At 35.4% G+C, this 72089-nt stretch overlaps 1 protein-coding gene across 1 annotated transcript; it reads left to right on the top strand.

The window, feature by feature from the left end:
• Positions 1 to 31440: 31440 nt before the first annotated feature.
• LOC139888676 (uncharacterized) lies at positions 31441 to 70608 on the top strand. The gene is made up of 3 exons (XM_071871671.1): positions 31441 to 31960; positions 32057 to 32802; positions 69853 to 70608. The coding sequence occupies exons 1-3, from the start codon at positions 31441 to 31443 to the stop codon at positions 70606 to 70608; spliced, it is 2022 nt and encodes a 673-aa protein (XP_071727772.1).
• The last annotated feature ends 1481 nt before the right edge of the window (positions 70609 to 72089 follow it).

Genomic DNA, 72089 nt, shown 5'->3' with positions numbered 1-72089 from the left:
TAGCGCCAAACATGGGCAGAGCAGTGTGAAATGTCCCGTTCTTATTGATTAAAAACGTTCCATATTAATTGATTTCGTTGCGAGGTTTTGACCTCTATATGAGACGTTTTTCAAAGACTGCATTCATTTTTAAAACAACCCATAACCTTTATTTCATAAATAAAGGTTTAAAAAGCTTTACGTAGATTATCAAATAATGATAATCTAAAATATCCTGTTTACACACGACCATTACATAATGGTTTACAATACAAATATGTTACAACAAAATAAGTTTCTTGAATGCAGTTTTTACACAATATCATACAAACATGCACTCCAAATCTCGTCCTTATTTAAGTATGCGACAGCGGAAGCTCTTAATAATCACCTGAGAATAAACATGCTTAAAAACGTCAACAAAAATGTTGGTGAGTTATAGGTTTAACCTATATATATCAAATCATAATAATAGACCACAAGATTTCATATTTCAATACACATCCCATACATAGAGATAAAAGTCATTCATATGGTGAACACCTGGTAACCGACATTAACAAGATGCATATATAAGAATATCCCCATCATTCCGGGACACCCTTCGGATATGATATAAATTTCGAAGTACTAAAGCATCCGGTACTTTGGATGGGGTTTGTTAGGCCCAATAGATCTATCTTTAGAGTTCGCGTCAATTAGGGTGTCTGTTCCCTAATTCTTAGATTACCAGACTTAATAAAAAGGGGCATATTCGATTTCGATAATTCAACCATAGAATGTAGTTTCACGTACTTGTGTCTATTTTGTAAATCATTTATAAAACCTGCATGTATTCTCATCCCAAAAATATTAGATTTTAAAAGTGGGACTATAACTCACTTTCACAGATTTTTACTTCGTCGGGAAGTAAGACTTGGCCACTGTTTGATTCACGAACCTATAACAATATATACATATATATCAAAGTATGTTCAAAATATATTTACAACACTTTTAATATATTTTGATGTTTTAAGTTTATTAAGTCAGCTGTCCTCGTTAGTAACCTACAACTACTTGTCCACAGTTAGATGTACAGAAATAAATCGATAAATATTATCTTGAATCAATCCACGACCCAGTGTATACGTATCTCAGTATTGATCACAACTCAAACTATATATATTTTGGAATCAACCTCAACCCTGTATAGCTAACTCCAACATTCACATATAGAGTGTCTATGGTTGTTCCGAAATATATATAGATGTGTCGACATGATAGGTCGAAACATTGTATACGTGTCTATGGTATCTCAAGATTACATAATATACAATACAAGTTGATTAAGTTATGGTTGGAATAGATTTGTTACCAATTTTCACGTAGCTAAAATGAGAAAAATTATCCAATCTTGTTTTACCCATAACTTCTTCATTTTAAATCCGTTTTGAGTGAATCAAATTGCTATGGTTTCATATTGAACTCTATTTTATGAATCTAAACAGAAAAGTATAGGTTTATAGTCGGAAAAATAAGTTACAAGTCGTTTTTGTAAAGGTAGTCATTTCAGTCGAAAGAACGACGTCTAGATGACCATTTTAGAAAACATACTTCCACTTTGAGTTTAATCATAATTTTTGGATATAGTTTCATGTTCATAATAAAAATCATTTTCTCAGAATAACAACTTTAAAATCAAAGTTTATCATAGTGTTTAATTAACTAACCCAAAACAGCCCGCGGTGTTACTACGACGGCGTAAATCCGGTTTTACGGTGTTTTTCGTGTTTCCAGGTTTTAAATCATTAAGTTAGCATATCATATAGATATAGAACATGTGTTTAGTTGATTTTAAAAGTCAAGTTAGAAGGATTAACTTTTGTTTGCGAACAAGTTTAGAATTAACTAAACTATGTTCTAGTGATTACAAGTTTAAACCTTCGAATAAGATAGCTTTATATGTATGAATCGAATGATGTTATGAACATCATTACTACCTTAAGTTCCTTGGATAAACCTACTGGAAAAGAAAAAAATGGATCTAGCTTCAATGGATCCTTGGATGGCTCGAAGTTCTTGAAGCAGAATCATGACACGAAAACAAGTTCAAGTAAGATCATCACTTGAAATAAGATTGTTATAGTTATAGAAATTGAACCAAAGTTTGAATATGATTATTACCTTGTATTAAAATGATAACCTACTGTAAGAAACAAAGATTTCTTGAGGTTGGATGATCACCTTACAAGATTGGAAGTGAGCTAGCAAACTTGAAAGTATTCTTGATTTTATGAAACTAGAACTTTTGGAATTTATGAAGAACACTTAGAACTTGAAGATAGAACTTGAGAGAGATCAATTAGATGAAGAAAATTGAAGAATGAAAGTGTTTGTAGGTGTTTTTGGTCGTTGGTGTATGGATTAGATATAAAGGATATGTTATTTTGTTTTCATGTATATAAGTCATGAATGATTACTCATATTTTTGTAATTTTATGAGATATTTCATGCTAGTTGCCAAATGATGGTTCCCACATGTGTTAGGTGACTCACATGGGCTGCTAAGAGCTGATTATTGGAGTGTATATACCAATAGTACATACATCTAAAAGCTGTGTATTGTACGAGTACGAATACGGGTGCATACGAGTAGAATTGTTGATGAAACTGAACGAGGATCTAATTGTAAGCATTTTTGTTAAGTAGAAGTATTTTGATAAGTGTCTTGAAGTCTTTTAAAAGTGTATGAATACATATTAAAACACTACATGTATATACATTTTAACTGAGTCGTTAAGTCATCGTTAGTCGTTACATGTAAATGTTGTTTTGAAACCTTTAGGTTAACGATCTTGTTAAATGTTGTTAACCCAATGTTTATAATATCAAAAGGGATTTTAAATTATTATATTATCATGATATTATGATGTACGAATATCTCTTAATATGATATATATACATTAAATGTCGTTACAACGATAAACGTTACATATATGTCTCGTTTCAAAATCATTAAGTTAGTAGTCTTGTTTTTACATATGTAGTTCATTGTTAATATAATTAATGATATGTTTACTTATCATAATATCATGTTAACTATATATATAACCATATATATGTCATCATATAGTTTTTTTACAAGTTTTAACGTTCGTGAATCACCGGTCAACTTGGGTGGTCAATTGTCTATATGAAACATATTTCAATTAATCAAGTCTTAACAAGTTTGATTGCTTAACATGTTGGAAACATTTAATCATGTAAATATCAATCTCAATTAATATATATAAACATGGAAAAGTTCGGGTCACTACAGTACCTACCCGTTAAATAAATTTCGTCCCGAAATTTTAAGCTGTTGAAGGTGTTGACGAATCTTCTGGAAATAGATGCGGGTATTTCTTCTTCATCTGATCTTCACGCTCCCAGGTGAACTCGGGTCCTCTACGAGCATTCCATCGAACCTTAACAATTGGTATCTTGTTTTGCTTAAGTCTTTTAACCTCACGATCCATTATTTCGACGGGTTCTTCGATGAATTGAAGTTTTTCGTTGATTTGGATTTCATCTAACGGAATAGTGAGATCTTCTTTAGCAAAACATTTCTTCAAATTTGAAACGTGGAAAGTGTTATGTACAGCCGCGAGTTGTTGAGGTAACTCTAGTCGGTAAGCTACTGGTCCGACACGATCAATAATCTTGAATGGTCCAATATACCTTGGATTTAATTTCCCTCGTTTACCAAATCGAACAACGCCTTTCCAAGGTGCAACTTTAAGCATGACCATCTCTCCAATTTCAAATTCTATATCTTTTCTTTTAATGTCAGCGTAGCTCTTTTGTCGACTTTGGGCGGTTTTCAACCGTTGTTGAATTTGGATGATCTTCTCGGTAGTTTCTTGTATAATCTCCGGACCCGTAATCTGTCTATCCCCCACTTCACTCCAACAAATCGGAGACCTGCACTTTCTACCATAAAGTGCTTCAAACGGCGCCATCTCAATGTTTGAATGGTAGCTGTTGTTGTAGGAAAATTCTGCTAATGGTAGATGTCGATCCCAACTGTTTCCGAAATCAATAACACATGCTCGTAGCATGTCTTCAAGCGTTTGTATCGTCCTTTCGCTCTGCCCATCAGTTTGTGGATGATAGGCAGTACTCATGTCTAGACGAGTTCCTAATGCTTGCTGTAATGTCTGCCAGAATCTTGAAATAAATCTGCCATCCCTATCAGAGATAATAGAGATTGGTATTCCATGTCTGGAGATGACTTCCTTCAAATACAGTCGTGCTAACTTCTCCATCTTGTCATCTTCTCTTATTGGCAAGAAGTGTGCTGATTTGGTGAGACGATCAACTATTACCCAAATAGTATCAAAACCACTTGCAGTCCTTGGCAATTTAGTGATGAAATCCATGGTAATGTTTTCCCATTTCCATTCCGGGATTTCGGGTTGTTGAAGTAGACCTGATGGTTTGTGATGCTCAGCTTTGACCTTAGAACACGTCAAACATTCTCCTACGTATTTAGCAACATCGGCTTTCATACCCGGCCACCAAAAATGTTTCTTGAGATCCTTGTACATCTTCCCCGTTCCAGGATGTATTGAGTATCTGGTTTTATGAGCTTCTCTAAGTACCATTTCTCTCATATCTCCAAATTTTGGTACCCAAATCCTTTCAGCCCTATACCGGGTTCCGTCTTCCCGAATATTAAGATGCTTCTCCGATCCTTTGGGTATTTCATCCTTTAAATTTCCCTCTTTTAAAACTCCTTGTTGTGCCTCCTTTATTTGAGTAGTAAGGTTATTATGAATCATTATATTCATAGATTTGACTCGAATGGGTTCTCTGTCCTTCCTGCTCAAGGCATCGGCTACCACATTTGCCTTCCCCGGGTGGTAACGAATCTCAAAGTCGTAATCATTCAACAATTCAATCCACCTACGCTGCCTCATATTCAGTTGTTTCTGATTAAATATGTGTTGAAGACTTTTGTGGTCGGTATATATAATACTTTTGACCCCATATAAGTAGTGCCTCCAAGTCTTTAATGCAAAAACAACCGCGCCTAATTCCAAATCATGCATCGTATAATTTTGTTCGTGAATCTTCAATTGTCTAGACGCATAAGCAATCACCTTCGTTCGTTGCATTAATACACAACCGAGACCTTGCTTTGATGCATCACAATAAATCACAAAATCATCATTCCCTTCAGGCAATGACAATATAGGTGTCGTAGTTAGCTTTTTCTTCAATAACTGAAACGCTTTCTCTTGTTCATCATTCCATTCAAATTTCTTCCCTTTATGCGTTAATGCAGTCAAGGGTTTTGCTATTCTGGAAAAGTCTTGGATGAACCTTCTGTAGTAACCAGCTAGTCCTAAAAACTGGCGTATGTGTTTCGGAGTTTTCGGGGTTTCCCACTTTTCAACAGTTTCTATCTTTGCCGGATCCACCTTAATACCTTCTTTGTTCACTATGTGACCGAGGAATTGAACTTCTTCCAACCAAAATGCACACTTTGAAAACTTAGCGTACAATTCTTCCTTCCTCAATACTTCTAACACCTTTCTCAAATGTTCACCGTGTTCTTGGCCATTCTTTGAGTAAATAAGTATGTCATCAATGAAAACAATGACAAACTTGTCAAGGTATGGTCCACACACTCGGTTCATAAGGTCCATGAACACAGCTGGTGCATTAGTTAAACCAAACGGCATGACCATAAACTCGTAATGACCGTAACGTGTTCTGAAAGCAGTCTTTGGAATATCATCTTCTTTCACCCGCATTTGATGATACCCGGAACGTAAGTCAATCTTTGAATAAACAGACGAGCCTTGTAGTTGATCAAATAAGTCATCGATTCTCGGTAGTGGGTAGCGGTTCTTGATGGTAAGTTTGTTCAACTCTCGGTAGTCGATACAGAACCTGAATGTACCATCTTTCTTCTTGACAAACAAAACAGGAGCTCCCCACGGTGATGTGCTTGGTCGAATGAAACCACGCTCTAAAAGTTCTTGTAATTGGCTTTGTAGTTCTTTCATCTCGCTGGGTGCGAGTCTGTAAGGAGCACGAGCTATTGGTGCAGCTCCTGGTACAAGATCTATTTGAAATTCAACGGATCGATGTGGGGGTAATCCCGGTAATTCTTTCGGAAATACATCAAGAAATTCTTTTGCGACGGGAACATCATTGATGCTCTTTTCTTTAGTTTGTACTTTCTCGACGTGTGCTAGAACAGCATAGCAACCTTTTCTTATTAGTTTTTGTGCCTTCAAATTACTAATAAGATGTAGCTTCGTGTTGCCCTTTTCTCCGTACACCATTAAGGGTTTTCCTTTTTCTCGTATAATGCGAATTGCATTTTTGTAACAAACGATCTCCGCTTTCACTTCTTTCAACCAGTCCATACCGATTATCACATCAAAACTCCCTAACTCTACTGGTATCAAATCAATCTTAAATGTTTCGCTAACCAGTTTAATTTCTCGATTCCGACATATATTATCTGCTGAAATTAATTTACCATTTGCTAATTCGAGTAAAAATTTACTATCCAAAGGCGTCAATGGACAACTTAATTTAGCACAAAAATCTCTACTCATATAGCTTCTATCCGTACCCGAATCAAATAAAACATAAGCAGATTTATTGTCAATAAGAAACGTACCCGTAACAAGCTCCGGGTCTTCCTGTGCCTCTACCGCATTAATATTGAAAACTCTTCCACGGCCTTGTCCATTCGTGTTCTCCTGGTTCGGGCAATTTCTAATAATGTGGCCTGGTTTTCCACATTTATAACAAACTACATTGGCATAACTTGCTCCGACACTACTTGCTCCGCCATTACTCGTTCCGACACCATTTGTTCCTTTCGTTCTATTAACCCCTGGTCCGTAGACCTCACACTTCGCCGCGCTATGACCATTTCTTTTACACTTGTTGCAAAATTTGGTGCAGAACCCCGAGTGATTCTTTTCACACCTTTGGCACAGCAGCTTCTGATTGTTGTTGTTGTTGCGGTTATTATTGTTGTTGGGATAATTGTTGTAGTTGCTGTTGTTGTTGTTGTTGTTGTTGGGCCGTTTGTTGTAGTTGCGATTGATGTTGCGATTGTTGGAATAATTGTTGCGATTATTGTTGTAATTGCTGTTGTTGTTGTATTGGTGATTCTTATCACCATTTTCCTCCCACTTTCTTTTGACTTGCTTCACATTGGCCTCTTCAGCAGTCTGTTCTTTAATTCTTTCTTCAATCTGGTTCACTAGTTTGTGAGCCATTCTACATGCCTGTTGTATGGAGGCGGGCTCGTGTGAACTTATATCTTCTTGGATTCTTTCCGGTAATCCTTTCACAAACGCGTCGATCTTCTCTTCCTCATCTTCGAATGCTCCCGGACACAATAGGCACAATTCTGTGAATCGTCTTTCGTACGTGGTAATATCAAATCCTTGGGTTCGTAACCCTCTAAGTTCTGTCTTGAGCTTATTGACCTCGGTTCTGGGACGGTACTTCTCGTTCATCAAGTGCTTGAATGCTGACCACGGTAGTGCATACGCATCATCTTGTCCCACTTGCTCTAGATAGGTATTCCACCATGTTAACGCAGAACCTGTGAAGGTATGCGTAGCATACTTCACTTTGTCCTCTTCAGTACACTTACTTATGGCAAACACCGATTCAACCTTCTCGGTCCACCGTTTCAATCCGATCGGTCCTTCGGTTCCATCAAATTCCAAAGGTTTGCAGGCAGTGAATTCTTTGTAGGTGCATCCTACACGATTTCCTGTACTGCCAGATCCAAGGTTATTGTTGGTATGTAGCGCAGCCTGTACTGCGGCTATGTTTGAAGCTAGAAAAGTACGGAATTCCTCTTCATTCATATTCACGGTGTGTCGAGTAGTCGGTGCCATTTCCTTCAAAATAGTTAAATGGAACAAGTTAATCATACAGAATATTAAGAGTAGTTAATAGTATTTCGTAGCATAATATGAACTCATTTATAAAAGCTTTTTCTTCATATTAGCGTTTTATAAGTTTAAATTCGGGTAGTACCTACCCGTTAAGTTCATACTTAGTAGCTAATATACAATTCAACTACTACAATTCTATATGAAAAACTGATTGTAATAATATTTCGCGTTCAAACTTTTATACAATATTTTACAAACTTACAATACCGCTTATTTTACATAAAGCATGAAATATAGCACACAATAACTTTGATACAAGATAGTTGTGAAGACAATTCTAGCTAGTACACAAGTCGTTCGGCAAAGGCAATAAAGACACGTAATTCATACGTCCAGAAACAAGTCATGCATTCTGGTTTTACTAGGACTACTTCCCATCCTTGGTCTTGTGCAACATAACCGTTATGGCCGTTGATAAGACAGCATGTTGTAACGTCGTCAAAGGGACGAGGGTTACGTAATGTCCAACAGTCCCGTAATAATCTAAAAACCTCATTTCTTAACCCAATTACCGACTCCGTCACTTGTGGAAACGTTTTGTTTAATAGTTGTAGCCCGATGTTCTTGTTCTCACTTTGGTGAGAAGCGAACATTACTAATCCGTAAGCATAACATGCTTCTTTATGTTGCATGTTAGCCGCTTTTTCTAAATCATGAAGTCCAATATTCGGATATATTGAGTCAAAATAATTTCTTAACCCGTTGCGTAAAATAGCATTTGGGTTCCCCGCAATATATGCGTCAAAGTAAACACATCGTAACTTATGGGTTTCCCAATGTGATATCCCCCATCTTTCAAACAAAAGTCTCTTATAAACCAAGACATTCTTGGAACGTTCTTCGAATGTCTTACAAACTGATCTCGCCTTAAATAGTTGTGCCGAGGAATTCTGGCCGACTCTAGACAAGATTTCATCAATCATGTCTCCGGGTAGGTCTCTTAAAATATTGGGTTGTCTATCCATTTTGTGTTTTTAAACTGTAAAATAGACAAGAGTTAGATTCATAAAAAAATACTTATTAATACAAGCAATTTTTACATATATCATAAAGCATAAGAACACTATATTACATATATTACACCACACGAATACAACTATCTTATTCCGACTTGCTCGTTTCTTCTTCTTCAGTTTTGGTTCATTTTGCCAAGTTTCTAGGGATATATGATGTTCCCCTAATACGAGCCGTCGTTGTCCACATTGGTTTAGAAAAACCTAGTGGTTTAGAGGTTCCCGGGTCATTGTTACAACTTAAGGACTTCGGGGGTTGACGATACATATAAAGTTCATCGGGGTTGGAATTAGATTTCTCTATTTTTATGCCCTTTCCCTTATTATTTTCTTTTGCCTTTTTAAATTCAGTTGGGGTAATTTCTATAACATCATCGGAATTCTCGTCGGAATCCGATTCATCGGAGAATTGGTAATCCTCCCAATATTTTGCTTCCTTGGCGGAAACACCATTGACCATAATTAACCTTGGTCGGTTGGTTGAGGATTTTCTTTTACTTAACCGTTTTATTATTTCCCCCACCGGTTCTATTTCTTCATCCGGTTCCGATTCTCCTTCCGGTTCCGATTCTTCTTCCGGTTCCGACTCTTCTTCCGGTTCCTCTTCGGGAACTTGTGAATCAGTCCACGAATCATTCCAATTTACATTTGACTCTTCATTATTATTAGGTGAGTCAATGGGACTTGTTCTAGAGGTAGACATCTATCACATAATATCAAACGCGTTAAGAGATTAATATATCACATAATATTCACATGTTAAAAATATATAGTTTCCAACAAAATTTGTTAAGCAATCATTTTTCAAGTAAACACGGTCGAAGTCCAGACTCACTAATGCATCCTAACAAACTCGATAAGACACACTAATGCAAAATTCTGGTTCTCTAAGACCAACGCTCGGATACCAACTGAAATGTCCCGTTCTTATTGATTAAAAACGTTCCATATTAATTGATTTCGTTGCGAGGTTTTGACCTCTATATGAGACGTTTTTCAAAGACTGCATTCATTTTTTAAAACAACCCATAACCTTTATTTCATAAATAAAGGTTTAAAAAGCTTTACGTAGATTATCAAATAATGATAATCTAAAATATCCTGTTTACACACGACCATTACATAATGGTTTACAATACAAATATGTTACAACAAAATAAGTTTCTTGAATGCAGTTTTTACACAATATCATACAAACATGGACTCCAAATCTCGTCCTTATTTAAGTATGCGACAGCGGAAGCTCTTAATAATCACCTGAGAATAAACATGCTTAAAAACGTCAACAAAAATGTTGGTGAGTTATAGGTTTAACCTATATATATCAAATCATAATAATAGACCACAAGATTTCATATTTCAATACACATCCCATACATAGAGATAAAAGTCATTCATATGGTGAACACCTGGTAACCGACATTAACAAGATGCATATATAAGAATATCCCCATCATTCCGGGACACCCTTCGGATATGATATAAATTTCGAAGTACTAAAGCATCCGGTACTTTGGATGGGGTTTGTTAGGCCCAATAGATCTATCTTTAGAGTTCGCGTCAATTAGGGTGTCTGTTCCCTAATTCTTAGATTACCAGACTTAATAAAAAGGGGCATATTCGATTTCGATAATTCAACCATAGAATTTAGTTTCACGTACTTGTGTCTATTTTGTAAATCATTTATAAAACCTGCATGTATTCTCATCCTAAAAATATTAGATTTTAAAAGTGGGACTATAACTCACTTTCACAGATTTTTACTTCGTCGGGAAGTAAGACTTGGCCACTGTTTGATTCACGAACCTATAACAATATATACATATATATCAAAGTATGTTCAAAATATATTTACAACACTTTTAATATATTTTGATGTTTTAAGTTTATTAAGTCAGCTGTCCTCGTTAGTAACCTACAACTACTTGTCCACAGTTAGATGTACAGAAATAAATCGATAAATATTATCTTGAATCAATCCACGACCCAGTGTATACGTATCTCAGTATTGATCACAACTCAAACTATATATATTTTGGAATCAACCTCAACCCTGTATAGCTAACTCCAACATTCACATATAGAGTGTCTATGGTTGTTCCGAAATATATATAGATGTGTCGACATGATAGGTCGAAACATTGTATACGTGTCTATGGTATCTCAAGATTACATAATATACAATACAAGTTGATTAAGTTATGGTTGGAATAGATTTGTTACCAATTTTCACGTAGCTAAAATGAGAAAAATTATCCAATCTTGTTTTACCCATAACTTCTTCATTTTAAATCCGTTTTGAGTGAATCAAATTGCTATGGTTTCATATTGAACTCTATTTTATGAATCTAAACAGAAAAGTATAGGTTTATAGTCGGAAAAATAAGTTACAAGTCGTTTTTGTAAAGGTAGTCATTTCAGTCGAAAGAACGACGTCTAGATGACCATTTTAGAAAACATACTTCCACTTTGAGTTTAATCATAATTTTTGGATATAGTTTCATGTTCATAATAAAAATCATTTTCTCAGAATAACAACTTTAAAATCAAAGTTTATCATAGTTTTTAATTAACTAACCCAAAACAGCCCGCGGTGTTACTACGACGGCGTAAATCCGGTTTTACGGTGTTTTTCGTGTTTCCAGGTTTTAAATCATTAAGTTAGCATATCATATAGATATAGAACATGTGTTTAGTTGATTTTAAAAGTCAAGTTAGAAGGATTAACTTTTGTTTGCGAACAAGTTTAGAATTAACTAAACTATGTTCTAGTGATTACAAGTTTAAACCTTCGAATAAGATAGCTTTATATGTATGAATCGAATGATGTTATGAACATCATTACTACCTTAAGTTCCTTGGATAAACCTACTGGAAAAGAAAAAAATGGATCTAGCTTCAATGGATCCTTGGATGGCTCGAAGTTCTTGAAGCAGAATCATGACACGAAAACAAGTTCAAGTAAGATCATCACTTGAAATAAGATTGTTATAGTTATAGAAATTGAACCAAAGTTTGAATATGATTATTACCTTGTATTATAATGATAACCTACTGTAAGAAACAAAGATTTCTTGAGGTTGGATGATCACCTTACAAGATTGGAAGTGAGCTAGCAAACTTGAAAGTATTCTTGATTTTATGAAACTAGAACTTTTGGAATTTATGAAGAACACTTAGAACTTGAAGATAGAACTTGAGAGAGATCAATTAGATGAAGAAAATTGAAGAATGAAAGTGTTTGTAGGTGTTTTTGGTCGTTGGTGTATGGATTAGATATAAAGGATATGTTATTTTGTTTTCATGTAAGTAAGTCATGAATGATTACTCATATTTTTGTAATTTTATGAGATATTTCATGCTAGTTGCCAAATGATGGTTCCCACATGTGTTAGGTGACTCACATGGGCTGCTAAGAGCTGATTATTGGAGTGTATATACCAATAGTACATACATCTAAAAGCTATGTATTGTACGAGTACGAATACGGGTGCATACGAGTAGAATTGTTGATGAAACTGAACGAGGATCTAATTGTAAGCATTTTTGTTAAGTAGAAGTATTTTGATAAGTGTCTTGAAGTCTTTTAAAATTGTATGAATACATATTAAAACACTACATGTATATACATTTTAACTGAGTCGTTAAGTCATCGTTAGTCGTTACATGTAAATGTTGTTTTGAAACCTTTAGGTTAACGATCTTGTTAAATGTTGTTAACCCAATGTTTATAATATCAAAAGAGATTTTAAATTATTATATTATCATGATATTATGATGTACGAATATCTCTTAATATGATATATATACATTAAATGTCGTTACAACGATAAACGTTACATATATGTCTCGTTTCAAAATCATTAAGTTAGTAGTCTTGTTTTTACATATGTAGTTCATTGTTAATATAATTAATGATATGTTTACTTATCATAATATCATGTTAACTATATATATAACCATATATATGTCATCATATAGTTTTTTTACAAGTTTTAACGTTCGTGAATCACCGGTCAACTTGGGTGGTCAATTGTCTATATGAAACATATTTCAATTAATCAAGTCTTAACAAGTTTGATTGCTTAACATGTTGGAAACATTTAATCATGTAAATATCAATCTCAATTAATATATATAAACATGGAAAAGTTCGGGTCACTACACAGTGCGCCCAAGTATCATATTGAATCGCGATTGATTTCGCATTGTGTACAGATTCAATAAAGCTTGGCACCTTAGTGACTCATTGTTGTCATCAACTAGCTCCATTTGCAATTCCAACTGGCCAACAGGCCAGGATGACTCTCCTGAGAAACCAGCAAGTGAAACCGCAGTAGGTTTCATCAAAGCTTGAATGTTCACGGGCAGCTTGCTAAAACATTGTTCGTACATGACATCGATACTGCTACCAGTATCCACATGTACCTTCATTATCATTATACCAGTATTCGCAATGCGGCATGAAACCACCACAGGTTTATCACTGTTAACACCTATTTCCTTATGAGGTAAGGCTTAGTGTGTCAACAAGATACTAGAAGTAATCTAGCTTTAAGAGGGCGGAGTGTTGCCGATTGATTTTTACCCTTGGGAAATAATCCCTGCAGACCCGACTCACAAGTGTAGAAACTTGTGGGGTGGCTTAATCAATCTGTCATCCGTAGAGCATAAAAGTGCTAGCCAGATGTCTTCTAGTGAGAGAAAGTAGAAAGAGAGAGAGAGAAGTGAAGTCTCAGCTCTCAAAGTTGTCAGAATATCTGAACTGTGTAAAATGACGACCCAAGGGGTCTATTTATAGTGTCAGATCCACCAGATTGCTCGAGGACACGTGTCAAATGATGATACGTTCTGTTATTCGTGATCCGAAATTTATACCGAAGGTGGCGTTCTCTGGCCAAGGCTTATGCGCTAGGTGGCCTTCAGGGCTTATGCATGACGGATCAGCCTGTACAACGGAGTACGCTGGACGGTTAACTTCACAAAACTGTTTCTTCCAGCCTTCCTGACGCTACTTTTATGCTGCTATTATGCCTTTTATGTGTGTATACGATAGGATACACCATTAAGTCCCCCCAGTTTAATGACTTAAGCATTTGAAGAATGATTAAGTCGTTAAACTTTTGAAAACGCATGCCAAACCAGCCTGTTCATTGCCCACTTGCATCGGGAAAAACATTTTAGGCATTAAATGCAGATGCGTTTTACTGATGCTGTTATGATTAATTTTTTACGGCTGAGATCATCCACGCGCCTCCATCTGTAAAAAGTGTTATTTCGTACCCTTCGTTTAAACTCACCCATACACGTGTCTCAATCATGGCCATAAAAATTGCACCGATGAACCCCTATAAAAACCGTCATAACCCTGTTACCATCACTTTTTTACTTTTGCCAACATCTAAAAAGCATATTTCTCCCCTAAATCTTCATCGCCTTCTTCAATCTTCAACTTTTTAAGGTTTACCGTCTTCCAAGGTCAGTACACTTCATCTTACTGCTATTTTCTTCTTATTGATATTTTTTACTGTATTATCATGGCTTCTACACGGAGTACTGGCCAAGAGCACGCTAAGCCTTCTTCGTCAAATACCGCTGACATTCCAGAAGTTAGCACGATGGCTTCATCATTGACAAGTGAATATTTAGATGGCTTAAAGATTGCCTTCCACCATCTCAATCAATACAACCCTGTTCTTCCCACCAATAGACAAACTGCTGACAACCCTCCTGAGGGGAAAATTACTTTATACGCCTTACAAATTACCCACGGCAACCTCCGTGTTCCCCTTACTAACTTTCTTCTTCGCCTTCTTAGATATTATAGGGCCTGTCTTAGTCAAATGCATCCCCACGGCCTTCAAAAAATCATCCTTTTTGAAATGTACTGCAATGCTATTAATATAAAGCCTAGCATTAAAGTTTTTATCTCTTTGTTTAGAATTCGCACAATTAGTGATTGCTGGCTTACTATTGATAGTAAGAAAAATAACCATTTTGTTGGTCCGAATAGAGTTTCAAATTTGAAGGACTGGAAAAGTCAATTTTTCTTTGTTGATGAGACCGTTATTCCGGAAGAGTACTCCGTTGTCCGGGAATGGGGTGCTATTAATGCTGGTATAGGAAAGGGTGTTAAGATTTCTCCCTCAGAGCAGCGGATAGTAAATAGCTTGAAAGAGCTCCGTCTTCCGTCCAGATCATACGAAAGGTATGAGGGAATTCTTGTGCTGTGCAAAGTGAGTCAAGAATTTCCAAGCAATTTTGTGCCAGTACTTCGTGAGAAAAACCAGGGTAGGATGTGATATGATCATCCTAATATATATAGATTTGTGTCTATTGTTTGACATGTTTACTTATATTGCTGTTTATGTGTAATTTTTGCAGCCAACTCCGTGATGCAGGTTCGCTCTGCTCTTTTATCCGCTGATCTTGATGATGATGTGGAGGTCACTGCTCGTGACAAAACTGCTGAAGAGCTTGAGGCGGAGAGAGTTGCAGCTGAAACTAAAGCTGCTGCTGATGCTGCTGCTGCTGAAAAGGGGAAAGAAATTGCTGTGAGCAGCTCAAACAGTGAATCTGGGTCTGAACATACAGACACTGAGCGGACAGCGGATGATACCACCACCACGATCAACAAACATCGGGGTCAGTTGACATCACGGGTGAAACTAACCCCACTTCTACTCCAACCCAAAAGACAAGAAAGAAGAGCATAGGCTCTAAAAGGGCGAAGAGTACAGAGGAGGGCAAAAAGCAGAAACGCAGGAGAAGTATGTCCATTATGTGCTTTCTTGAAAATGCACATGTTTTTGCTTACAACCGTTATGTTTGTTCATAATGCTAATTTTTTCTTGTTAGTAATTTTAGCAGAGTCGGATGATAGCCAAGGGAAGGCCCCGGAGGGCGGTGAACGGAGGTCGGAGGAGATTCTTGAAAGTGAAGGAGAGAAGGGCCTGAAAACGCCTGACCCAAACTTTACTCCATTCGATGAATCTGAATTTCATGAAGATAGGCTGGAAGGCAACTCTGCTTATCATTCTCCTCCTCCTAATATCACTAACCCAGCTATCACATCCTCCAATGTTCAAGAGCCAACTCTTCATGCTCATGTGAAGGCATTGCAGGCCATCATTGCAAATCCTGCCACTAAGGATAAATAATTTGCAACTCTTCTTCAGGTATGAATGATAAAACCTTCTGCATGTATACGTTTGTAATTTATTGATGTGAGTTGCCTGAAATTACTCATAAATTTTTTTTCTTGTACAGGGTTGTGTTATCCCTGAGCTGAAACCCCAATTCACCGCTCTCCGTTCTAATCAACTCAGGGAATCAACTATGGAAGCTCATGTACTGCTAACCAATCATCTGGACTCTGTGCTGCAACTGCAGAAGCATCAAGAGTCTATTCTTGCTATAGCCCGTAAAGACATAACTGAAGGTGCAAATGCTCGTAAAAGAGCTGCTGATGCTGAGCGTGCCTTAAGTGATGTGCAGAAAATAATAAAGGCTAAAGAAGTTGAACTAAAAAGTGCTCAAGATGTCGCTATTGTTCTACAAGGGGAAAGGGATGCTGAGAAGAAGAAACTTGAAGAGGAGCAGGTGAAAGTGGGTGAGCAGGAGAAGCAGCTGAATGCAGAGAGGGAAAAATCTGCTGAGCTTCTCCGGAGGGCGGAGAAAGGCGAAGGTAATTTTGCTGAGCTTAAGAAGGGTATACCAGGTCTGATAGCTAAGGTGCTTGGATCTAGTCTTATAGGGAATCCCTACAATGATTATGTTGATGCTGCCTACACCCATGCTATTGCTGATGTGACCTGCAAGCTGTTTAAACGCCTTGCTCCCAACCAAACCCCTTCTGCTGCTATTACCAAACTTATGCCTCCTGGTACTCAGGAAAAGGTTGATGAGACTAATGACAAATTGATAAATTTGAAGATAAACGTTTATGATGAAGTATGCAGCAAAGAAGATTCATCTGCTCAAGATGTGCTTAGCGTGCAGTTTGATTGATTTTTGTAAAAATGTCAAACAATGTTTTGTAATAAATTTCCTTCTGACCTTGACAATATATACATACTGACTTTATTGTGATGACTACATGTGTTTACATGCTTGTTGCAAATATTTTGATGTTTAATGCTTTAAAACCAATCGATTATGCACCTGAGCATAAAATTTCTATACACAATTATGCAGTGTATAATTGAGCAAATCATTTTGAAAAGTGTATAAGGTAATTCATATGTAGACGCCTTGTAGTATTAAGTTTTGCTAAATGAATATGATGTCTGAATTCTGTTACACGCTTTCCGTCATAAAATTAATGAGGAAGAATTATGAAGTGTTTTAGAAGAATGATTACAAATCAATAGACTCTCCGTCTTACGCCTTCCGTCATAAAGTATATGAGGAAGAATTGCTAATTATTTTGCCTTCATACATAAAATATAGAACTTCGTTATGTGAAGCAAGTTTTTTATAATGTTTGTCATGACAAGTATCTGAGTTTTGTATCATGCCTCGGTGCGTTCTAGTAAAACTTAAATGTTTTCTAGCCGATCCCTTGTGCCTTTACTGGTCGGCACAAAAGCTTCCGCCATCGGAGGTATTTTAAAAATACACTCCTTCTGTGGGCAGGTTATAAATGTAATGTTTTACATTTGTCACGGGTAGCACTTTGTTTAAGAAAAATATAAAATTTATTGTTCGGTACTGTGCAGTACATAAACGATTGATGACGAATTTAGGTGGATCTAGCCTAATTAGTACGCCATGAATGTTTAATGTATGCAATTGCTAACATATGCAATGTAAAATAACCATAATGGTTCACAGTAAATTGATAAATGTTGCTCTTCATATAATGCGAAAATATGTTCTTCAAATGCCAAACATGTGTATTTTGGCATGAATACAATGATTGTAAAAGGCAATGTCTTCATAAAAATGCTAAAAAACTACTCTGATAATAAACTTTTGTTCTTGATAACATGCCGAGATTTGCTTCTTCATACGCCGAGCGCCCAGCGCTATCCGGCCTACACACTTGATTATGGAATGAAAAACTCCTAAACTTCATCATCACTAAACAACTGATCATGCTTTCTCCAGTTTCCGTTGCCTTTTGGTAAGTTCACAAATGTGGATCTCTCCCTAGCCGGTGCCACATACTGTGAATGTATGGCGGCTACTCCGTTAGGAGTTGGGAATCTGATTTCTGCATGAGCTGTCGATGTTATCGCTCCGAATTTAGCCAACGCTGCCGTTCCAAAAAGGACATTAAATCGAGAATTTCCATCTATGATTGTGAAATTGATTGTTTCTGTTCTCAACAATGGGAATGTGCCCATAACAACTTCCAAACGAATCTGCCCCATGGCATTTACCGGTGCTCCCGTTAATCCAGAAACTTTCAAACTCGTTTACCTAGCTCTGCCCTGCATATGCCTTGGAAAAGTCTTCAAGCAATGCCAGTAAATGATGTCAGCTTCACTTCCTGTATCTGTGTAGATACAGTTGACAAACTTATTTGCTATCTCTGCTGAAATGATCACTGGTTGGACGGACAACGCCCAATTCTGAATTGGCTGAAAGATAATTGGAGCATATCTCCAGCTGCCCAAATTGCTATTTGATGATTCACCTTCTTCATAATAACTGTCGTTGATCCAAACCATCCTGATTACAACTTCTGGAGTTGTCTCGCGCTTTGTGATCCGGTCTCCGTACTGCGGTTGGTTCCGATTATCTCTTCCACCATGCTGCTCTCTTCTGTTCCCTCCACGGTGTTCTCTATTACCATCATTCCTTTGCCACGCAAATTTCCTGCGAGGATCATTCCTCCTGTACTGTTTGCCAGGCAACAATTGATTCAGTTCTCCTGCCTTGATTTTCGCTATAATTTCTCTCATCAAAGATTTGCAATTGTCTGTATCATGGCCCCAAGTCTCATGGAAATCGCACCACAACTCACTCTTTGGACCCTCCCTTTCTTCCATAGGTGCTGGAGCATTGAAAGTGGTCCGAATTGGTTCAGTGAAGAGAATCTCTTTCGGAGTTTTGGTAAGCGCCATTATTAACGGGTGCCTTTCTATTGGTCTTCTGTTGTGGTGGAAATCATTAGGGTGATTGTTTCCTCTCCATCCTCCATTTGAATTGTCATTCCTTCTCTGATTTCTGTCAAAATACCGTCCTCCGTTGTGCGGCTTGCTACTACTGCCAGTATCAAACTTGTTCAACCCACGCTCACCAGCTCGAACATGCCTCTGTGCAACCTCCAACGCCTGATGCAATGTTTTTGGCAAGTCATACCGTAATGCATGAACAAGTGCACTAAACCGTCGCTAGTCCAAACAGAAAATGAAACCAGATACAAGTTGTGATTCTGGATAATCAGGAATCTTCTGTGCTTCAAGTGTATAACGCTTCATAAAATTGCTCAAAGATTCGTTATGATGCATTGTGATCTCGTGTGCATCAAGATGTGTCAAAGTACAGCTCCGGAGATTTTGGTATTGCATCACAAATTTTGCTCTCAAATCAAGAAAACTCGTAATACTCCTTGGCGGCAAACTAGCAAACCATTCGCGTCCCATTTTCTGCAGTAACATAGGAAACATATGGCACGTAGTTTCATCCTCCCAATGCTGCAACCTCATAACACCTTCAAACATAGTCAGAAAATCTTCCGGATCCGTTGTGCCATCATAAAATCCAATTGTTGGTATAGCAAGATTTCTGGGCAATAGATAATTAGCAATTCGATCAATGAAACATTGTGTAGATTCTGACATGGCTGGTGGCTTGGTGGCTTGCTCTCCAGTAATGAGGGCAAAGAAATTTTCCACAGCCACAGCACGGATGGCGGGTTGCGCTAAGCGTTGCTTATATTTTGCCGGAGCTGTTTGCTTAAGAATGTTATTTAATAGCAACACTGCCTACTTCTCTGACATGAACTCATCTTTGTCAATTTCATCATCAGAGTCATTATTATCATCGCTCAGGTCGTTATCATCCCCAGAATCATCAATAAGACTGCCCAGCTTGTCGAGTAGCCTGGATAACTTGTATTTTGATATAGATTGCCTTTTCATTATTTGCTTGTCTTTGCCATCCGCCATCCGCCGAAGAGGTATAAATGATGGACATCGCCGTGGTTGCATCAATGGTCGTCGCTCTAGATTAGTAACAAAATTTGAAAGTCTTTCTGCACTTTTAGCTGTCGTTTCTTCGATTACTGGCCTTTTCTCCGAATTAGTTGCCAAATGTTTAAGCCTTTCTGTAGTTTCAGCAACTGTTTCTTCAATCGTACCATCTAGTGGCTGAACGGGTACATCTTCAACAGTTATCATGTCATCAGTTGATGGATTGTTGACTGCTTCAAGTACAAATGAAGCTTCAGTTGTTTTTGTTCCTTTTCCGTTTCGTGTGTTCTTTGCATTAGTGGATGGCGCCATTGTTAACACCTATTTCCTTATGAGGTAAGGCTTAGTGTGTCAACAAGATACTAGAAGTAATCTAGCTTTAGGTGGGCGGAGTGTTGCCGATTGATTTTTACCCTCGGGAAATAATCCCTGCAGACCCGGCTCACAAGTGTAGAAACTTGTGGGGTGGCTTAATCAATCTGTCGTCCGTAGAGCGTAAAAGTGCTAGCCGGATGACTTCTAGTGAGAGAAAGTAGAAAGAGAGAGAGAGAAGTGAAGTCTCAGCTCTCAAAGTTGTCATAATATCTGAACTGTGTAAAATGACGACCAAAGGGGTCTATTTATAGTGTCAGATCCACCAGATTGCTCGGGGACACGTGTCAAATGATGATACGTTCTGTTATTCGTGATCCGAAATTTATGCTGAAGGTGGCGTTCTCCGGCCAGGGCTTACGCGCTAGGCGGCCTTCAGGGCTTATGCATGACGGAGCAGCCTGTACAACGGAGTACGCTGGACGGTTAACTTCACAAAATTGTTGCTTCCAGCCTTCCTGACGCTACTTTTATGCTGCTATTATGCCTTTTATGTGTGTATACGCTACTTTTAGGTCATGCTTGCAGGAGGAAAAGTAATGGAGGGGCACCTCCAACTTACAATCTGCTCAGAAATTTGAAGTACTGACAGTTCGCCCTGCACTTCTACCACATTAATTACTTGAATTCCGCACTGATTTTCTTTATTATTCACCATCTTCACCCCCAGATTTTTCACTGCGGGAGCCTTTCGCTCAACCACATTTGATGCATTTGAGGTGTTAGCTTCTGTAGGCATTATAATCGCATTTGCAGTGTTCTGTGCGATTAAATGATCCAGCTTGCCTTGCTCGTATGCTTCTGCAATGAATTCCGCCAAATCTCTGCAGCGGTTGGTGTCATGACGATAATCGTCATGGAAAACACAAAACTTTGATCGATTATGCCTGCTATTTTCTCCCAAAGGCTGCGGATCAGGAAAAGATTTAGTGACTCTCTCCTGTTACAAAATCTCCTTAGGTTTTTTTGTTAGCATCGGAATGATATTGAAAGATTCATTGTTCCACTTTCGCGTAGAATAGCGATCACGATGGCCATATCCATGGTTATCACTTTGACCTTGAAACCTGTCATTTCGCGAGTATCCACCTCCGTCATTTATCCGCGAAAAACCTGATCCGCGGTAATTATCACTGCTATCATCGCGAAAAGAGTCATTGTCATCTCGCCAACTTTTGTCTCTACCCCACCCACATGCAGGGGTTATACTGCTATCCTCTCCACCGCGGAGATAATCATATGTTTCTTGTTGAACTTTTGCGAAAGTCGGCGGGACATCTCTTCGCAATCTTCGCACATGAGTAGGATGTCGCTGTGGGTTAATAGCATGCAAAAAACCAGAAATTTTTTGATCTTCATTCAATCGTGGAATTTTTTGACACTCGTAAATGTACCGCGTAAGTAATGCGCTCAAAGTTTCCTTGTTGCCTTGTTTAATATCGTGACATTCGATATGCGTCTTTTTCTGCGGTATTAAATTCTGGAATTGTAACAAGAATTTTTCGCGAAGATCAACAAAGCTAATAATAATGCGAGATTGCAGACTATGAAACCACTCCCTTGCTGACCCTTGCAAAGCCATGGGGAACACCCTACACGCAACTGGTTTATCCCAGTTATATTTGCTTACCACCCCTTCAAAGCATTGCAGAAAATATAAGGGATCGGTTAAACCTGAATAGACTCCCAGAGTTGCCGGCACAATCGGTGGAGAAACAATTGGATAGTCAGAAATATGCTGGGCAAACTTGTCCGCAACAGTAGTGATTTCTGTTGCCTTTTTTGTGCGAGTGTCTGCATTCTCCGCACAAAACTTGGTAAGCATGTCTTGCAAAAAATTTGGCTGATCAAACTTATGTTGCATTGATTTTGGCGCAATGCTTCTGAAAGCATCCGCCAAAAAATTTTGGGCATTTTCTATGCGAGCAGCATCAGATGCTTCACCCTCTTCCACATAACGAGAGAAAGGTGTTGGTGGTCGCTTTCGCTTAACATGTAGATTTTTAACAAACTCTTCCACGCTGTTCGAATCATCAGAAAATTTGCTTTCTTCTCTAGGCGTCTTCACCATTTTTGAGTTATATGCAGAGTTCAAATGAATGCGATCTTCTGCATTATCACTATCACTATCATTATGCTCAAGAACTAAGCGATGAACTTGTGATCCTGAATCATTTAATGGCCATAAGTAAGTGTGCGGTACGTGAGACTCACGATTGCACTTAGCATTTTTCTTAGCTTGCTCAATAGCAGTACCAACAATTTTGTCAGTTCGCAGACTAGATTTTCCAGATAAAACTTTTACTCGCTTCCCATCATCGATTTTTTCATCGCGATTTTACAGCAAAGTTCTGCGCGCAATCATTTTCTCAGCAGCGATTTCTGGCTGCGAATCACTAGCGTTGTTTACAGTGGATGTTTTAGCAATCGGTTCTTGAACCGATTTTCCCGCGGTTATACCAGCATTTGTTTGCAACGGAAATATCACGATGTTCTGCGAATCGCCAGGCAGTGCAACAACATTCGCAGAAACGCCAGTTTGCTTTGCATTTGTCATCATGACTGTCAAGCAGATCAACTGATTGAGTATTCAAAAAGCACCTGCAAATCATCACAACAAAAACACGATTGAAATTAAACCGACGAATTAATTGTTTGATGGGACGAAACAAAAAATTTTCAGTTTAATTTGTAAAACGTGTCCCACGGATGGCGCCAATTGATCAATCCTTAATTAGCGATGTTACTTAATTACGGATTGAGTGCAATAAGATTATAATGGAGGATGGAATGTTTGATGATTATTTTGGGCCCCGATGATCGTCTTTCACTTTAACTATCAAGTGATCAACCACCCCGACCCGGTCTTGATTGTTAATTAGCATAATTCACCTTTGCGCGATGTAAAGATCCCTTGGGCAAGATCACAAGTGGAAATTACAAAGGCTTAGGAAAAATGGCAGAGAATCAACAACCCATAAATGAGAGGCCATGCTCCCTATTTATAGTTTTCAAGGTACCGCGGTCTGCGAGTCACTTAACTATCCGCTGAAACTCAGCGGATTAAACCGCAGTCATTTGCTAATGCGAAAAGATAACTGCTATACTTATTTTCAGCGAACACTCCATAACCTTGCATTATAGTTCGCGCAGTTCTGCTCTTGGCCTGTAGCAAATAAAATATACATATACAATGCTATGTATATGATCATTTAGAATTAACTAAACTATGTTCTAGTGATTACATGTTCAAATCTTCGAATAAGATAGTTATACATATATGAATCGAATGATGTTATGAACATCATTACTACCTCAATTTTAGTAGGTAAACCTACTGGAAATAATGAAAAATTAACTTGAGATTCAAAGGATCTTTGATGGCTTAGAAGTTCTTGAAATAGAATCATGACACAAAAACAAGTTCAAGTAAGATTATTACTCGAATTAAGATAGTTATAGTTATAGAAATTGAATCAAAGCTTGAATATGAATATTACATTGATTTAGAAAGATAACCTACTGTAAATAACAAAGGTTTCTTGATCTTAGATGATTGCTTGGAATGGATTAGGAAACTTGGAAGTAAACTTGTAAACTTGGAAGTGTTCTTGATGTGTTCTTGAGTAATTGTTTTTATGATGATTATAGGTAATAGCCAAAGATTGTATTTGATGATTTTTGCTGGAAAAATAGTAACTTAGACGTTCATGGAAGAGTATGTGTGTTTTGAGAGAGAATTGGGAAGAAAATTGGAAGTGAAATGGAGTAGGTGGTGAGTGGTGAAGGTGGGTTGGGTTAAAAGGAGTTCTTGTTTTTGTTTCCTTGCTCATAAGTCATGCTAGTTATCTAATTGTTGGTTCCACATGTTTGTTGACTATCTAGGGATGCTAAGAGCTGGGTATTGTACGAGTACGAATACGGTTGCATACGAGTAGAATTGTTGATAAAAATGAATGAGTATGCAATTGTAAGCATTTTTGTTAAGTAGAAGTACTTTGATATGTGTCTTGAAGTCTTTCAAAAGTGTACTAATACATCTAAATACACTACTTGTATATACATTTTAACTGAGTCGTTAAGTCATCGTTAGTCGTTACATGTAAGTGTTGTTTTGAAACCTTTAAGTTAACGATCTCATTTAATGTTGTTAACCCATTGTTTATTATATCTAATGAGATGTTAAATTATTACATTATCATGATATTATGATGTATGAATATATCTTAATATGATATATATATATATACATTAAAATGTCGTTACAACGATAATCGTTACATATATGCCTCATTTCAAAATTCTTAAGTTAGTAGTCTTGTTTTACATATGTAGTTCATTGTTAACATACTTAATGATATATATAATTATCATTTTATCATGTTAAATATAGTGTAACAATATCTTAATATGATACATATGTATTTAGTAAGACATTGTAATAACGATAATCGTTATATATATCGTTTCGAGTTTCTTAACTTAGTAGTCTCATTTTTATGTATATAACTCATTGTTAATATACTTATGGAGATACTTACTTATCATAATCTCATGTTAACTATATGTATATCCATATATATATCATCATGTCGTTTATACAAGTTTTAACGTTCGTGAATCGCCGGTCAACTTGGGTGGTCAATTGTCTACATGAAACTCATTTCAAATAATCAAGTCTTAACAAGTTTGATTGCTTAACATGTGGGAAACATTTAGTCATGCAAATATAGTTTTCAATTAATATATAATAATGGAAAAGTTCGGGTCACTACAGTACCTACCCGTTAAATAAATTTCGTCCCGAAATTTTAAGCTGTTGAAGGTGTTGACGCATCTTCTGGAAATAGGTGAGGGTATTTCAGCTTCATCTGATCTTCACACTCTCAGGTGAATTCAGGTCCTCTATGAGCATTCCATCAAACCTTAACAATTGGTATCTTGTTTCGCTTAAGTCTTTTAACCTCACGATCCATTATTTCGACGGGTTCTTCAATGAATTGTAGTTTTTCGTTAATTGTAATCTCGTCTAATGGAATGGTGAGATCTTCTTTAGCAAAACATTTCTTCAAATTCGAGACATGAAAAGTTTTATGTACCCCGTCGAGTTGTTGCGGTAAGTCAAGTCGGTAAGCTACTGGTCCGACACGATCTATAATCTTGAATGGTCCAATGTACCTTAGATTTAGTTTCCCCCGTTTACCAAATCGAACAAAGCCTTTTCAAGGTGAAACCTTAAGCATGACCATCTCTCCAATCTCAAATTCTATATCTTTTCTTTTAATGTCCGCGTAGTTCTTTTGTCGACTTTGGGCAGTTTTCAATCGTTGTTGAATTTGGATGATCTTCTCGGTAGTTTCTTGAATTATCTCCGGACCCGTAATCTATCTATACCCTACTTCACTCCAACAAATCGGAGACCTGCACTTTCTACCATAAAGTGCTTCAAACAGTGCCATCTCAATACTCGAATGGTAACTGTTGTTGTAGGAAAATTCTGCTAACGGTAGGTGTCGATCTCAACTGTTTCCGAAATTGATAACACATGCTCGTAACATATCTTCAAGGGTCTGTATCATCCTTTCACTTTGCCCATCAGTTTGTAGATGATAAGCAGTACTCATGTCTAGACGAGTCCCCAATGCTTGTTGCAATGTCTACCAAAATCTTGAAACAAATTTGCCATCCCTATCTGAGATAATAGAGACTGGTATTCCATGTCTTTAGACAACTTCCTTCAAGTATAATCGCGCCAACTTCTCCATTTTATCATCTTCTCTCATTGGCAGAAAGTGTGCTGACTTGGTAAGACGATCGACTATTACCCAAATTGTATCATAACCACTTGCAGTCCTTGGCAATTTAGTAATGAAATCCATGGTAATGTTTTCCCATTTCCATTCTGGGATTTCAGGTTGTTGAAGTAGACCTGATGGTTTCTGATGTTCAGCTTTGACCTTAGAACACGTCAAACATTCTCCTACGTATTTAGCAATATCGGCTTTCATAACCGGCCACCAAAAGTGTTTCTTGAGATCTTTGTACATCTTTCCCGCTCCGGGATGTATTGAATATCTGGTTTTATGTGCTTCCTTAAGTACCTTTTCTCTCACATCTCCAAACTTTGGTACCCAAATTCTTTCAGCCCTATATCGGGTTTCGTCTTCCCGAATATTAAGATGTTTCTCCGATCCTTTGGGTATTTCATTCTTCAACTTTCCTTCTTTTACAACTCCCTGCTGCGCCTCCTTTATTTAAGTAGTAAGGTTAGTACGAATAATTATATTCATAGCTTTTACCCGTATAGGTTCTCTGTCCTTTCTACTCAAAGCGTCGACTACCACATTCGCCTTCCCCGGGTGGTAACGAATCTTGAAGTCGTAATCATTCAACGATTCAATCCACCTACGCTGCCTCATGTTCAGTTGTTTCTGATTAAATATGTGTTGGAGACTTTTGTGGTCGGTATTAATAATACTTTTGACCCCATATAAGTAGTGCCTCCAAGTCTTTAATGCAAAAACAACAGCGCCCAATTTCAAATTGTGAGTCGTATAATTTTGCTCGTGAATCTTCAATTGTCTGGACGCATAAGCAATTACCTTCATTCGCTGCATTAATACACAACCGATGCCTTGCTTTGAGGCATCACAATATATCACAAAATCATCATTCCCTTCAGGCAATGACAATATAGGTGCCGTAGTTAACTTTTTCTTCAACAATTGAAACGCTTTCTCCTGTTCATCATTCCATTCAAATTTCTTCCCTTTATGCGTTAATACAGTCAAGGGTTTTGCTATTTTAGAAAAATCTTGGATGAACCTTCTGTAGTAACCAGCCAGTCCTAAAAATTGACGTATATGCTTCGGAGTTTTCAGAGTTTCCCACTTTTCAACGGTTTCAATCTTTGCTGGATCCACCTGAATACCTTCTTTGTTCACTATGTGACCGAGGAATTGAACTTCTTCCAACCAAAATGCACACTTTGAAAACTTAGCGTACAATTTTTCTTTTCTCAGCAACTCTAGCACTTTTCTCAAATGTTCTTCGTGCTCTTGATCATTCTTCGAGTAAATAAGTATGTCATCGATGAAAATAATGACAAACTTGTCAAGATATGGCCCACATACTCGGTTCATAAGATCCATGAACACAGCTGGTGCGTTAGTCAATCCAAATGGCATAACCATAAACTCGTAATAACCGTAACGCGTCCTAAAAGCAGTCTTCGGAATGTCATCCTCCTTCACCCGCATTTGGTTATATCCAGAACGTAAATTGATCTTCGAATAAACCGACGAGCCTTGTAGTTGATCAAAGAAGTCATCGATTCTCGATAATGGGTAACGGTTCTTGATGGTACGTTTGTTCAACTCTCGGTAGTCGATACACAACCTGAATGTACCATCTTTCTTCTTGACAAACAGAACAGGAGCTCCCCATGGTGATGTACTTGGTCGAATGAAACCATGCTCTAAAAGTTCCTGTAACTGACTTTGTAATTCTTTCATTTCGCTGGGTGCTAGTCTGTATGGAGCACGAGCTATTGGTGCAGCTCCTGGTATAAGATCTATTTGAAATTCAACGGATCGGTGTGGAGGTAGTCCCGGTAATTCTTTCGAAAATACATCAGGAAATTCTTTTGCGCCGAGAACATCATTGATGTTCTTTTCTTCGGTTTGTACTTTCTCGAAATGTGCTAAAATAGCATAGCAACCTTTTCTTATTAGCTTTCGCGCCTTCAAATTACTAATAAGATTTAGCTTCGCGTTGCTCTTTTCTCCGTACACCATTAAGGGTTTTCCTTTTTCCCGTACAATGCGAATTTCATTTTTGTAACATACGATCTCTGCTCTCTCCTTTTTCAACCAGTCCATGCCAATTATCACATCAAAACTTCCTAACTCTACTGGTATCAAATCAATCTTAAATGTTTCACTAACCAACTTAATTTCTCAATTCCGACATATGTTTTCTGCTGTAATTATTTTACCGTTTGCTAATTCGAGTAAAATTTTATTATCCAAAGGCGTCAGTGGACAACTTAATTTAGCACAAAAATCTCTACTCATATAGCTTTTATCCGCACCCGAATCAAATAAAACATAAGCAGATTTATTATCAATGAGAAACGTACCCATAACAAGCTCCGGGTCTTCCTGCGCTTCTGCCAAATTTATGTTGAAGACTCTTCCACGGCTTTACCCATTTGTATTTCATTAGTTTGGGCATTTACTCTTGGCGTGGCCTGGTTTTCCACATCCATAACAAATAAAGGTGGCATTACTTATCCCGACATTACTCGTTGCATTATTTTTGTTAATCATCGGCCGTAGATTTCACACTTTGTCTCGCTATGACCACCTCTCTTACACTTAGTACACGTTGTCGTGCAGAACCCATTCGGATGGTATCCTTCACACCTCTGACATGGTTTTTGCCTTTTGTTATTATTGTTAGGATGGTTGATGTTGTGGTTGTTGTTGTTGGGATGTTTATTGTAGTTATTGTTAGGATTGTGGTTATTGTTGCGATTGTTGTTGCGGTTATTGGGATAGTTGTTGCAATTGTGGGTGTTGATCATATGCATACTTATGTATATGTATATATTTTTAGTGCGAAAGGCCATTTGAAGGCAAAAGCACAAGACAACTGAACCGTGGTGTGAATGCAGTAGGATTGCGCAGAACATTAAAGAGTGCGAAGGCTTCTCGCAGTATTTGTGCGGAATACCTAAGTGCCCGCATAGTCTTACTTCCGCGTAACTCCTAGACCTATAAATAGGGAGCTTGGCCTCTCATTTAAGGTTGTTGATTCTGGAAGGATTGCCCTAGCCATATTGATTTCTCTCGTGACTTTGCCCGAGACTAAATCATTATTTGTTTAAGGTAATTTACGAACACCGGGACATGGTTGTTGATCGTTTAGCACTTAACAAAATATGACAATAAGGTCCCAAAACCATAATCGACATCCATTATACCCCCTCATTGCACTCAATCCTTGATTAACCGTAATTGGATAATCTAGGATTGATCAATTGGCGCCATCCGTGGGACACGAATAGAATTGAAATGAGAAATTCGCGTTCGTTTTAATCGAGCTATTCAACTCATTTTTTAATTCTAATCGTGTTGTTTTCTGTCTTATATTGTAGGAATAAGTAATTTGTGCAACAGCAGTTGCGAGCAAAGCGAAATGACGAAGCAACAAAAGCTTTCGTTTACTAAGAAAGTTGTAAATGAGAATTTGAAAGTGCGTAAAGCGCACAAAGCTTGTGTACGCGAAAGCTCGCCAGCAAAACTGAACAAAGAACAAGGTGCGAGAATAATAAGCACAATACATAAGAAAAAAGGATTTAAAAAGCGAAAAGCAGTAGAAATGTTTGAAAAATGGCAATTCGCGCCTATTACATTTCCATTTGAGCAAAGTCGCGAAATGAATGACATGCCGTTGGTCATATCATGTAAAATTGCGAATACAGGGATCACAATCATGAAAATTCATGTTAATACTGGCAGTAGTATTGATTTGATATACGAGCAATGTTTTCGCCAATTGCCAGAATGCATCAAGGTGGAACTAAAACCGACCGCGATATCCTTATCTGGTTTCGCGGGTGAATCTGCTTGGCCTATGGGGCAATTATCCTTAGAAATTGAATTGTGTGATGAAACAGAGGAAAAATTGACAAGGCAAGCGCGGTTAGATTTTTATGTTATATGCTCTGCTTCGCGTTATAACATGTTATTGGGAAGTTCTGCGTTGCGGAGGCTTGGCATAGTGCCATCTACAATACACAGAATGGTCAAATTCACTACCTGCAAGGGTGTGGCAACGATAAATTCTATGGCTATGCCATCGATTTGTGCGGCTATAAGCACGAAAGATGCAATTGTTCCGCATAAAATTGAAGATGATAATATGGTTGTTATAAATCCTAAGTATGTTGATCAAAAAATTAAAATTGGGACCGAGTTGAATGCAGAAATAAGAAACAAGATTGTGCAGTTGCTGGTCGCGTATATGGATGTATTTGCTTGGAGTGAGCAAGATATGACCGGAGTTCTGCGTAATGTTGCAGAGCATAGATTAAATACCAATCCTGCGTTAAAACCAATTGTACAAAAGCGCAGAGGAATGGCTCTAGACCGCATGAAGTGGTTATCTGCGGAAGTTGCTAAATTGGCAATGCGGGAATATTGCACGAAGTAAAATATCAAACATGGGTTGCAAATCCTGTTTTGGTAAAAAAAAAAACCAGATAGTTCGTGGAGGATGTGTATAGATTTCAAGGACATAAATAAAGCTTGTCCGAAGGACAACTATCCACTTCCTGAAATTGATCTTAAAGTGGAATCTTTGCATGATTATCCCTACAGATGCTTTTTGGATGCCGCAAAAGGATACCATCAAATACCAGTGGCGTTGGAAGATGAAGATAAAACTGCATTCCATACTGGAAAAGGCATTTATTGTTATATCAAAATGCCTTTTGGTTTAAAGAATGCGAGAGCCACTTATCAGCGGTTAATTGATAAAGCATTTGAAGGTCAGATAGGCCGCAATCTGGAAGCTTATGTTGATGACCTTGTTATAAAAAGTAAAACGCAAGAAAGTATTTTGGTAGATATGCAAGAAACATTTGAAAGTTTGCGGAAAATAAACATGAAGTTGAATCCGTCTAAGTGCAGTTTCGGGGAAAGGGAAGGCAAGTTTCTGGGATACTATGTCACTGAGCAGGGCATACAATCAAATCCTAAGAAAATTACCGCAATTGAAAACATGACCGCGCCTAAAACCGTTAAAGAAGTGAAAAGTCTAACTGGAAAAATCACGGCTTTAACTAGATTTCTTTTGAAGGCCGCGGAATGACAGTTGCCTTTCTTTCTCACTCTTAAAGGATGTTTAAGGCAAAAGAACTTTGTATGGACTGAAGAGGCTGATAAGGTATTTCAAGAAATGAAGCAATTGCTTGCTGCATTACCTACATTGATTGCGCCTGTTGATGGTGAAATATTATATCTTTACATTTCGGTCGCGAATGAAGCATTTGGCTCAGTACTTATCGCGGAAAGGAAAAAAGTTCAAAAGCCAGTCTATTTTGTTAGCAAGGCGCTTGCGGGAAGTGAAATAAATTATGCGCCGATAGAAAAATTTATTTACGCGTTAGTTTTAACTTCACGGCGATTGTGCAGATACTTTCAAGGTCATCCAATACATGTTTTAACTAATTTTCCGGTTAAAAATGTGTTGAACAAACCTGCGGTATCTGGAAGACTTGCCAAATGGGCGATTGAGCTTGGAGCATTTGAAATATCATATATACCGCGTACATCCGTAAAGGGGCAAGTTTTGGCAGATTACCTCGCAGAAATGACGGGTGAATTAGAGGTGATCCATAAAAGAACGCAATTAACGCCACCTTCGCATGAAATCTGGGATTTATATACAGACGGTGCCTCATGTATTGAAGGGTCAGGTGCGGGGCTAGTGTTGAGAAATCCAAGTGGCGAAGAGCACACGTACGCACTGCGCTTTAATTTTGATGTGACAAACAATGAGGCTGAATATGAAGCATTGCTTGCGGGAATGAATTTGGTACGTAAGATGAATATAACGCAGCTACGCGCATATGTTGATTCACAACTGGTGGCAAATCAATTCAGTGGCTCTTTTGAAGCACATGAGTTGTCCATGCAGAAGTACTTGAAACTTGTAAAGGAATCTACAGAAAAGTTTGAGTTCTTTGAATTATCACAAGTGTCGAGAAGTCAAAATAAAAAAGCAGAAGCGTTAATCAAACTTGCTGCATTAGCGTTTTCGCACTTTCAAAAACAGGTGTGGGTGGAAGAACTTCCTAATAAGTCCATTGATGGAAATTTATTTGTTGCAGTTATAGAAGAAGTTGGACCAAATTGGATGGATCCTATTGTCAATTATCTGCGAAATGGTACGTTGCCAGAAGATAAAAAGGAGGCTCGTTTGGTACGCGAAATAGCACCTATGTATGCACTTGAAAATAATGTGTTATATCGTAAATCATATTTGGGACCATTAATGCGGTATGTGGGACCCGCAGAAGCTGCAACCATTGTTGAAGAGGTGCATAGTAGATCTTGTGCTCTTCACTCAGGATATAAAACTATTGCTGGCAAGATAATGCGCATGGGCTATTTTTGGCCTACTATATATCGTGATGTTGCGCAAATTGTTAAGCGGTGTAAAAGTTGTCAAAGACATGCACCGCAGAATCGCAAACCACGACATGATATGATTCCAATTGATTCACCATGGCCATTTTATAAATGGGCCATCGATATTGTGGGACCCTTTCCACCAGGTGAAATGTCCCGTTCTTATTTATTAAAAATGTTCCATATTAATTGATTTCGTTGCGAGGTTTTGACCTCTATATGAGACGTTTTTTAAAGACTGCATTCATTTTAAAACAAACCATAACCTTTATTTCATCAATAAAGGTTTAAAAAGCTTTATGTAGATTATCAAATAATGATAATCTAAAATATCCTGTTTACACACGACCATTACATAATGGTTTACAATACAAATATGTTACAACAAAATAAGTTTCTTGAATGCAGTTTTTACACAATATCATACAAGCATGGACTCCAAATCTCGTTCTTATTTAAGTATGCGACAGCGGAAGCTCTTAATAATCACCTGACAATAAACATGCTTAAAACGTCAACAAAAATGTTGGTGAGTTATAGGTTTAACCTATATATATGAAATCATAATAATAGACCACAAGATTTCATATTTCAATACACATCCCATACATAGAGATAAAAATCATTCATATGGTGAACACCTGGTAACCGACATTAACAAGATGCATATATAAGAATATCCCCATCATTCCAGGACACCCTTCGGATATGATATAAATTTCAAAGTACTAAAGCATCCGGTACTTTGGATGGGGTTTGTTAGGCCCAATAGATCTATCTTTAGGATTCGCGTCAATTAAGGTGTCTGTTCCCTAATTCTTAGATTACCAGACTTAATAAAAAGGGGTATATTCGATTTCGATAATTCAACCATAGAATGTAGTTTCACGTACTTGTGTCTATTTTGTAAATCATTTATAAAACCTGCATGTATTCTCATCCCAAAAATATTAGATTTTAAAAGTGGGACTATAACTCACTTTCACAGATTTTTACTTCGTCGGGAAGTAAGACTTGGCCACTGGTTGATTCACGAACCTATAACAATATATACATATATATCAAAGTATGTTCAAAATATATTTACAACACTTTTAATATATTTTGATGTTTTAAGTTTATTAAGTCAGCTGTCCTCGTTAGTAACCTACAACTAGTTGTCCACAGTTAGATGTACAGAAATAAATCGATAAATATTATCTTGAATCAATCCACGACCCAGTGTATACGTATCTCAGTATTGATCACAACTCAAACTATATATATTTTGTAATCAACCTCAACCCTGTATAGCTAACTCCAACATTCAAATATAGAGTGTATATGGTTGTTCCGAAATATATATAGATGTGTCGACATGATAGGTCGAAACATTGTATACGTGTCTATGGTATCTCAAGATTACATAATATACAATACAAGTTGATTAAGTTATGGTTGGAATAGATTTGTTACCAATTTTCACGTAGCTAAAATGAGAAAAATTATCCAATCTTGTTTTACCCATAACTTCTTCATTTTAAATCCGTTTTGAGTGAATAAAATTGCTATGGTTTCATATTGAACTCTATTTTATGAATCTAAACAGAAAAACTATAGGTTTATAGTCGGAAAAATAAGTTACAAGTCATTTTTATAAAGGTAGTCATTTCAGTCGAAAGAATGACGTCTAGATGACCATTTTAGAAAACATACTTCCACTTTGAGTTTAACCATAATTTTTGGATATAGTTTCATGTTCATAATAAAAATCATTTTCCCAGAATAATAACTTTTAAATCAAAATTTATCATAGTTTTTAATTAACTAACCCAAAACAGCCCGCAGTGTTACTACGACGGCGTAAATTCGATTTTACGGTGTTTTTCATGTTTCCAGGTTTTAAATCATTAAGTTAGCATATCATATAGATATAGAACATGTGTTTAGTTAATTTTAAAAGTCAAGTTAGAAGGATTAACTTTTATTTGCGAACAAGTTTAGAATTAACTAAACTATGTTCTAGTGATTACAAGTTTAAACCTTCGAATAAGATAGCTTTATATGTATGAATCGAATGATGTTATGAACATCATTACTACCTTAAGTTCCTTGGATAAACCTACTGGAAAAGAGAAAAATGGATCTAGCTTCAACGGATCATTGGATGGCTCCAAGTTCTTGAAGCAGAATCATGACACGAAAACAAGTTCAAGTAAGATCATCACTTGAAATAAGATTGTTATAGTTATAGAAATTGAACCAAATTTTGAATATGATTATTACCTTATATTAGAATGATAACTTACTGTAAGAAACAAAGATTTCTTGAGGTTGGATGATCACCTTACAAGATTGGATGTGAGCTAGCAAACTTGAAAGTATTCTAGATTTTATGTAACTAGAACTTGTAGAATTTATGAAGAACACTTAGAACTTGAAGATAGAACTTGAGAGAGATCAATTAGATGAAGAAAATTGAAGAATTAAAGTGTCTGTAGGTGTTTTTGGTCGTTGGTATATGGATTAGATATAAAGGATATGTAATTTTGTTTTCATGTAAATAAGTCATGAATGATTACTCATATTTTTGTAATTTTATGAGATATTTCATGCTAGTTGCCAAATGATGGTTCCCACATGTGTTAGATGACTCACATGGGCTGCTAAGAGCTGATCATTGGAGTGTATATACCAATAGTACATACATCTAAAAGCTGTGTATTGTACGAGTACGAATACGGGTGCATACGAGTAGAATTGTTGATGAAACTGAACGAGAATGTAATTGTAAGCATTTTTGTTAAGTAGAAGTATTTTGATAAGTGTATTGAAGTCTTTCAAAAGTGTATAAATACATATTAAAACACTACATGTATATACATTTTAACTGAGTCGTTAAGTCATCGTTAGTCGTTACATGTAAGTGTTGTTTTGAAACCTTTAGGTTAACGATCTTGTTAAATGTTGTTAACCCAATGTTTATAATATCAAATGAGATTTTAAATTATTATATTATCATGATATTATCATGTATGAATATCTCTTAATATGATATATATACATTAAATGTCTTTACAACGATAATCGTTACATATATGTCTCGTTTAAAAATCATTAAGTTAGTAGTCTTGTTTTTACATATGTAGTTCATTGTTAATATACTTAATGATATGTTTACTTATCATAGTATCATGTTAACTATATATATATCCATATACATGTCATCATATAGTTTTTACAAGTTTTAACGTTCGTGAATCACCGGTCAACTTGGGTGGTCAATTGTCTATATGAAACATATTTCAATTAATCAAGTCTTAACAAGTTTGATTGCTTAACATGTTGGAAACACTTAATAATGTAAATAACAATTTCATTTAATATATATATATATATATATATATATATATATATATATATATATATATATATATATATATATATATATATATATATATATATATATATATATAACAAAGAAAAGTTCGGGTCACTACAGTACCTACCCGTTAAATAAATTTCGTCCCGAAATTTTAAGCAGTTGGAAGTGTTGACGTATCTTCTGGAAATAAATGCGGGTATTTCTTCTTCATCTGATCTTCTCATTCCCAGGTGAACTCGGGTCCTCTACGAGCATTCCATCGAACCTTAACAATTGGTATCTTGTTTTGCTTAAGTCTTTTAACCTCACGATCCATTATTTCGACGGGTTCTTCGATGAATTGAAGTTTTTCATTGATTTGGATTTCATCTAACGGAATAGTGAGATCTTCTTTAGCAAAACATTTCTTCAAATTCGAGACGTGGAAAGTGTTATGTACAGCCGCGAGTTGTTGAGGTAACTCAAGTCGGTAAGCTACTGGTCCGACATCAATAATCTTGAATGGTCCAATATACCTTGGATTTAATTTCCCTCGTTTGCCAAATCGAACAACGCCTTTCCAAGGTGCAACTTTAAGCATGACCATCTCTCCAATTTCAAATTCTATATCTTTTCTTTTAATGTCGGCGTAGCTCTTTTGTCGACTTTGGGCGGTTTTCAACCGTTGTTGAATTTGGATGATCTTCTCGGTAGTTTCTTGTATTATCTCCGGACCCGTAATCTGTCTATCCCCCACTTCACTCCAACAAATCGGAGACCTGCACTTTCTACCATAAAGTGCTTCAAACGGCGCCATCTCAATGCTTGAATGGTAGCTGTTGTTGTAGGAAAATTCTGCTAACGGTAGATGTCGATCCCAACTGTTTCTGAAATCAATAACACAAGCTCGTAGCATGTCTTCAAGCGTTTGTATCGTCCTTTCGCTCTGCCCATCAGTTTGTGGATGATAGGCAGTACTCATGTCTAGACGAGTTCCCAATGCTTGCTGTAATGTCTGCCAGAATCTTGAAATAAATCTGCCATCCCTATCAGAGATAATAGAGATTGGTATTCCATGTCTGGAGAAGACTTCCTTCAAATACATTAGTGCTAACTTCTCCATCTTGTCATCTTCTCTTATTGGCAGGAAGTGTGCTGACTTGGTGAGACGATCAACTATTACCCAAATAGTATCATAACCACTTGCAGTCCTTGGAAATTTAGTAATGAAATCCATAGTAATGTTTTCCCATTTCCATTCTGGGATTTCAGGTTGTTGTTGTAGACCTGATGGTTTCCGATGTTCAGCTTTGACCTTAGAACACGTCAAACATTCTCCTACATATTTAGCAATATCGACTTTCATACCTGGCCACCAAAAATGTTTCTTAAGATCCTTGTACATCTTCCCCGTTCCAGGATGTATTGAGTATCGGGTTTTATGAGCTTCTCTAAGTACCATTTCTCTCATATCTCCAAATTTTGGTACCCAAATTCTTTCAGCCCTATACCGGGTTCCGTCTTCCCGAATATTAAGATGCTTCTCCGATCCTTTGGGTATTTCATCCTTTAAATTTCCCTCTTTTAAAACTCCTTGTTGCGCCTCCTTTATTTGAGTAGTAAGGTTAGTGTGAATCATTATATTCATAGATTTTACTCGAATGGGTTCTCTGTCCTTTCTGCTCAAGGCGTCGGCTACCACATTTGCCTTCCCCGGGTGGTAACGAATCTCAAAGTCGTAATCATTCAACAGTTCAATCCACCTACGCTGCCTCATATTCAGTTGTTTCTGATTAAATATGTGTTGAAGACTTTTGTGGTCGGTATATATAATACTTTTGACCCCATATAAGTAGTGCCTCCAAGTCTTTAATGCAAAAACAATCACGCCTAATTCCAAATCATGCGTCGTATAATTTTATTCGTGAATCTTCAATTGTCTAGAAACATAAGCAATCACCTTCGTTCGTTGCATTGATACACAACCGAGACCTTGCTTTGATGCGTCACAATAAATCATAAAAACATCATTCCCTTCAGGCAATGACAATATAGGTGCCGTAGTTAGCTTTTTCTTCAATAACTGAAACGCTTTCACTTGTTCATCATTCCATTCAAATTTCTTCCCTTTATGCGTTAATGCAGTCAAGGGTTTTGCTATTCTGGAAAAGTCTTGGATGAACCTTCTGTAGTAACCAGCTAGTCCTAAAAACTGGCGTATGTGTTTCGGATTTTTCGAGGTTTCCCACTTTTCAACAGTTTCTATCTTTGCCGGATCCACCTTAATACCTTCTTTGTTCACTATGTGACCGAGGAATTGAACTTCTTCCAACCAAAATGCACACTTTGAAAACTTAGCGTACAATTCTTCCTTCCTCAATACTTCTAACACCTTTCTCAAATGTTCACCGTGTTCTTGGTCATTCTTTGAGTAAATAAGTATGTCATCAATGAAAACAATGACAAACTTGTCAAGGTATGGTCCACACACTTGGTTCATAAGGTCCATGAACACAGCTGGTGCATTAGTTAAACCAAACGGCATGACCATAAACTCGTAATGACTGTAACGTGTTTTGAAAGCAGTCTTTAGAATATCATCTTCTTTCACCCGCATTTGATGATACCCGGAACGTAAGTCAATCTTTGAATAAATAGACGAGCCTTGTAGTTGATCAAATAAGTTGTCGATTCTCGGTAGTGGGTAGCGGTTCTTGATGGTAAGTTTGTTCAACTCTCGGTAGTCGATACACAACCTGAATGTACCATCTTTCTTCTTGACAAACAAAACAGGAGCTCCCCACGGTGATGTGCTTGGTCGAATGAAACCACGCTCTAAAAGTTCTTGTAATTGGCTTTGCAGTTCTTTCATCTCGCTGGGTGCGAGTCTGTAAGGAGCACGAGCTATTAGTGCAGCTCCTGGTACAAGATCTATTTGAAATTCAATGGATCGATGTGGGGGTAATCCCGGTAATTCTTTCGAAAATACATCAGGAAATTCTTTTGCAATGGGAACATCATTGATGCTCTTTTCTTCAGTTTGTACTTTCTCGACGTGTGCTAGAATAGCATAGCAACCTTTTCTTATTAGTTTTTGTGCCTTCAAATTACTAATAAGATGTAGCTTCGTGTGTAGTGACCCGAACTTTTCCATGTTTATATATATTAATTGAGATTGATATTTACATGATTAAATGTTTCCAACATGTTAAGCAATCAAACTTGTTAAGACTTGATTAATTGAAATATGTTTCATATAGACAATTGACCACCCAAGTTGACCGGCGATTCACGAACGTTAAAACTTGTAAAAACGACATGACGATATATATATGGATATACATATGGTTAACATGAGATTATGATAAGTAAGTATCTCCATAAGTATATTAACAATGAGTTATATACATATAAACAAGACTACTAACTTAAGGATTTCGAAACGAGACATATATGTAACGATTATCATTGTAACGACATTTAAATGCATATATATCATATTAAGATATATTAATATATCATAATATCATGATAATATAATAATTTAACATCTCATTAGATATAATAAACAATGGGTTAACAACATTAATTGAGATCGTTAACTTAAAGGTTTCAAAACAACACTTACATGTAACGACTAACGATGACTTAACGACTCAGTTAAAATGTATATACATGTAGTGTATTTAGATGTATTAAAATACTTTTGGAAGACTTCAAGACATATATCAAAACACTCATACTTAACGAAAATGGTTACAGTTACTTTTCCATTCTTTTCTTTCATCAAGAATTCTAGTCGTATTCTTACCCGTATTATACACAGCTTCAAAACGTACTTACTATGAGTATATACCAATAGGAACTAGCATGGGATTCCACTCTTGATTATGTCATGTATGACTAATCAATTTTAACTTCTACCATGAGGTAGTCAACTAACTAGAACTCCTTTTAACCCCACTCACCACTCACCAATTACCACTCATCATTCACTCCATTTCACTTCCAATTCTCTTTCTAATTCTCTCTCAACACACACACACACTATTATGAACGTATTTTTCCAGTAGTTAATCATCATCTTCATCAAAAATCACTTCAAGAATCAAGCTATAATCATCATAGGAAGAATACTTTAAGAACACTTCAAAAATCCCTTCAAGTTTACTAATTTACTTCCAAGCTTTCTAATCCATTCCAAGTAATCATCTAAGATCAAGAAACCTTTGTTATATACAGTAGGTTATCTTTCTTATTCAAGGTAATATTCATATTCAAACTTTGATTCAATTTCTATAACTATAAACTATCTTAATTCGAGTAAAAATCTTACTTGAACTTGTTTTTGTGTCATGATCCTACTTCAAGAACTTTCAAGCCATCCAAGATCCTTTGAAGCTAGATCATTTCTTGTCACTTCCAGTAGGTTTACCTACTAAACTTGAGGTAGTAATTATGTTCATAAAATCATTCGATTCATATATATATAACTATCTTATTCGAAGGTTTAAACTCGTAATCACTAGAACATAGTTTAGTTAATTCTAAACTTGTTCGCAAACAAAAGTTAATCCTTCTAACTTGACTTTTAAAATTAACTACACACATGTTCTATATCTATATGATATGCTAACTTAGTGATTTAAAACCTGGAAACACGAAAAACACCGTAAAACCGGATTTACGCCGTCGTAGTAGCACCGCGGGCTGTTTTGGGTTAGTTAATTAAAAACTATAATAAACTTTGATTTAAAAGTTGTTATTCTCAGAAAATGATTTTTATTATGAACATGAAACTATATCCAAAAATTATGGTTAAACTCAAAGTGGAAGTATGTTTTCTAAAATGGTCATTTAGACGTCGTTCTTTCGACTGAAATGACTACCTTTACAAAAACGACTTGTAACTTATTTTTCTGACTATAAACCTATACTTTTTCTGTTTAAATTCATAAAATAGATTTCAATATGAAACCATAGCAATTTGATTCACTCAAAACGGATTTAAAATGAAGAAGTTATGGGTAAAACAAGATTGGATAATTTTTCTCATTTTAGCTACGTGAAAATTGGTAACAAATCTATTCCAACCATAACTTAATCAACTTGTATTGTATATTATGTAATCTTGAGATACCATAGACACGTATACAATGTTTCGACCTATCATGTCGACACATCTATATATATTTCGGAACAACCATAGACACTCTATATGTGAATGTTGGAGTTAGCTATACAGGGTTGAGGTTGATTCCAAAATATATATAGTTTGAGTTGTGATCAATACTGAGATACGTATACACTGGGTCGTGGATTGATTCAAGATAATATTTATCGATTTATTTCTGTACATCTAACTGTGGACAACTAGTTGTAGGTTACTAACGAGGACAGCTGACTTAATAAACTTAAAACATCAAAATATATTAAAAGTGTTGTAAATATATTTTAAACATACTTTGATATATATGTATATATTGTTATAGGTTCGTGAATCAACCAGTGGCCAAGTATTACTTCCTGACGAAGTAAAAATCTGTGAAAGTGAGTTATAGTCCCACTTTTAAAATCTAATATTTTTGGGATGAGAATACATGCAGGTTTTATAAATGATTTACAAAATAGACACAAGTACGTGAAACTACATTCTATGGTTGAATTATCGAAATCGAATATGCCCCTTTTTATTAAGTCCGGTAATCTAAGAATTAGGGAACAGACACCCTAATTGACGCGAATCCTAAAGATAGATCTATTGGGCCTAACAAACCCCATCCAAAGTACCGGATGCTTTAGTACTTAGAAATTTATATCATATCCGAAGGGTGTCCCGGAATGATGGGGATATTCTTATATATATGCATCTTGTTAATGTCGGTTACCAGGTGTTCACCATATGAATGATTTTTATATCTATATATGGGATGTGTATTGAAATATGAAATCTTGTGGTCTATTGTTACCATTTGATACATATAGGTTAAACCTATAACTCACCAACATTTTTGTTGACGTTTAAAGCATGTTTATTCCCAGGTGAATACTAAGAGCTTCCGCTGTTGCATACTAAAATAAGGACAAGATTTGGAGTCCATGTTTGTATGATATTGTGTAAAAACTGCATTCAAGAAACTGATTTCGATGTAACATATTTGTATTGTAAACCATTATGTAATGGTCGTGTGTAAACAGGATATTTTAGATTATCATTATTTGATAATCTACGTAAAGCTTTTAAACCTTTATTTATGAAATAAAGGTTATGGTTTGTTTTAAAAATGAATGCAGTCTTTGAAAAACGTCTCATATAGAGGTTAAAACCTCGCAACGAAATCAATTAATATGAAACGTTTTTAATCAATAAGAACGGGACATTTCAGTTGGTATCCGAGCGTTGGTCTTAGAGAACCAGAAAATTTGTATTAGTGTGTCTTATCGAGTTTGTTAGGATGCATTAGTGAGTCTAGACTTCGACCGTGTTTTCTTTAAAAATGATTGCTTAACATTTTTGTTGGAAACTATATATTTTTAACATATGAATATTATGTGATATATTAATCTCTTAACGTGTTTGATATTATGTGATAGATGTCTACCTCTAGAACAAGTCCCATTGACTCACCTAATAATAATGAAGAGTCAAATGTAAATTGGAATGATTCGTGGACTGATTCACAAGTTCCCGAAGAGGAACCGGAAGAAGAGTCGGAACCGGAAGAAGAATCGGAACCGGAAGGAGAATCGGAACCGGAAGAAGAAATAGAACCAATGGGGGAAATAATAAAATGGTTAAGTAAAAGAGAATCCTCAACCAACCGACCAAGGTTAATTATGGTCAATGGTGTTTCCGCCAAGGAAGCAAAATATTGGGAGGATTACCAATTCTCCGATGAATCGGATTCCGACGAGAATTCCGATGATGTTATAGAAATTACCCCAACTGAATTTAAAAAGGCAAAAGAAAATAATAAGGGAAAGGGCATAAAAATAGAGGAATCTAATTCCAACCCCGATGAACTTTATATGTATCGTCAACCCCCGAAGTCCTTAAGTTGTAACAATGACCCGGGAACCTCTAAACCACCAGGTTTTTCTAAACCAATGTGGACAACGACGGCTCGTATTAGGGGAACATCATATATCCCTAGAAACTTGGCAAAACGAACCAAAACCGAACAAGAAGAAATGAGCGAGTCGGAATAAGATAGTTGTATTTGTGTGGTGTAATATATGTAATATAGTGTGCTTATGCTTTATGATATATGTAAAAATTGCTTGTATTAATAAGTATTTTTTTATGAATCTAACTCTTGTCTATTTTACAGTATAAAAACACAAAATGGATAGACAACCCAATATTTTAAGAGACCTACCCGGAGACATGATTGATGAAATCTTGTCTAGAGTCGGTCAGAATTCCTCGGCACAACTATTTAAGGCGAGATCAGTTTGTAAGACATTCGAAGAACGTTCCAAGAATGCCTTGGTTTATAAAAGGCTTTCGTTCGAAAGATGGGGGATATCACATTGGGAAATCCATAAGTTACGATGTGTTTACTTTGACGCATATATTGCGGGGAACCCAAATGCTATTTCACGCAACGGGTTAAGAAATTATTTTGACTCAGTATATCCGAATATAGGACTTCGTGATTTAGAAAAAGCGGCTAACATGCAACATAAAGAAGAATGTTATGCTTACGAGTTAGTAATGTTCGCTTCTCACCAAAGTGAGAACAAGAACATCGGGCTACAACTATTAAACAAAACGTTCCCACAAGTGACGGAGTCGGTAATTGGGGTAAGAAATGAGATTTTTAGGTTATTACGAGACTGTTGGTCATTACGTAACCCTCGTCCCTTTGACGACGTTACAACACGCTGTCTTATCAACGGCCATAACGGTTATGTTCCACAAGACCAAGGATGGGAAGTAGTCCTAGTAAAACCAGAATGCATGACTTGTTTCTGGACGTATGAATTACGTGTCTTTATTGCCTTTGCTGAACGACTTGTGTACTAGCTAGAATTATCTTCACAACTATCTTGTATCAAAGTTATTGTGTGCTATATTTCATGCTTTATGTAAAATAAGCGGTATTGTAAGTTTGTAAAATATTGTATAAAAGTTTGAACGCGAAATATTATTACAATCAGTTTTTCATATAGAATTGTAGTAGTTGAATTGTATATTAGCTACTAAGTATGAACTTAACGGGTAGGTACTACCCGAATTTAAACTTATAAAACGCTAATATGAAGAAAAAGCTTTTATAAATGAGTTCATATTATGCTATGAAATACTATTAACTACTCTTAATATTCTGTATGATTAACTTATTCCATTTGACTATTTTGAAGGAAATGGCACCGACTACTCGACACACCGTGAATATGAATGAAGAGGAATTCCGTACTTTTCTAGCTTCAAACATAGCTGCAGTACAGGCTGCGCTACATACCAATAATAACCTTGGATCTGGCAGTACAGGAAATCGTGTAGGATGCACCTACAAAGAATTCACTGCCTGCAAACCTTTGGAATTTGATGGAACCGAAGGACCGATCGGATTGAAACGGTGGACCGAGAAGGTCGAATCGGTGTTTGCCATAAGTAAGTGTACTGAAGAGGACAAAGTGAAGTACGCTACGCATACCTTCACAGGTTCTGCGTTAACATGGTGGAATACCTATCTAGAGCAAGTGGGACAAGATGATGCGTACGCACTACCGTGGTCAGCATTCAAGCACTTGATGAACGAGAAGTACCGTCCCAGAACCGAGGTCAATAAGCTCAAGACAGAACTTAGAGGGTTACGAACCCAAGGATTTGATATTACCACGTACGAAAGACGATTCACAGAATTGTGCCTATTGTGTCCGGGAGCATTCGAAGATGAGGAAGAGAAGATCGACGCGTTTGTGAAAGGATTACCGGAAAGAATCCAAGAAGATATAAGTTCACACGAGCCCGCCTCCATACAACAGGCATGTAGAATGGCTCACAAACTAGTGAACCAGATTGAAGAAAGAATTAAAGAACAGACTGCTGAAGAGGCCAATGTGAAGCAAGTCAAAAGAAAGTGGGAGGAAAACGGTGATAAGAATCACCAATACAACAACAACAGCAATTACAACAATAATCGCAACAATTATCCCAACAATCGCAACATCAATCGCAACTACAACAAACGGCCCAACAACAACAACAACAACAACAACAACAACAACAACAACTACAACAATCATCCCAACAACAATAATAATCGCAACAACAACAACAATCAGAAGCAGCTATGCCAAAGGTGTGAAAAGTATCACTCGGGGTTCTGCACCAAATTTTGCAACAAGTGTAAAAGAAATGGTCATAGCGCGGCGAAGTGTGAGGTCTACGGACCAGGGGTTAATAGAACGAAAGTAACAAATGGTGTCGGAATGAGTAATGGCGGAGCAAGTAGTATCGGAGCAAGTTATGCCAATGTAGTTTGTTATAAATGTGGAAAACCGGGCCACATTATTAGAAATTTCCCGAACCAGGAGAACACGAATGGATAAGGCCGCGGAAGAGTTTTCAATATTAATGCGGCAGAGGCACAGGAAGACCCGGAGCTTGTTACGGGTACGTTTCTTATTGACAATAAATATGCTTACGTTTTATTTGATTCGGGTGAGGATAGAAGCTATATGAGTAGAGATTTTTGTGCTAAATTAAGTTGTCCATTGACGCCTTTGGATAGTAAATTTTTACTCGAATTAGCAAATGGTAAATTAATTTCAGCAGATAATATATGTCGGAATCGAGAAATTAAACTGGTTAGCGAAACATTTAAGATTGATTTGATACCAGTAGAGTTAGGGAGTTTTGATGTGATAATCGGTATGGACTGGTTGAAAGAAGTGAAAGCAGAGATCGTTTGTTACAAAAATGCAATTCGCATTATACGAGAAAAAGGAAAACCCTTAATGGTGTACGGAGAAAAGGGCAACACGAAGCTACATATTATTAGTAATTTGAAGGCACAAAAACTAATAAGAAAAGGTTGCTATGCTGTTCTAGCACACGTCGAGAAAGTACAAACTGAAGAAAAGAGCATCAATGATGTTCCCATTGCAAAAGAATTTCCAGATGTATTTCCGAAAGAATTACCGGGATTACCCCAACAGCGATCCGTTGAATTTCAAATAGATCTTGTACCAAGAGCTTCACCAATAGCTCGTGCTCCTTACAGACTCGCACCCAGCGAGATGAAAGAACTGCAAAGCCAATTACAAGAACTTTTAGAGCGCGGTTTCATTCGACCAAGCACATCACCGTGGGGAGCTCCTGTTTTGTTTGTCAAGAAGAAAGATGGTACATTCAGGTTGTGTATCGACTACCGAGAGTTGAACAAACTTACCATCAAGAACCGCTACCCACTACCGAGAATCGACGACTTATTTGATCAACTACAAGGCTCGTCTGTTTATTCAAAGATTGACTTACGTTCCGGGTATCATCAAATGCGGGTGAAAGAAGATGATATTCCAAAGACTGCTTTCAGAACACGTTACGGTCATTACGAGTTTATGGTCATGCCGTTTGGTTTAACTAATGCACCAGCTGTGTTCATGGACCTTATGAACCGAGTGTGTGGACCATACCTTGACAAGTTTGTCATTGTTTTCATTGATGACATACTTATTTACTCAAAGAATGACCAAGAACACGGTGAACATTTGAGTAAGGTGTTAGAAGTATTGAGGAAGGAAGAATTGTACGCTAAGTTTTCAAAGTGTGCATTTTGCTTGAAGAAGTTCAATTCCTCGGTCATATAGTGAACAAAGAAGGTATTAAGGTGGATCCGGCAAAGATAGAAACTGTTGAAAAGAGGGAAACCCCGAAAACTCCAAAACACATACGCCAGTTTTTAGGACTAGCTGGTTACTACAGAAGGTTCATCCAAGACTTTTCCAGAATAGCAAAACCCTTGACTGCATTAACGCATAAAGGGAAGAAATTTGAATGGAATGATGAACAAGAGAAAGCGTTTCAGTTATTGAAGAAAAAGCTAACTACGGCACCTATATTGTCATTGCTTGAAGGGAATGATGATTTTGTGATTTATTGTGACGCATCAAAGCAAGGTCTCGGTTGTGTATTAATGCAACGAATGAAGGTGATTGCTTATGCGTCTAGACAATTGAAGATTCACGAACAAAATTATACGACGCATGATTTGGAATTAGGCGCGGTTGTTTTTGCATTAAAGACTTGGAGGCACTACTTATATGGGGTCAAAAGTATTATATATACAGACCACAAAAGTCTTCAACACATATTTAATCAGAAACAACTGAATATGAGGCAGCGTAGGTGGATTGAATTATTGAATGATTACGACTTTGAGATTCGTTACCACCCGGGGAAGGCAAATGTGGTAGCCGATGCCTTGAGCAGGAAGGACAGAGAACCCATTCGAGTAAAATCTATGAATATAATGATTCATAATGTAACGACCCGGAAATTTTCGACCAGATTTAAACTCCAATCTCTATATGTTTCTGACACGATAAGCAAAAACCCTAATATTGAGTCTAGAAAGTTTAAAATCTATATTCGGATAATCAGTTACCCTTGACCAAGCCCGACGATTCACGAACAATTATTGTATATAAAAATGTGTATCTATATATATATATATATATATATATATATATATATATATATATATATATATATATATATATATATATATATATATATATATATATATATATATATATATATATATATATATATATATATATATATATATGTATGTATAAGAGATGATATTATGATCATTAATAAAAATTAATAATTAGTATAACTAATAAGATTATTATTATTATCATTTATCATATTGTTATTATTATTGTTATAATTATAATTAAAAGGTTAAGATTATTTAAGATGTTAAACATAAACAATATCATAAGAATGATTAAAACTATAATTTTTTTTGTTATTATGATTATTTATTACCATTTCCATTTAAAAATATTATTATCATTATTATTATTAATTATTAATTATATCGTATTAGTACTTTGTTGAATTATGATATATGATTTAAAAAGTGAACCTCAGTGTTTTATTTCTTGACTTAAGTGACCTTTACATATGTAAATGATCCATGATACACACACTTACACAACACGATCTCTTTCTTTAAATATTGATACAAATACATATTTAAATATAGACATACATATAAAATTACGGATATGTACATGTAGAAATAGAAAAATATGTTTTTAAAGATCATAAAATCCAAAATTTGGTTCACATCTCCATCTATACTATGCCTGATTTTTGTTTCTGTCTCAAATTGGTTACGCATCACAATCCACTTTATCATTATTGATATTGTTTTCTTCCTGACTCGTTCGTACTGAAGATTCCCTGTCAATCAAGTATTTGGCTATAAATCAAATGAACCAAATCAATATGAGAAACTCGAATACCTCTGTATTACCTTCTTTAACTTGTAATCTCAAAATCAAGGCCCATATTAACCACCACCACTGCCACGTTTATTCTCTTTTAATACCAAACCCATCAAACCACTAGTTTTGTTTAAGACTTCAAACAACCATCACCACGGTTGCGTTTTTGTTGCAGTCGAATCAAACAACCTAAAAACACAAAACAAACGCACCTTCTCTTTATAATTGTAATTCGACAGATCTTATATCACCAATCAATGATTTCAGTTACAGCCGTTATTTGATTTCATGTTTCTATTTTAATCGAAACCATCACAAACCCTTACTGAAACCACCTTCTTCTTCATACAAAAACCACCTTATCTCTCTTATTATCTCTCTTCTTTCTCTAAACCGAAAATCACCAAATTTGAAACCACCGTTACAAACGCTTTTCTGATATGTTCGAATGAAAGATCACATAACCACTACCAACACTTGTACCCAATAGCGAAACCACTAACACCTTCTTTGAAACCCACAACATCTGCCATCACCATGTATGATCAACCATCTCTTCTCTCTCTCTCTCCTAAAAACTATTTTCTGTTTTCAATCATCGAAGCTACTATAGAAGCTGCAACGTTTTTGCTTTCTGTTCTAATTGAAACCCATCTGCGCCATCATATTGTTTCCACTGTTCAAACACCCCATAACCCTGCTTATTTTTCCGTTTTAACTCCTGTCTCATTGCAAATCGTTGCTGCTTCTGTGAGAACCGAAAACAAACTCATTTGTTTTAATGGTTGCGTATGATGATGATAAGGAATAATGATAAAGTCTGGATGATGGTGGGAATTATTAAAGACAAGAATGTCGGCTGTTAAAGTGCTCCACTTATAGGTTTATTAAGCCGATATTTTTTTTTTTTTTTATATAAACGAACGGTAGAGGAGAATAAATATGGGCAGGGAATTGATCGGGCCAAAATTTTAACAAGTGGGCTTGTGAACAAAGATGTTGGGCTGCAAGTTTCTGATTGAGCCGAAATATGAATTATAAATAATGGGTTTGAGTCTTTAAACAGAAAAACTGGAGTTGGTTCGTTGGTCTTAGGTGTTGACGGGTTAACTAGGGGTCTCGGGTTCGAGTCCTGTCTTGGGCTTTTCCCTGTCTTGAGCTTTTCTTTTTAGAAGAAGTTTTAAAGGGTATACTTATCTATTCCTTTCTTTAATTATTATTATTATCATTCATTGTTAATATTAATTATTATTATTATTATTACAAGTATTATTATAAAAAAAAAATAACATTACTATTAAAGTTATTATTATAATTAAAATTTTCATTTTAATTAAAAGTATCATTATTATTATTTTTATTATCACTAGATATGATTTTATTAATATTATGATTATTAATAATATCATCATTAATTTTAGTATTTTCATTATTATAAGAATCATCATTTTTATCCTTACTAATAGTAATTTAATATAATTAAAACTAAGGTTTTAAACAAATGAAATATATATATACATATATTTGAATTTATTCAATTACGATTATGTGTATTAATAAATATAAAAATGATATAGGTTCGTGAATCCGAGGCCAACCTTATAATTGATCAATGGTGTTATATGTATTTTTACTACAAAATACAGTATGGTGAGTATATAGTCCCACTTTTAAACTCTAAGTATTTCGGGATGAGAATACATGTATTTTATGTTTTACGTTATGGACACAAGTAACTGAAAAATATATTCTACGTTGAGTTGTACCACTGGCATACTTCCCTGTAGCTTGGTAACTAATATTTACAGCGGTATTGTAAACGCGAATCCTGTTGATAGATCTATCGGGCCTGACAACCCCAACCGGACTGGACGACCAGTATTCAACGGTTGCACAGTACTTCGTTTCGTGACTACACTTGGTACGGTGTAGTAAGATTTCATAATAAAGGGAATATGCGACGTGATTAAATGTTAAGTATGGTTACCAAGTGCTCAACCACTTAGAATATTTTTATTAAAATGTTTACATATGAAATCTTGTGGTCCATAGTTATTACGCTGCTAGCATCAAACCTATATATCTCACCAACTTTATGTTGACGATTTAAAGCATGTTATTCTCAGGTACGAATTAAGTCTTCCGCTGTGCATTAACTCATATTAAAGATATTATTTGGAGTCGAACATCGCAATGGGACCAACTGTTGAAGACTTCGTCCGGGAGGATTAGGACCGGTCCTCACAGGTGGTATCAGAGCGTTGGTCTTAGCGAACCAGGTCTTGCTTTAGTGTGTCTAACTGTTAGTTGTTTAGATGCATTAGTGGGTCTGGACTTTGACCATGTCTGCCTGTCAAAAGTTTTGCTTATCATTTCTAGTCGGAAATCATCTGCTTATCATCCTTAGGAATTGCCTGCTTAGTATTCTCAAGTCTAGACACGTCCTACTGCATTTAGTGCATCGATAGTGTATAGACAAAAATTCATATCCTAGCGCATTCGTAGACTTGCCTGACATATGCCGTAAATTCCTCTGTAGTTTACGAAATCTTTGGTATTATACATAGATATTCTATATAGCTAGAATATCCTCCGACATCTGAAAAATCATTTCACATCGAAGATCTCTTCCATCCGCCAAATTGCCCTTTTCAACCTGAAAGCACTTACCGGCGAACCTGTTCGAGAAACCATTTACCCTCTTATTTCTAGAATATCCCGTTACGATTATATAATATCCTATATTTCGAATCTTACGCACCTGCTCGTTTCAATCGTCAATCATCCCGGTATATTAGCAGAAGTTAACGAACATCGTGCTCGCGAGACGGCTATGGAGAACATGGTGCGAAAGTTACAAACACCAGCAGCCGCATCAGCAGCATAATCAACATCACCATCATCAACATCAACAATACCCTTATCACCCCCAAACCACAATCGCGTCGAAAAATCTCAACATCACGATCTATACCTCGGATATCAACCTCACACGCCTCAATATCACCATCTGTACTTCGAGTATGATCTTCGTTCTACATATCGTTCTACATCGATTATCTCCGCTTTACGTATCGTTCTATCTCATTCATCTTCGCTCGTCATGGCGATTATGTAATTTCTAAAGTTTTAGAGATTATGTAATCTCGTAGTAGCGATAAATCAAATGAGTTTAATATCTTATTGACTCATTAAATCCATGATTTCATCTGAAGAAAATATATATGCAAGTATATTTTCATAAAGATTGTAATTAAAAATCCTTTCGTACAAACTGTTGATGATGGAAAATATTTTAACGGGTGGGTAGTACCCGAAGAATATTTAGAATTCACATTAATAAGTTACACTGTACATTCTTCGAATCTGATTCAACGATCATTTACTATCCTACTTACAACTACCGATATACATATCCGTTCACCACAGAATAATCATTTCTATTTAAATTTCATATTTGGATTTTGACCTATCAGAATCCAACAAGTGGCATAACGAAGAAAACATTGGACAAAAATAAAAAGTGTTAGAAACAAACGAATTAATTAATTGAAATTGTGATAGGATTCCACGCTAATTGTTCCGGCTAACTGTTCCCAGCTAACTGATTAACATTTACATTATCGCAATTTACATTCTCGCAATTTTATTTATCGTCATTTAATTTCTGTTATTTATTTATACGCACTTTAAATAACGGGACACGTATGCAAGGTTTCGACTTATCATATCGACCCATCTATATATATATTTCGGAACAACCGTAGACACTCTATATGTGAAGGTGGGAGTTGGCTATACAGGGTCGGAGTTGATTCCAAAATATATATATACTTTGAGTTGTGATCGACACCGAGACCGGTACACGGGTCACGATACGTATTATTTAATTCGAATATTATATATTAAATTATATATGAATCATTGAACCATCGGACTATTAGACTGTTAACTATGGACAAGTAAAATGAATTAAAATGCTGATTATAACATATGAAACTAAATAATTCTTCAAGCTTGCCACTTGATTTCATCTTAAACCTCATTTGTATCTCGACAATTGCAATGCGTGTTCAAATCTTTCATGATTCTTGAAAACCCCTCAATCAAGAGGATGAACCAACCGCGTTTCATCTACGGAAGAAAAGACTTATGCTCCTGTAAGACTCTCGGAGACTGAGTCAACGTTTAACACGCAGCAGTGTTAATTTCTTTAGTGTTATTATTACCCAAAATAACTTTGCAATCCCTTTTCAAATTAGCCAATTTTGTCACAGCACCAGCAAGTTAACCTCGACTTCTCAGAAAGGTTAGTTTCAATATATATACACGTTATTCTTTCGCTGTCGTTACCGGAGAATCTTTTATATTCCATCATCAGCGTTTAATCATCTAAAAACACAATTCTCCCGAAACCACTTTGGTTTGATAACCGATTACCCAGATCCGTTAACTTTGAAAATGCTGACGAAACAGCATATTGTAGATGGTCTTAATGGCCAAAAGTTGATGACAAAGAAGGAAGTGTTAGAAAAACTCAATAGAAAATTTAGCACTGAAAAGTGGATTATGCGAAACTATGAAGAAAACCGTGAACAAATCACAAAGAATAAGTTTGACTTCAAAGAATTCAAATGATTCAGTGCCTGCTGAAACCGTTAGGAAGAACCCTACTCCTTATTCCAAATCTTTCCAGATGATATTCTTCATCATCATCTTAACTTAGAAATTATAGGATATTTTCATATCTTCCGTTAAACATATTCTCCATATTTCTGGAGATATTTTCACACTATTCTTATCTGAGATCATTTATCACTCCGTAATGTCTGCGTTACAACATAAAAGAAACTGTGTTAGTTTCTAAATTCTGAAACCTTCAAGTTTAAAATATGAATGTTTTGAAGTAGTGTTGGGAACTGATGCATGAATTAGTATAATATAATGAAACTTGATCAACTTCATTATATTACAGTAAGTCATGTTGAGTTTCTAATGAAGCATGATGATTCACAGTACCGTTATCATGTGCCATGTTACACGGCTCTTACATTCTATCCAATTCCGAAACGTATTAAGAACATATCATCTTGATAGTTCTATCTTTCTGGATATTCTGGTAATTTGACAAATCAAAATCGTGCAATTTCCATTTCTTTCTAAGAGTATCAGCTATGTTCATTCCGAAATTTCATACCTACGAATTCCGGACCATTACTCGCTTGACTCGAAGTCGGGAAGGAAAAAAAAAAAAACGAAAGCATGAAGCTTTGGAAAACAATGAAGAATATAAAGCTCGATAATAACCCCGAAATTTCAAACCGTGTATATCAATGCATGTAGTAATATAAAGACACGGGAGAACTAGAAACACAATAAACACAAGAGTATAGTAGAAGTAAACAGATTCTTCTGGCGGTAGATGAAAAAGAAGAATTACAGATACGAAAGTTTGGAGTATACCAAGAATCAGGAATTGATGGAGCATATTAAGGAATGAATAGAGGGAGAAAGAATAGAAGGTGTGGAAAATAAGAAAAGCGAAAGGGGTAGATTTATAGTGAAATATCCGACAGAGAAATCAAAACAGATTGTTGTATTAAATCAAATAAGATCTTGATCGCTGAAAAATCAAATCTTATTACGTAAGATTTTCTTTAAATCCCGTGAATACCGGAAATCACTCATAATTACGTCATCAGTTGAAACGAACATATTTATTTACTTATTTCGCTCTTTTGTGATAGCTTCACTCGTACGCTTCACATGCTCGAATCGTTTTATCTATATCTTTCAAAAAAAAAAAAAAAAAAAAAATAAAAAGAAACTCCATTATTACCTCATATTCGTCATGAAAACATTCTTACTATTATCCATGACAACCTCTATCAAATTTCGGGGACGAAATTTCTTTAATGGGTGGGTACTGTAACGACCCGGAAATTTTCGACCAGATTTAAACTCCAATCTCTATATGTTTCTGACACGATAAGCAAAAACCCTAATATTGAGTCTAGAAAGTTTAAAATCTATATTCGGATAATCAGTTACCCTTGACCAAGCCCGACGATTCACGAACAATTATTGTATATAAAAATGTGTATATATATATATATATATATATATATATATATATATATATATATATATATATATATATATATATATATATATATATATATATATATATATATATATATATATATATATATGTATAAGAGATGATATTATGATCATTAATAAAAATTAATAATTAGTATAACTAATAAGATTATTATTATTATCATTTATCATATTGTTATTATTATTGTTATAATTATAATTAAAAGGTTAAGATTATTTAAGATGTTAAACATAAACAATATCATAAGAATGATTAAAACTATAATTTTTTTGTTATTATGATTATTTATTACCATTTCCATTTAAAAATATTATTATCATTATTATTATTAATTATTAATTATATCGTATTAGTACTTTGTTGAATTATGATATATGATTTAAAAAGTGAACCTCAGTGTTTTGTTTCTTGACTTAAGTGACCTTTACATATGTAAATGATCCATGATACACACACTTACACAACACGATCTCTTTCTTTAAATATTGATACAAATACATATTTAAATATAGACATACATATAAAATTACGGATATGTACATGTAGAAATAGAAAAATATGTTTTTAAAGATCATAAAATCCAAAATTTGGTTCACATCTCCATCTATACTATGCCTGATTTTTGTTTCTGTCTCAAATTGGTTACGCATCACAATCCACTTTATCATTATTGATATTGTTTTCTTCCTGACTCGTTCGTACTGAAGATTCCCTGTCAATCAAGTATTTGGCTATAAATCAAATGAACCAAATCAATATGAGAAACTCGAATACCTCTGCATTACCTTCTTTAACTTGTAATCTCAAAATCAAGGCCCATATTAACCACCACCACTGCCACGTTTATTCTCTTTTAATACCAAACCCATCAAACCACTAGTTTTGTTTAAGACTTCAAACAACCATCACCACGGTTGCGTTTTTGTTGCAGTCGAATCAAACAACCTAAAAACACAAAACAAACGCACCTTCTCTTTATAATTGTAATTCGACAGATCTTATATCACCAATCAATGATTTCAGTTACAGCCGTTATTTGATTTCATGTTTCTATTTTAATCGAAACCATCACAAACCCTTACTGAAACCACCTTCTTCTTCATACAAAAACCACCTTATCTCTCTTATTATCTCTCTTCTTTCTCTAAACCGAAAATCACCAAGGTCAATAAGCCACCTTCTTCTTCATACAAAAACCACCTTCTTCTTCAAGCACTTGATGAACGAGAAGTACCGTCCCAGAACCGAGGTCAATAAGCTCAAGACAGAACTTAGAGGGTTACGAACCCAAGGATTTGATATTACCACGTACGAAAGACGATTCACAGAATTGTGCCTATTGTGTCCGGGAGCATTCGAAGATGAGGAAGAGAAGATCGACGCGTTTGTGAAAGGATTACCGGAAAGAATCCAAGAAGATATAAGTTCACACGAGCCCGCCTCCATACAACAGGCATGTAGAATGGCTCACAAACTAGTGAACCAGATTGAAGAAAGAATTAAAGAACAGACTGCTGAAGAGGCCAATGTGAAGCAAGTCAAAAGAAAGTGGGAGGAAAACGGTGATAAGAATCACCAATACAACAACAACAGCAATTACAACAATAATCGCAACAATTATCCCAACAATCGCAACATCAATCGCAACTACAACAAACGGCCCAACAACAACAACAACAACAACAACAACAACAACTACAACAATCATCCCAACAACAATAATAATCGCAACAACAACAACAATCAGAAGCAGCTATGCCAAAGGTGTGAAAAGTATCACTCGGGGTTCTGCACCAAATTTTGCAACAAGTGTAAAAGAAATGGTCATAGCGCGGCGAAGTGTGAGGTCTACGGACCAGGGGTTAATAGAACGAAAGTAACAAATGGTGTCGGAATGAGTAATGGCGGAGCAAGTAGTGTCGGAGCAAGTTATGCCAATGTAGTTTGTTATAAATGTGGAAAACCGGGCCACATTATTAGAAATTTCCCGAACCAGGAGAACACGAATGGATAAGGCCGCGGAAGAGTTTTCAATATTAATGCGGCAGAGGCACAGGAAGACCCGGAGCTTGTTACGGGTACGTTTCTTATTGACAATAAATCTGCTTACGTTTTATTTGATTCGGGTGAGGATAGAAGCTATATGAGTAGAGATTTTTGTGCTAAATTAAGTTGTCCATTGACGCCTTTGGATAGTAAATTTTTACTCGAATTAGCAAATGGTAAATTAATTTCAGCAGATAATATATGTCGGAATCGAGAAATTAAACTGGTTAGCGAAACATTTAAGATTGATTTGATACCAGTAGAGTTAGGGAGTTTTGATGTGATAATCGGTATGGACTGGTTGAAAGAAGTGAAAGCAGAGATCGTTTGTTACAAAAATGCAATTCGCATTATACGAGAAAAAGGAAAACCCTTAATGGTGTACGGAGAAAAGGGCAACACGAAGCAACATATTATTAGTAATTTGAAGGCACAAAAACTAATAAGAAAAGGTTGCTATGCTGTTCTAGCACACGTCGAGAAAGTACAAACTGAAGAAAAGAGCATCAATGATGTTCCCATTGCAAAAGAATTTCCAGATGTATTTCCGAAAGAATTACCGGGATTACCCCAACAGCGATCCGTTGAATTTCAAATAGATCTTGTACCAAGAGCTTCACCAATAGCTCGTGCTCCTTACAGACTCGCACCCAGCGAGATGAAAGAACTGCAAAGCCAATTACAAGAACTTTTAGAGCGCGGTTTCATTCGACCAAGCACATCACCGTGGGGAGCTCCTGTTTTGTTTGTCAAGAAGAAAGATGGTACATTCAGGTTGTGTATCGACTACCGAGAGTTGAACAAACTTACCATCAAGAACCGCTACCCACTACCGAGAATCGACGACTTATTTGATCAACTACAAGGCTCGTCTGTTTATTCAAAGATTGACTTACGTTCCGGGTATCATCAAATGCGGGTGAAAGAAGATGATATTCCAAAGACTGCTTTCAGAACACGTTACGGTCATTACGAGTTTATGGTCATGCCGTTTGGTTTAACTAATGCACCAGCTGTGTTCATGGACCTTATGAACCGAGTGTGTGGACCATACCTTGACAAGTTTGTCATTGTTTTCATTGATGACATACTTATTTACTCAAAGAATGACCAAGAACACGGTGAACATTTGAGTAAGGTGTTAGAAGTATTGAGGAAGGAAGAATTGTACGCTAAGTTTTCAAAGTGTGCATTTTGGTTGAAGAAGTTCAATTCCTCGGTCACATAGTGAACAAAGAAGGTATTAAGGTGGATCCGGCAAAGATAGAAACTGTTGAAAAGAGGGAAACCCCGAAAACTCCAAAACACATACGCCAGTTTTTAGGACTAGCTGGTTACTACAGAAGGTTCATCCAAGACTTTTCCAGAATAGCAAAACCCTTGACTGCATTAACGCATAAAGGGAAGAAATTTGAATGGAATGATGAACAAGAGAAAGCGTTTCAGTTATTGAAGAAAAAGCTAACTACGGCACCTATATTGTCATTGCTTGAAGGGAATGATGATTTTGTGATTTATTGTGATGCATCAAAGCAAGGTCTCGGTTGTGTATTAATGCAACGAATGAAGGTGATTGCTTATGCGTCTAGACAATTGAAGATTCACGAACAAAATTATACGACGCATGATTTGGAATTAGGCGCGGTTGTTTTTGCATTAAAGACTTGGAGGCACTACTTATATGGGGTCAAAAGTATTATATATACAGACCACAAAAGTCTTCAACACATATTTAATCAGAAACAACTGAATATGAGGCAGCGTAGGTGGATTGAATTATTGAATGATTACGACTTTGAGATTCGTTACCACCCGGGGAAGGCAAATGTGGTAGCCGATGCCTTGAGCAGGAAGGACAGAGAACCCATTCGAGTAAAATCTATGAATATAATGATTCATAATGTAACGACCCGGAAATTTTCGACCAGATTTAAACTCCAATCTCTATATGTTTCTGACACGATAAGCAAAAACCCTAATATTGAGTCTAGAAAGTTTAAAATCTATATTCGGATAATCAGTTACCCTTGACCAAGCCCGACGATTCACGAACAATTATTGTATATAAAAATGTGTGTATATATATATATATATATATATATATATATATATATATATATATATATATATATATATATATATATATATATATATATATATATATATATATATATATATATATATGTATAAGAGATGATATTATGATCATTAATAAAAATTAATAATTAGTATAACTAATAAGATTATTATTATTATCATTTATCATATTGTTATTATTATTGTTATAATTATAATTAAAAGGTTAAGATTATTTAAGATGTTAAACATAAACAATATCATAAGAATGATTAAAACTATAATTTTTTTTGTTATTATGATTATTTATTACCATTTCCATTTAAAAATATTATTATCATTATTATTATTAATTATTAATTATATCGTATTAGTACTTTGTTGAATTATGATATATGATTTAAAAAGTGAACCTCAGTGTTTTATTTCTTGACTTAAGTGACCTTTACATATGTAAATGATCCATGATACACACACTTACACAACACGATCTCTTTCTTTAAATATTGATACAAATACATATTTAAATATAGACATACATATAAAATTACGGATATGTACATGTAGAAATAGAAAAATATGTTTTTAAAGATCATAAAATCCAAAATTTGGTTCACATCTCCATCTATACTATGCCTGATTTTTGTTTCTGTCTCAAATTGGTTACGCATCACAATCCACTTTATCATTATTGATATTGTTTTCTTCCTGACTCGTTCGTACTGAAGATTCCCTGTCAATCAAGTATTTGGCTATAAATCAAATGAACCAAATCAATATGAGAAACTCGAATACCTCTGCATTACCTTCTTTAACTTGTAATCTCAAAATCAAGGCCCATATTAACCACCACCACTGCCACGTTTATTCTCTTTTAATACCAAACCCATCAAACCACTAGTTTTGTTTAAGACTTCAAACAACCATCACCACGGTTGCGTTTTTGTTGCAGTCGAATCAAACAACCTAAAAACACAAAACAAACGCACCTTCTCTTTATAATTGTAATTCGACAGATCTTATATCACCAATCAATGATTTCAGTTACAGCCGTTATTTGATTTCATGTTTCTATTTTAATCGAAACCATCACAAACCCTTACTGAAACCACCTTCTTCTTCATACAAAAACCACCTTATCTCTCTTATTATCTCTCTTCTTTCTCTAAACCGAAAATCACAAAATTTGAAACCACCGTTACAAACTCTTTTCTGATATGTTCGAATGAAAGATCACATAACCACTACCAACACTTGTACCCAATAGCGAAACCACTAACACCTTCTTTGAAACCCACAACATCTGCCATCACCATGTATGATCAACCATCTCTTCTCTCTCTCTCTCCTAAAAACTATTTTCTGTTTTCAATCATCGAAGCTACTATAGAAGCTGCAACGTTTTTGCTTTCTGTTCTAATTGAAACCCATCTGCGCCATCATATTGTTTCCACTGTTCAAACACCCCATAACCCTGCTTATTTTTCCGTTTTAACTCCTGTCTCATTGCAAATCGTTGCTGCTTCTGTGAGAACCGAAAACAAACTCATTTGTTTTAATGGTTGCGTATGATGATGATAAGGAATAATGATAAAGTCTGGATGATGGTGGGAATTATTAAAGACAAGAATGTCGGCTGTTAAAGTGCTCCACTTATAGGTTTATTAAGCCGATATTTTTTTTTTTTTATATAAACGAACGGTAGAGGAGAATAAATATGGGCAGGGAATTGATCGGGCCAAAATTTTAACAAGTGGGCTTGTGAACAAAGATGTTGGGCTGCAAGTTTCTGATTGAGCCGAAATATGAATTATAAATAATGGGTTTGAGTCTTTAAACAGAAAAACTGGAGTTGGTTCGTTGGTCTTAGGTGTTGACGGGTTAACTAGGGGTCTCGGGTTCGAGTCCTGTCTTGGGCTTTTCCCTGTCTTGAGCTTTTCTTTTTAGAAGAAGTTTTAAAGGGTATACTTATCTATTCCTTTCTTTAATTATTATTATTATCATTCATTGTTAATATTAATTATTATTATTATTATTACAAGTATTATTATAAAAAAAAAATAACATTACTATTAAAGTTATTATTATAATTAAAATTTTCATTTTAATTAAAAGTATCATTATTATTATTTTTATTATCACTAGATATGATTTTATTAATATTATGATTATTAATAATATCATCATTAATTTTAGTATTTTCATTATTATAAGAATCATCATTTTTATCCTTACTAATAGTAATTTAATATAATTAAAACTAAGGTTTTAAACAAATGAAATATATATATACATATATTTGAATTTATTCAATTACGATTATGTGTATTAATAAATATAAAAATGATATAGGTTCGTGAATCCGAGGCCAACCTTATAATTGATCAATGGTGTTATATGTATTTTTACTACAAAATACAGTATGGTGAGTATATAGTCCCACTTTTAAACTCTAAGTATTTCGGGATGAGAATACATGTATTTTATGTTTTACGTTATGGACACAAGTAACTGAAAAATATATTCTACGTTGAGTTGTACCACTGGCATACTTCCCTGTAGCTTGGTAACTAATATTTACAGCGGTATTGTAAACGCGAATCCTGTTGATAGATCTATCGGGCCTGACAACCCCAACCGGACTGGACGACCAGTATTCAACGGTTGCACAGTACTTCGTTTCGTGACTACACTTGGTACGGTGTAGTAAGATTTCATAATAAAGGGAATATGCGACGTGATTAAATGTTAAGTATGGTTACCAAGTGCTCAACCACTTAGAATATTTTTATTAAAATGTTTACATATGAAATCTTGTGGTCCATAGTTATTACGCTGCTAGCATCAAACCTATATATCTCACCAACTTTATGTTGACGATTTAAAGCATGTTATTCTCATGTACGAATTAAGTCTTCCGCTGTGCATTAACTCATATTAAAGATATTATTTGGAGTCGAACATCGCAATGGGACCAACTGTTGAAGACTTCGTCCGGGAGGATTAGGACCGGTCCTCACACATAATAACCTTACTACTCAAATAAAGGAGGCGCAACAAGGAGTTTTAAAAGAGGGAAATTTAAAGGATGAAATACCCAAAGGATCGGAGAAACATCTTAATATTCGGGAAGACGGAACCCGGTATAGGGCTGAAAGGATTTGGGTACCAAAATTTGGAGATATGAGAGAAATGGTACTTAGAGAAGCTCATAAAACCAGATACTCAATACATCCTGGAACGGGGAAGATGTACAAGGATCTCAGGAAATATTTTTGGTAGCCGGGTATGAAAGCCAATGTTGCTAAATACCTAGGAGAATGTTTGACATGTTCTAAGGTCAAAGCTGAGCATCAGAAACCATCAGGTCTACTTCAACAACCCGAAATCTCGGAATGGAAATGGGAAAACATTACCATGGATTTCATCACTAAATTGCCAAGGACTGCAAGTGGTTTTGATACTATTTGGGTAATAGTTGATCGTCTCACCAAATCAGCACATTTCTTGCCAATAAGAGAAGATGACAAGATGGAGAAGTTAGCACGACTGTATTTGAAGGAAGTCGTCTCCAGACATGGAATACCAATCTCTATTATCTCTGATAGGGATGGCAGATTTATTTCAAGATTCTGGCAGACATTACAGCAAGCATTAGGAACTCGTCTAGACATGAGTACTGCCTATCATCCACAAACTAATGGGCAGAGTGAAAGGACGATACAAACGCTTGAAGACATGCTACGAGCATGTGTTATTGATTTCGGAAACAGTTAGGATCGACATCTACCATTAGCAGAATTTTCCTACAACAACAGCTACCATTCAAGCATTGAGATGGCGCCGTTTGAAGCACTTTATGGTAGAAAGTGCAGGTCTCCGATTTGTTGGAGTGAAGTGGGGGATAGACAGATTACGGGTCCGGAGATTATACAAGAAACTACCGAGAAGATCATCCAAATTCAACAACGGTTGAAAACCGCCCAAAGTCGACAAAAGAGCTACGCTGACATTAAAAGAAAAGATATAGAATTTGAAATTGGAGAGATGGTCATGCTTAAAGTTGCACCTTGGAAAGGCGTTGTTCGATTTGGTAAACGAGGGAAATTAAATCCAACGTATATTGGACCATTCAAGATTATTGATCGTGTCGGACCAGTAGCTTACCGACTTGAGTTACCTCAACAACTCGCGGCTGTACATAACACTTTCCACGTCTCGAATTTGAAGAAATGTTTTGCTAAAGAAGATCTCACTATTCCATTAGATGAAATCCAAATCAACGAAAAACTCCAATTCATCGAAGAACCCGTCGAAATAATGGATCGTGAGGTTAAAAGACTTAAGCAAACCAAGATACCAATTGTTAAGGTTCGATGGAATGCTCGTAGAGGACCCGAGTTCACCTGGGAGCGTGAAGATCAGATGAAGAAGAAATACCCGCATCTATTTCCAGAAGATTCGTCAACACCTTCAACAGCTTAAAATTTCGGGACGAAATTTATTTAACGGGTAGGTACTATAGTGACCCGAACTTTTCCATGTTTATATATATTAATTGAGATTGATATTTACATGATTAAATGTTTCCAACATGTTAAGCAATCAAACTTGTTAAGACTTGATTAATTAAAATATGTTTCATATAGACAATTGACCACCCAAGTTGACCGGCGATTCACGAACGTTAAAACTTGTAAAAATGACATGACGATATATATATATGGATATACATATGGTTAACATGAGATTATGATAAGTAAGTATCTCCATAAGTATATTAACAATGAGTTATATACATATAAACAAGACTACTAACTTAAGGATTTCGAAACGAGACATATATGTAATGATTATCGTTGTAACGACATTTAAATGTATATATATCATATTAAGATATATTAATATATCATAATATCATGATAATATAATAATTTAACATCTCATTAGATATAATAAATAATGGGTTAACAACATTAATTGAGATCGTTAACTTAAAGGTTTCAAAACAACACTTACATGTAACGACTAACGATGACTTAATGACTCAGTTAAAATGTATATACATGTAGTGTATTTAGATGTATTAAAATACTTTTGGAAGACTTCAAGACATATATCAAAACACTCATACTTAACGAAAATGGTTACAGTTACTTTTCCATTCTTTTCTTTCATCAAGAATTCTAGTCGTATTCTTACCCGTATTATACACAGCTTCAAAATGTACTTACTATGAGTATATACCAATAGGAACTAGCATGGGATTCCACTCTTGATTATGTCATGTATGACTAATCAATTTTAACTTCTACCATGAGCTAGTCAACTAACTAGAACTCCTTTTAACCCCACTCACCACTCACCAATTACCACTCATCATTCACTCCATTTCACTTCCAATTCTCTTTCTAATTCTCTCTCAACTCACACACACTATTATGAACGTATTTTTCCAGTAGTTAATCATCATCTTCATCAAAAATCACTTCAAGAATCAAGCTATAATCATCATAGGAAGAACACTTTAAGAACACTTCAAAAATCCCTTCAAGTTTACTAATTTACTTCCAAGCTTTCTAATCCATTCCAAGTAATCATCTAAGATCAAGAAACCTTTGTTATATATAGTAGGTTATCTTTCTTATTCAAGGTAATATTCATATTCAAACTTTGATTCAATTTCTATAACTATAAACTATCTTAATTCGAGTAAAAATCTTACTTGAACTTGTTTTTGTGTCATGATCCTACTTCAAGAACTTTCAAGCCATCCAAGATCCTTTGAAGCTAGATCATTTCTTGTCACTTCCAGTAGGTTTACCTACTAAACTTGAGGTAGTAATTATGTTCATAACATCATTCAATTCATATATATAAAACTATCTTATTCGAAGGTTTAAACTCGTAATCACTAGAACATAGTTTAGTTAATTCTAAACTTGTTCGCAAACAAAAGTTAATCCTTCTAACTTGACTTTTAAAATTAACTACACACATGTTCTATATCTATATGATATGCTAACTTAATGATCTAAAACCTGGAAATACGAAAAACACCGTAAAACTGGATTTACGCCGTCGTAGTAACACCGCGGGCTGTTTTGGGTTAGTTAATTAAAAACTATGATAAACTTTGATTTAAAAGTTGTTATTCTGAGAAAATGATTTTTATTATGAACATGAAACTATATCCAAAAATTATGGTTAAACTCAAAGTGGAAGTATGTTTTCTAAAATGGTCATCTAGACGTCGTTCTTTCGACTGAAATGACTACCTTTACAAAAACGACTTGTAACTTATTTTTCCGACTATAAACCTATACTTTTTCTGTTTAGATTCATAAAATAGAGTTCAATATGAAACCATAGCAATTTGATTCACTCAAAACAGATTTAAAATGAAGAAGTTATGGGTAAAACAAGATTGGATAATTTTTCTCATTTTAGCTACGTGAAAATTGGTAACAAATCTATTCCAACCATAACTTAATCAACTTGTATTGTATATTATGTAATCTTGAGATACCATAGACACGTATACAATGTTTCGACCTATCATGTCGACACATCTATATATATTTCGAAACAACCATAGACACTCTATATGTGAATGTTGGAGTTAGCTATACAGGGTTGAGGTTGATTCCAAAATATATATAGTTTGAGTTGTGATCAATACTGAGATACATATACACTGGGTCGTGGATTGATTCAAGATAATATTTATCGATTTATTTCTGTACATCTAACTGTGGACAACTAGTTGTAGGTTACTAACGAGGACAGCTGACTTAATAAACTTAAAACATCAAAATATATTAAAAGTGTTGTAAATATATTTTGAACATACTTTGATATATATGTATATATTGTTATAGGTTCGTGAATCAACCAGTGGCCAAGTATTACTTCCCGACGAAGTAAAAATCTGTGAAAGTGAGTTATAGTCTCACTTTTAAAATCTAATATTTTTGGGATGAGAATACATGCATGTTTTATAAATGATTTACAAAATAGACATAAGTACGTGAAACTACATTCTATGGTTGAATTATCGAAATCGAATATGCCTCTTTTTATTAAGTCCGGTAATCTAAGAATTAGGGAACAGACACCCTAATTGACGCGAATCCTAAAGATAGATCTATTGGGCCTAACAAACCCCATCCAAAGTACCGAATGCTTTAGTACTTCGAAATTTATATCATATCCGAAGGGTGTCCCGGAATGATGGGGATATTCTTATATATATGCATCTTGTTAATGTCGGTTACCAGGTGTTCACCATATGAATGATTTTTATCTCTATGTATGGGATGTGTATTGAAATATGAAATCTTGTGGTCTATTGTTACGATTTGATACATATAGGTTAAACCTATAACTCACCAACATTTTTGTTGACGTTTAAAGCATGTTTATTCTCAGGTGAATACTAAGAGCTTCCGCTGTTGCATACTAAAATAAGGACAAGATTTGGAGTCCATGTTTGTATGATATTGTGTAAAAACTGCATTCAAGAAACTGATTTCGATGTAACATATTTGTATTGTAAACCATTATGTAATGGTCGTGTGTAAACAGGATATTTTAGATTATCATTATTTGATAATCTACGTAAAGCTTTTAAACCTTTATTTATGAAATAAAGGTTATGGTTTGTTTTAAAAATGAATGCAGTCTTTGAAAAATGTCTCATATAGAGGTCAAAACCTCGCAACGAAATCAATTAATATGGAACGTTTTTAATCATGAAAAACGTTCCATATTAATTGATTTCGTTGCGAGGTTTTGACCTCTATATGAGACGTTTTTTAAAGACTGCATTCATTTTAAAACAAACCATAACCTTTATTTCATCAATAAAGGTTTAAAAAGCTTTACGTAGATTATCAAATAATGATAATCTAAAATATCATGTTTACACACGACCATTACATAATGGTTTACAATACAAATATGTTACAACAAAATAAGTTTCTTGAATGCAGTTTTTACACAATATCATACAAGCATGGACTCCAAATCTCGTCCTTATTTAAGTATGCGACAGCGGAAGCTCTTAATAATCACCTGAGAATAAACATGCTTAAAACGTCAACAAAAATGTTGGTGAGTTATATGTTTAACCTATATATATATGAAATCATAATAATAGACCACAAGATTTCATATTTTAATACACATCCCATACATAGAGATAAAAATCATTCATATGGTGAACACCTGGTAACCGACATTAACAAGATGCATATATAAGAATATCCCCATCATTCCGGGACACCCTTCGGATATGATATAAATTTCGAAGTACTAAAGCATCTGGTACTTTGGATGGGGTTTGTTAGGCCCAATAGATCTATCTTTAGGATTCGCGTCAATTAAGGTGTCTGTTCCCTAATTCTTAGATTACCAGACTTAATAAAAAGGGGTATATTCGATTTCGATAATTCAACCATAGAATGTAGTTTCACGTACTTGTGTCTATTTTGTAAATCATTTATAAAACCTGCATGTATTCTCATCCCAAAAATATTAGATTTTAAAAGTGGGACTATAACTCACTTTCACAGATTTTTACTTCGTCCGGAAGTAAGACTTGGCCACTGGTTGATTCACGAACCTATAACAATATATACATATATATCAAAGTATGTTCAAAATATATTTACAACACTTTTAATATATTTTGATGTTTTAAGTTTATTAAGTCAGCTGTCCTCGTTAGTAACCTACAACTAGTGTCCACAGTTAGATGTACAGAAATAAATCGATAAATATTATCTTGAATCAATCCACGACCCAGTGTATACGTATCTCAGTATTGATCACAACTCAAACTATATATATTTTGTAATCAACCTCAACCCTGTATAGCTAACTCCAACATTCACATATAGAGTGTCTATGGTTGTTCCGAAATATATATAGATGTGTCGACATGATAGGTCGAAACATTGTATACGTGTCTATGGTATCTCAAGATTACATAATATACAATACAAGTTGATTAAGTTATGGTTGGAATAGATTTGTTACCAATTTTCACGTAGCTAAAATGAGAAAAATTATCCAATCTTGTTTTACCCATAACTTCTTCATTTTAAATCCGTTTTGAGTGAATCAAATTCCTATGGTTTCATATTGAACTCTATTTTATAAATCTAAACAGAAAAAGTATAGGTTTATAGTCGGAAAAATAAGTTACAAGTCATTTTTTTAAAGGTAGTCATTTCAGTCGAAAGAACGACGTCTAGATGACCATTTTAGAAAACATACTTCCACTTTGAGTTTAACCATAAGTTTTAGATATAGTTTCATGTTCATAATAAAAATCATTTTCCCAGAATAATAACTTTTAAATCAAAGTTTATCATAGTTTTTAATTAACTAACCCAAAACAGCCCGCGGTGTTACTACGACGGCGTAAATTCGTTTTTACGGTGTTTTTCGTGTTTCCAGGTTTTAAATCATTAAGTTAGCATATCATATAGATATAGAACATATGTTTAGTTGATTTTAAAAGTCAAGTTAGAAGGATTAACTTTTATTTGCGAACAAGTTTAGAATTAACTAAACTATGTTCTAGTGATTACAAGTTTAAACCTTCGAATAAGATAGCTTTATATGTATGAATCGAATGATGTTATGAACATCATTACTACCTTAAGTTCCTTGGATAAACCTAATAGAAAATAAAAAAATGGATCTAGCTTCAACGGATCATTGGATGGCTCGAAGTTCTTGAAGCAGAATCATGACACGAAAACAAGTTCAAGTAAGATCATCACTTGAAATAAGATTGTTATAGTTATAGAAATTGAACCAAAGTTTGAATATGATTATTACCTTGTATTAGAATGATAACCTACTGTAAGAAACAAAGATTTCTTGAGGTTGGATGATCACCTTACAAGATTGAAAGTGAGCTAGCAAACTTGAAAGTATTCTTGATTTTATGTAACTAGAACTTGTAGAATTTATGAAGAACACTTAGAACTTGAAGATAGAACTTGAGAGAGATCAATTAGATGAAGAAAATTGAAGAATGAAAGTGTCTGTAGGTGTTTTTAGTCGTTGGTATATGGATTAGATATAAAGGATATGTAATTTTGTTTTCATGTAAATAAGTCATGAATGATTACTCATATTTTTGTAATTTTATGAGATATTTCATGCTAGTTGCCAAATGATGGTTCCCACATGTGTTAGGTGACTCACATGGGCTGCTAAGAGCTGATCATTGGAGTGTATATACGAATAGTACATACATCTAAAAGCTGTGTATTGTACGAGTATGAATACGGGTGCATACGAGTAGAATTGTTGATGAAACTGAACGAGAATGTAATTGTAAGCATTTCTGTTAAGTAGAAGTATTTTGATAAGTGTATTGAAGTCTTTCAAAAGTGTATAAATACATATTAAAACACTACATGTATATACATTTTAACTGAGTCGTTAAGTCATCGTTAGTCGTTACATGTAAGTGTTGTTTTGAAACCTTTAGGTTAACGATCTTGTTAAATGTTGTTAACCCAATGTTTATAATATCAAATGAGATTTTAAATTATTATATTATCATGATATTATCATGTATGAATATCTCTTAATATGATATATATACATTAAATGTCTTTACAACGATAATCGTTACATATATGTCTCGTTTAAAAATCATTAAGTTAGTAGTCTTGTTTTTACATATGTAGTTCATTGTTAATATACTTAATAATATGTTTACTTATCATAGTATCATGTTAACTATATATATATATCCATATATATGTCATCATATAGTTTTTACAAGTTTTAACGTTCGTGAATCACCGGTCAACTTGGGTGGTCAATTGTCTATATGAAACATATTTCAATTAATCAAGTCTTAACAAGTTTGATTGCTTAACATGTTGGAAACACTTAATCATGTAAATAACAATTTCATTTAATATATATATATATATATATATATATATATATATATATATATATATATATATATATATATATATATATATATATATATATAACAAGGAAAAGTTCGGGTCACTACACCAGGTGCAGGAAATGTAAAGTTCCTGATTGTAGCTATTGATTATTTCACTAAATAGGTGGAGGCAAAGGCCTTACGCACAATTACTAGAGTGCAAGTGCTGAATTTTGTATGGGAATACATTGTATGTAGATTTGGTATTCCGCGGGAACTTGTAAGTGATAATGGAGCGCAGATTGCAAAAGATCCATTTTTAAGTTGGTGTGCGGAACTAAATATAATTCAAAGATTCACATCTGTGGCACATCCGCAAGCAAATGGATTGTGCGAAGTCACTAACCGCGACATTGTTAGCGGTATTAAAAAACGTTTGAATGAAAAGCGAAATGGATGGGTTGATGAACTTTCAAATGTACTATGGGCTCATCGCACTACTTTTAAGAAAAGTACAGGCGAAACACCTTTTAGCCTAGTATATGGTTCCGAAGCAATGATCCCCGCAGAAATCTTTGTTGAAACGCACAGAGTTGCTAATTTTGATGAAAGTGCGAATGCGGAAGGCATTTGTGAAAATCTAAATTTCATTGAAGAACGCAGGCTTATGGCCGCAATATGTGAGGCAAATAATAAGCAGCAAATTGCTAAGTATTATAACAAGAAGGTGCGCGCGTTAGCCTTTGATGTTGGAGAATGGGTTTTGCATAATAATGAAGCAAGTCGTGCTGAGAAACAAGGGAAGTTGGGACCCAATTGGGAGGGACCATACCAGATAGTGGGAATTAATACAGCAGGCTCTTATAAACTCCAAGACATTGAAGGGCGCAATATACCTAACGCGTGGCATGCTACTTTGTTGAAACGATATTATATGTAAATAACAAAAGTATGTGAAATTTTATGTGCATTCTAGTGATTCATGTTAATGTGTGTAGTAAATAAGTTTGCAATATTGTGTAAAATGAATAAAAATAAAGGTTTTTGTTCATCATAATGATTGTATGACTATGCATAATTTCAGAATACAACGCGTTTAATACAACCATAAATGAAATCAAACAAGTGATGGAGAAGACCACTTGATGCTAAATGAAAACAATTTAACGTGTATACGAAAGGAATTCAGTTTGTTAACTTTCTCCCAAAGTATTAGATCTAGCCATACTTGGATGCTTCGCAATAAACACAAATTTTTGCCTAAGGATCGTTTCGGCGGACTTAGAAGATTCATAATGTGCAGAATAGCACGTGCATACAGGTTGTTTCGCATAAAGTAGTTTTTTATTGTGTGCACAATAATAAACAATGAAATTGCAAAAGACAATGCTAGTAATTATGAATGATATAATCAAAGCGCTATATAAATAAAGGCAATTGCAATTGATAAATAAAATTTTATTATAAGTTCCGCGGAAGGTACAACAAATCATATCATTAAAACGCGCTTATAAAAGCGCTTACATAATGCGAAATCCTATTCCTTGGTAGTTAAGTCTAAACCAATGATATCTTCGATGGGAGCATCCTTGTTTTGACTTATTGCATCTAATTTTGGAATAGGGATAACGCGGATTCCTTCCCTAGCCAATGCGACCATATCTTCTGCCTCTTCAATAGGGCAGATTAATTTCTCAATATACTCCGGCATTGGCTCCGGAAGAACAGCAATCTTGCCAACCTCCTGAAGAAATTTTACTCGCTCAAGTTGTTGTAGCCCAGTCACATAAGTATCAAATTTCTGAGAAACGTCCGCAGAATCCATGATTTTTTGCCCAAGTTCAGGCAAATGTTCGAGGAGTTTTGCAAAGCTAGATTTCGCGGTTGCTTTTGCGGATAAGGCTGTGGTTAGTTCAGTTTGGGTTTGCAAGAGTTTGTTTTTCATTGTATCATGCGTGACTTGAAGGTTGTCCATTTCAATTGCTTTTTCGGACAGTTGCTTTTTTAAATCATCCACGGAATTTTTTGTTGTTTGCAATTCCGTGGTGATGGAAGAGAGTTGGGACTGTGTGATTGCGTGCTTGGTTTGTTCTTTCTTCAAAACTTCAGAAAACTTCTCTTGTCGGGACATTGCATCATATGCAGATGCAAGTGTCATATAGAAGTTCTGCGCGAAACAGTTGAATGAGTCGCTGTATGAAAGTTTGCTAAGTTTAGAGCGTAGATCATGGGGAAGGGCAAGCTTCATATGTTGCCTTTGGTCCAGTGCAGCTTCTGGAGAGGCGCATAGATAACCCTGCAGGCCATCTATTTTGATTGACTTTATTGCGCTGGGAGGAGTGCGCCAGATGTCTTTATATTTGGATAATTCGAAGGTTGGTGGAGAACTAGCCTGTGTAGATGGTGGTGGAGTAATGGATG

The sequence above is a fragment of the Rutidosis leptorrhynchoides genome, chromosome 2, assembly GCF_046630445.1.
Source record: "Rutidosis leptorrhynchoides isolate AG116_Rl617_1_P2 chromosome 2, CSIRO_AGI_Rlap_v1, whole genome shotgun sequence".
Classification (NCBI taxonomy): domain Eukaryota; kingdom Viridiplantae; phylum Streptophyta; class Magnoliopsida; order Asterales; family Asteraceae; genus Rutidosis; species Rutidosis leptorrhynchoides.
The sequence above is the reverse complement of the archived record's forward strand: the minus strand, read 5'-3'. Positions and strand labels throughout refer to the sequence as shown.

Coding starts and splice junctions, on each gene's coding strand:
- LOC139888676 (XM_071871671.1), top strand. CDS start 31,441: ATGAAGCAATTGCTTGCTGCATTACCTACATTGATTGCGCCTGTTGAT. Junction 31,961..32,056: donor CTCATGTATTGAAGGGTCAG/GTGCGGGGCTAG, acceptor CTGAATATGAAG/CATTGCTTGCGGGAATGAAT. Junction 32,803..69,852: donor ATAAATGGGCCATCGATATT/GTGGGACCCTTT, acceptor TTCACTAAATAG/GTGGAGGCAAAGGCCTTACG.